We start from the raw sequence: 69,623 nt of genomic DNA, 5'->3' as shown, positions 1-69,623 counted from the left end.
CATAATTAATGTTTCTGTCAGTGTCTGTGCATGTGCAGTGTTAGGAAACCTTTTCAGATCCTCTCCTTATGTAAATAGAGCAATGTAACAAGCTAAAAATAACCAACTACAAGTAAATTCTGTTTTTAAAATCTGACAAAGATGTTTTCACTATTTGCAGACAGATAGTGAGGCCTGAGCTGAGAAACAGCAAGCAAACAGCCATTTGATTCCAACAGCGTGACGGCGTAAGGACCTTAAGCATAGCTGCTAATCACCGGCTCTGACATTTTGGGAATGTTTCTAAAGCTTGGAAAATTAACTGCATCTAAATTGAAATAGTAACATGCAATATTTGATTTAGATCAGAACTAACCGGGAAGTATTACAGGGGATCAGACGATATCATGCTTTTCAAAGACTTCTTTTTGTGTGTTTATCTTCTACACGTATTTACTTGCCCAGATTATAACTCAAGCACTTGCTGTAAAAACAGGGCACCTGTCCAAATCATATCCACCTAAAATTAGCCTCCCTTATTTTTCCCACTGTTTTTTTGGAAGCCAGAAAGAATTTTATGGCTCTATTCTTTCGAGGGGAGAGAGTGTGGGTTGGGGGGGGGCGGTTTGGGAAATAACAACTGTACAAAGTAAAACCTCGAGAGCAAACAATGGTCCTATATCCCACTGGTGAGTTTACTTTGATCCAGCTGATGCAAATATGAAGACAACTCACGCTGCCTTGCAATCAGTATCATAAATATGACAACAATTCATCCTCAGCGCCATGTGTTGAGCCACGACACAAACTCGGAACTCTGTGCACCCGGTAGAAAAGTTCAGCAGTGGTCAATGATAAAACCCGCTCGGGCAGAAGCAAAGTTCACTTGAGTCTGCTTGTGTTCAGCAGGGACAGCACACAGGGATGTGCGTTTATCCGTGCACTTCTGTGGTTGAGTAAGCCTTTCCAAACTATGGCCGCGTGAGAAGGACAGAGAAAAACAAAAACGCCACTTCTCAGTAGCTATTTATTGGCCTCTATACCTTGTTTATGTGATTGTTTCTGACAAGCACGCTATGTTGCTAGCAGCCTGTTATTCAGGCTCTTGAAGGTTGATAAGATATGAAAAAGCCAGTTTAGGACAGCTAAGAAAAGCTGGAGAAGATATTATCGAGGGCATGTGCAGAATCTGATCCAAGAAACCCAACAATAAAGTTACTTCCTTTGCAGGAAATAGTAGGAAGTTGCCTTCCTGCTGTTGCCAGCACTGTTTTCCAGGCTTCATATGCTACTGCATAAATGGTAAAGGAAATCCAGAAAAGGAATTAAGGCAGTTTCAATCAACCTGCTGGACAAATATATTTCATGTCATTATTTTTGTTTTTTGATTATTTTTTTTTGCCTGTAAATAAACAAATCCAATCTGTTTTCATATGAGGTGTTAAATTAAGAGAGCTGAGGTAGCTTGACATTTATCTCTGTTCAGTCACATCTGATTTACTTTTAGAATAAAAAGCCTATCGATCAATGAAGTATTCAATTCAGTACATATTTTTTTGCTTTTTCGTCAGTCAGAATCCCCCAGTGACTAATATTAAAGAGAAAAGCAGTGATGTTTTTTTCATTTAGAAATTATGAAATTAAAATGTATGCTAAAGATGCATCCTGGCTGTCATTTTAGTTCTGAAAAAAAATTTCTTTGCAAAAGTCTGCTGCAGCTCAGCCCTGTTAGATTGTTTTAAAAAGTTCAACAAGGCCACTTGGAACTGGCCACATTGGATTTATGATGCTTTGCCGTTTATTGCACCTGATTTGAATTGGAGCCTTAACACCCTAACAGATATTTATGTAAGAAGTTTGACTCAATATTTGCTTTTATTAGCTGTTGCTTTTATTCACTAAAAAGCTGTTCTGGATCCAGTTGAGAGCAGCATGATGTGATGAACCTTTTTATATGAGTTTTGGTAATCTATCCAAAAATCCAAAATGTAAACCATGAGAGTTTTATGATGGCCAAAAGCAAAACTAATGAACTTGTTTAGTTGATGGGCAACAATGAAACTGCGCTCCAGCTGCAGCACACACTCAATGTGGCAGGTAATTTAGGATAATCCTTATGCTAAGGCCACTAAACACCTGCAGCAGAAACAAACAGATAAAGTGACCCAGATTAGCTAGTGTTCCTTGCCTTGAAATGTAACACTTTTTGAAAGGTGTCCACTTTCAGAGGAACAGAAGCCGACTGAAGCCTCTGGCGTGCAACCAGAGTCCTTCTGAAAACCTGGAGGGTGTAACGTCTCGAAGGCCCAGAAAAAAAAAAAACCCAACACAGATGAATCTTGTGCTGCAGCTCCAAGGTGTTTTAGGACAAATACCTTTATGAATAACAGTGGCACCACAGTGGTGAAGAGAGCTTTCCAAACCCAAATGATGTGCTGCAATCACAGTATATCACAGGTCATAGGCACCGTATAGCCTTCAGCAATGGTTTGCGGAAGAACCTGTGACAATACACTGTGTGTGACTTCATTAGGAAGAGCCAGTTCTTCCTGTGCAGGATTACCAAGAGTTGTTTACACAGGAAATTAAACCAGTTTGCCATTTATTACACAGAGTAACAGAGCTTGTAACAAACACTTGTGAGGGAAAGTGCAAATAGTATGGCATCAAGACTGATTGCCATTTTTTTTAATCCTAAAGAAAATGGCACTGGTGGTTACTGGGTGTGTGTAAAATATGATTAACAAAAAAAAAGAAAAGAAGAAGAAACGAAAGACACATTTACTACAAAAAGTGGCAGGAAGTGAGTGTAACACCTGACTATACAGTGAATGAATGGAGCAGAGTCCATAACTATTATAACTAAGTTCACTTCAAGACTGATGGGAGAAAAAAATGAGCAGCTGAGGGAAACATTATTCTTGTCATAACAAGCTGACCACTCGCACAGTGTTTGCAGTTTGTTGTTAGTCCAAACTTAGAATGAGAACATTAAGTTGCTTTGTGGATCAATTTATCTACTCAGTGGGGGGGACAAGACCCCGCTGCCCATGGAATACTGACACGTTAGGTGTCACGTGTTGATGGAACTTTACTCGTCATATTTGCCGTAATTGTTGAAAATCATTGTAAAAGTGCAAGAATCAAAAGGCTGTTTTGCATTTGTCCCTGAGTACACCACAGACAAAGGTCCTACAATATAGAATGCTGTGGATAAAATATATTTTGCAAACACCATATAGAGATACACACAACATTGTCTTTTAACAATGGGTCAGCATCCCTATTATTTCGCAGTAGAATGCCTACATATGAAAAAATGAAACAGTCCAGAATTTTTGTCAGTGATCTCAAAATAATGTTTTCAATACCCCCAAAGTGTCCATTGTTTGAATAGTGAAGTGAACCACACTACACTGTCTTTTGGAGCAAATTTATGTCCGTGTGTATCCGCAGATGCACTCGCGGCATCCTTCTATAAATACTGACTACAACACAACACTCCACAGGGATTTAAAGCTCGCCATGTAGGTCTCTATATCACAGTGCACTGAGGCACAGTTAACGTCCAACACAAGTGTACGGCTCAGCTTCACTTCCACTGTTGACAGTGGCATCCGATCCTTCCTACATCACACTTCTGATTCTTCTTCTTTTTTTTTTTTTTTTTTTTTTTAAATTGATTTATTCACGTCTGTGAAGGATAGAACCCTCACATCGCACGTGCTTTCTTTTGTCTCGCAGGTGCACACGCGCGCGCACACACGAAGATAAGATTTCGAATTGCTGTTCAAACCGTGTAGCCCCCACCGTCCCTTGTATTCTACTCTGCACAAGAACCCCAATGCTGAGGATGAACATGGCCGAGTGGCCCTGGAACAAGTTCCGCGCTCCACCGGTGCACCGCTCTCTGTTTTAATTGGCTCCTCGCTACTATCGAGGAGCCTGGATGCGAGAGGACAGCAGCTAGACGTCCATCTCCATCATTTGTCATTGACAGCCCAGGGGGATGGGGGGGGGTTCGTCTTCACAGCCGAGCCGACAGATGTGGCAACAGGCCTCGCTGGGGCTAGTGCTTTCTCTGGGAAGGCGAAGCGCGCTTGGTGTCTCTTAACAGTAATGATGTGAATCACAATCATAAACATCAAAACAAGCACAAAGGAGGGGTCTGGCCGGTTGCACCTACCGAGCAGCAGCAGTCGATGCGTCTGTTTGTACTCCCGCTTGAGCTCCTTCAGCACCCTGTCAATGTTCTTGCTGACTTTCTTCGCCTCCTTCTCGGCCTCCTTCTCCTCCACCAGCAATTTATCCCAGTTTTTCTGCTTCTGGGTGCTCGTCTTCTGGAGCAGCTGCAGGCGCCTGCCGCGCTCCTTCCCGGTCCCCTTGCCGCCTCCTCCGCCGCCACCGCCGCCACCTCCTCCTCCGTTCTGTATCAGTACACCGTCGGTACCTGTGTCTCCGCGGCGGTGCTCTCCGGCCGACAGCCTCGCAGGGTCCCCAGGGCGCACCGGGGCCCCGCCGCCGCGTAGCGACGAGCTCTCCCCGCATCCCCCGGCGTCCTCCTGACGAGCTCCCCCGGCGCGGGCTGCGTCCGGAGGCTGGTCCGAGTCCGAGGTAGCGTTGGAGATAGAGCCGCTCAGGTCCCCGAAGAGCCGGGGACGCAAACTGTAGCACAGCCCCATGTTGTAAGCAATATCTTGTCGGTGAATGTGATTTCTCATAAATTAAAAATGTGGCAAATTAAAAATAAAAAAAACGCCGACGCGCCGCGGGGCCCTAACGAGCCATCGTGACGTCGGCGTCTCCGCAGGACGATTTAGGTCCGAATCCGAGGCGAAAACGTGAATGAATTATGCTCCGACATTGCTATATGTCATTTTGCATTTTCCCCCAGTCAGCCTTCGCTTCGTAGTTCGTGGATCACCTGATCCTTTAGTGGACACTGCGGGTCCATCTTACCGTAAGTAACCAAAAACGCGATGTTGGGAAGAAACGGCGGCTATCCGCGGCGCAGACGGCCCACAATCCCGCTGCACAGCTGTTAGGTGCAATGCGCGCTCACGTCACGCTACTACATGATGGCCATTTCGAGAATGCTGCTCATGATTTTCATTCCTCACATTTCATGCCTGCATGTCTAAAGACACCTACTGCACTGGAGATAGCAGAGCGTCCCTTTATGGTCAGACACAAGGCTCGAGGCTCCTTCTCTGGCGAGCACACTCGCTGGCATAAAAGGTCCTGTGGTCACATGATTTCTTTGACTATGTCCCTCAGTGTCCACTTACTGCGCCTCCAATCTTGAAATTAGAGAGGTTTCAAGACTGTATAGGTTGACCTAAAGACAGTGGGGGAGCCAGAAAATCTTCCTTGGTGTGGCCACGGGGTGAGATCATGACTCATATAGGGGGCGGCAATAAGTAGAAATAACTAATTACTGTTTTTATTATTCTAAATTGTCACTAGTTTTTCTCATTTATGAAATGTTTTCAGGGTGACCTCAAAACAGTGTGCCTGTCACCATTCCCATGAATTACAGAACAGCAAATCTTCACAATGTTCATATTAATAATAATAAACCTCTGTCAGCTTGCTCTTATTGTCCTACAATTAGGGTTTGTGTTAAATTAAATTTCTTCTTTGAGTGTCTTGTTTGCACAAATAACAAAATCCATACCAATCATCAAGTCATAACTACATTATACATATTACACGCATTAAAAAAGATGCTGTACATCAATCAGCAAAGATATGAGTTGAGATGCTCCTAAATTGGAGGTTTTAATTAACTGGCACAGATGTCTCATGCCCCTAAATAGTGCAAGAAGTATATGGAAGTGACCTAATGTTTGGTAGTAGCCCGGCAACCCTTAAATACAATAAGCATCAGCATAGCTCAACATTCAGTGTTTAAACACCTTTCTTTTGGACAGGTCTTACAGCTTTTATACACATTTTTGTTGAGTCTTAAACTTGGTAACTCTGTGCAACATGACCAATTTGTTGTTTCTGAGTCTTAATCTTAGTTTTAAGGTGCATTAAGCAGGATCAAGTTCCTTTGATTCTCATTGCAAATAAAAAGGAAGGTATTTCACTACAAAATGGATATTCACAGCATCAACTCTTTATTTATACTGCAAGATTAGCTGTGCATTATCTGTGGAAAAATATGCTAATTACAACCACAGCTACCAAAATTAACTTGTAGACCAGCTCTGTAAAAAGCAGATAACTTGAGTTCACAGAGTGGAACTCTGGAGCATGGATCCACCGCTTTAAAAGACCTTCAAAAACATCACAAACATTCAGGCAGGACACACTGAGATTCCACTCGCAGCAAAGACTGCAAACATCGCCCTCACTGGGAAATGTTAAATATTGCTCAATCTTGTCAATGTGTCCACAACTTTTCCTCTTTGTATTTCTTAGGTAATAACCTGAATACGTTTTTTAAATAGGCAGAGGCATGTCTTTTCAGATGTATATTTTTTATTTATATAGGTCAACGTAAACACAAGAAGTTTGGCCTGTCTAGCCTATCACACCATAACACAGAAATAGGGCTATTTAGGGATGGGTTTTTTTAACTCCTCCACATTATTCACATTCTGTTACTTTTTAAACAGTATTAGTTGAATGTTGTTTCTTACATGAAAGGAATGTTTTTAATTTTTTTTGTTTGATTGGAATGAAGGTCTGTCATATAGTCATGAAATCCGTACATACAGACAGAAAAAGTATATTTACATATTTTCACGATAGACGTGGTCTTCTTTGAATTCCATACAGCAGCCTCACCAGCATCAGTCCACTAAAAAGAAAAGCATTTACATATTATTGTCTTTGATTCTTCCAAAAAGCTAGCAAAAGTGTGCAACAAAGGGGGGACACTTCTAAAAACTTTCCATAAAACAGTATCAAAGTGTTTGTAAAATCTGCATGTTACCTTACAAGAGTCATGAGGCCAGCTGGCATGAACTTTCCTGAGTTAAGAAATCTCAGTCCCATCACTACAGTGAGAGTTCCAGACGTTCCTACATTAGAGGAGGAGCAGTTGACACCATTTAGAGTGTAAAAGTCTGTTGTTGTACCATGACACTTTAAACGGCATTGCTGTTCACCTAGAGACAGCCAGACATTCTTGGGATTTTGAGATGCCAGATAAGCGCCGACTGCAGCCAGCAGCCCAAAGAAGAGCCCAGCAGCCAGCGAGGTGACACTCCCTGTGAGGTAACATTTCATTTCAAATTTTAGTATGAACATCAGAGTGGATTTTTTTTTTTTTTTTTTTTAAAAAGAAGAATTGTGACAGATTCTCTTTAAGGTAGCTAGATAGCTGCTTTTCACACCTGATGCTAATTACTTCTACTGCTTCCAGTAAAAATGTGCCTTAAGATTAAATACACTTTAACATAACAGCAATGACTTATCACAGCTTCATGAATAAAACTGGTAAGATGTGTTTTTTTCTGTGCTGATTAAACATCAATCTGTTCTCAAATCTGCATCTTTGTAACATTGTTATGACAGGTGTAATTAATAATTATTAATAATTATTAATAATTATGTATTGGTTGCCCGCCCGGCACCCTCTTATGAGAACACACCCAGCTTCCTAGCAGCAGTTCACACACTGCAATGCTTCTTGCCTGACTATCACACGCCAACTATCTCCCCTGCTCAGCATATTTTCAAAATGACAAAACGAGACCAAATGAGCAACGACAACCGTTTTGGATGAGGCGAGAAAGAGAAAAGAGGGTTGCTCAAGCAAGGGACTGAGGAGGTGCGTTCATCTTTAAGAGGTTACCAGGCAGGTCAAGTCACATAGCGCAGTCCTCTACCAAGCCAGATGGGGGCGATGTGTCAACGGCAGGAGCGTCATTCTCTATGTTTGAAGCCAATAATAATGTTTTAAACTATTGTGTTAAAGGTGGAAAATTATATAGATGCTTAAAGGTAAACCAAATATATCAACGTTTAAAATTTAAGAGAATTAAAGTGACAGAAAACTGCGCAATTGAAGAAATCATTAAAAGTTCTCCCCAAAGCATGCACTTAACAAGATGAATTTGTTTTACTACGCTTTGGCATCGACATGTTGGTTGCATTAATGTCACTCGAAAATGTGCAAATCACCATCCACACTGAATATGAAATTTGACCATTAGTGTGACTGTGACTACACAGGTTACTTCCGGGGGCTCCAACTTCTTCAAGTTACTCTCTTTACTTTAAATCGTCTCATTAACTGCTTGCACTTTAGCTATATGACTCATATCACTACATCAATTAAATACCACACTCTGCATTTTGTGTTATCTGTTTTAATATTAATTCAAGGAAGCCATCCAAATCGTGCTAAACGTGTCGTCTCCTACCTGCTTTCGCGTAGCCCATCACTCCTCCAGCGGACACCAGCAGAGCATAGCTGAAGCCAACCCAGTCCACAGCCATGGCCACTAGCATACATACAACAAAAACTCAACTAGTCGACAGATAACACGTTGATTCAACATATTGTTCGACAATGAGTCTTTATATCCGTACCTGAGTTGAGGCGATAACTTCCGTAAATAGACCTAGACTTCCTTTCTCTAAAGTCTTTCAGAATAAAAGTATATTTGTTTTGGGGTTTGTTTATTGTTTGTTTGTTATTAACTGGAAGACGTGGTTGCGCGAAGTGTACCCCTTGTCCAATTAAGGATCCTGATCCAGTATAGCTGTCTTTTTTGGACTGTGGTCAAACTTTTTATGTGTACCCAAGGAAGAACGCTATAAGATTCCTCCATTATTCCGGACTTTCATTAATTTTGCTTTTCTATGGTGGCCGAAACATCTTTCCTTTCCAGCTTAACCCTCAAAGCAGTATGTTGAGAACAGATGCTGCTGGCCTTAGTAGAAAATGTAGCTCCTCCTTGTGGCTCAACAACGTCTCTACAGCAACATACAAATTCGTCATGAATGGAAATAAGTTTGCTTCCTGCTGCAGCTCATCTGTGAAGTGTAACTAGTCCTATTGACCTTGACTCTACTCAAGTGACACTGTCACTCTAGTCTATTTACAGAATTACACACAAACGAATAGTACACATACAATAAGTCAGGAATAACGTTTTTTTTTTTTTATTCCTGCCATTTAATTTTTCAACATTAATTTGACAGAAAACACACAAAAAACTGTATTGAGGCTCAAGGCAAATATAAATGTAAATAGTCGACATTTTTTAAAAAAGTCAGTGAGTTATAAAACATTTTTTAAGTTTATTTTCCACCATCCTTTTTTTTCTTCTTCTTAGGTTTGCTCTCATCCTCCAAAATGACTTCCTCTGCGATCCGGACCCTCTTCGTCTTTAAAAGCTCCTGACCAAGTTCTGTGGACACATGATGAGAGCACGTAGTTGTCAGAGACACAATTTTTTTTTAAAACCAATAGGACTTTGTGGGAGAAAGCGGTATCATATACTGTGCAACACTAAAGAACAACTGCTCCACAAGAGGCACGCATTACATCTTTTTAAATCAGCCTCTAAAGTCACTGAACCACACCTTTAGATGTTGTTGCCTCTGCAGATGACTCCTTGGTGAGGGCTGATGAAGGCAGTGATGTAGGTCTCCACAGTGAGAGGCAGGTCAATCTGGCAGATGTATTCACTTCTCCGAGCAAAGTGGGAGTTTCCACCTTCTGTCGTTGACAAGGAATACATTTGTTAGCATAAAAACAGTGCTGAAGATGATATCTTATAGCAACCTTGTTACCTCACCTTATTTGATTGTAATTGTATTATTCTATGAATTCTGCTTAGAAAATGTAAAAGGTTTGGAGTGAACCTGACCTTTTGTTGAGCGGTTTCAAGAAACTATTTTCTACAAAATGAAAAGCGTACCACAGCGGAAGGAAATGTGCATCTTCACATAAATGAGTAGAGCAGTTTAATGTCACTTTTGTTGTAATGCCAGCTTTCCTAGACTGCAAACCTTTCACATGTGAGTGTGAGAATGTTTCCTTCCCACTAGGGATAAGAAAAGGCAACAGATACTGAAGTCTCTACAGCCTAGATAGCAGGATTACCAGCAAATGTTAAATGTGTATGTCACACTGAAGTGCTTATAGAAGACATGCCTCCTTTAGACTAAGCTTCCACATTTTGATGAATCCGTCATTTGACGCCGTCACCAATACACAGTGATCCTCCATCAAAAAGCTGTCGACTCCTTTCACCCTGCAATCAAACAATAATGTAGTGAGTGCACCCATGTTAAAGTCACACCAGATGACATGGAAGATGTTTGAGGAAATAAGTCAATTCACCTGGTTTCATGTGCTTTGAACTCACAGAGCAATTTCCCTTCTCCCAAATCACACAACCTCACAAATTCATCATCTCCTGCAACGGCTAACATGGAATTCTGAAAATAAGCAGAAAACAAAAACATTTAAGTTTAACTTCTTTCAATGAAATGACAAAAACATTTTCAACACAAAATTTTTATACGTTTTTGTCAGAGTATCACTGAGATAAAAAGAACTCACGTTTAAAAAATTCACAGATGAGATCCTCTTGGGGTTTTTAATTGTTCTTGTTACTGTTGCCGTCTCCAGGTCATAGATGTCCACTGTGTCATTCACAACAACAACATATTTGTCTCCCTCTGGAGACCATCTCACAATGTGTGCATCTGTCAGAGGCATGGGCAAAACAAGATGAGGATTAAGGGCATTTTATTGATAATGTTAGAACATAACAATCACAATCAAAGATGAGGCATACTCTGTTTGATGTTCTTGATGAATGCCGATCTCCCATTTATCAAATTCCATGTTCTGAAAAGAGAAAGAAAATGCACTAATCGATTTTGATATCCTGCTTTGGCACTTAACTTTTCACTAAAGCTGAATTTCACCTGAGAGTCTTATCTGTCCCCACTGTGAGTGCAAGTTTCCCAGATGGGTGGACGGACAGGGACATAACAGGGCCTCTGCAGTATTAGAGAGAATTAGGCAGGCAATCTTTCAAGCAAGACAATAATCACATGAACACAACACTGCTTCTGCAACATCTCGCTTTGTGTATCTTACTTGTGGGCTGGGATGGATTTTAGACACTCCCACTTCTTTGTGCTCCACACACAGAGGAGTCCGTCATCTCCTCCACTTAGCAAATGAGATGACCCATAAAACTCCAGGCAGTTAATGGTGCCTTTTAAAAAACAGTTGCGTTTGAGTTAGTTGTGCAGACTTAACGTGATGTCTTTCACTCCTCTGTGAGGTCACAGGAAAAAATGTAAAGCTGGTTCATAACTATTTATACTGATGGTTTAAAAAGTGTAAATCACAACAACAATGAAAACACATTTCTAAAGATAGATAATTAATCTCTCTATAGTGCTCGTCTAATGTAAAATCAGGTATTTTCGGATGCCATATCACCCTGAACTACAGTATATTACACATGGAACCTGTTGAGTGTTGTAAATCAGAGGATCTGCTCAAATGTGCTAACCGTCATGATGCAGCAAAGAGCCATGTTCGATTTTCTTCTTCATGTCATACAGCTGTATGGTCTCATCTTTGCTTCCTGTGACGACAAACCTCTCACTGGCTGCCACAGTTGTTATGGAGGCTGTGTGGGCATGATGTGTGAAGTCGGCTATGGCTGTCCACTCCTGAATGATAAACAAAGATACAAGGTGGCTACACAAAAAAAGTACATGGGAGCACATGGGAGAGGACTAGTTAAACGGACCGAAAACAGAGTGAAGTTACCCCCTAACTAGGTTGAATAACTGTTGGTCACTGCAAATCCAGAAAAGATCAAACCTCCTAAATCATCTTTTTTATGTCACTGACAATCCCGGGGTCAGTGAACAAAACATATACTAGACACTTATAGAGTAAAATGACACCCCCACAATGTACCTTCTCGTCGGTTTTCACCCTGTAACCAAAGGTAACTTGTTCGTAGCTCCCAGCAACCAGCTCCAGCACAGCAGCCATGCTGCCACTTCTCGAGGAAACAGTGGTCTAAGCTAGACAGCTAGTTAGCTTCTAACTGGATATCTCTTACTTTTTTACTGTAGGGGGGGATCCTCGGTGGAAACAGGCCCTGCCTAAACAATCACCGAGTCCTGCAAAACACACGTTAATTTAAAACAGCTTGTCTGTACTTAAATTAGAAATCTCTCCAATACTCCAGATCAACTGAAACACTAACGCGTGCGGCTGTTGCGCTTGCGCACTAAACAGCTTCCGCCATGCGAGAGGATCGCTGTTTTCAAAATAAGAGACAGACCTAACTGCGCTGCACTAAGCTTACCGTGGAACAGAGGGCGTGGTGTGGCGGCTGTCCTCTCCGTTATTGTCTTACATTTAATGAATCAAATGACATGCTAATACATTTAGTATGCGATCGTATGTTAGTGGAACGCGTGTGCATTTTTTTATGTGCATGTTACAGTAGAAAAGTCTTGAATTAACTGTTTGGAGTGAACGAAATATGGCACTCCCACATTTATTGCAGGAATCCTGATTGTAAAACTTTATTGTCTGACCTCTCTTTGAAGTGGTGTGTCTTTCGTTTACAAACACTTGTTAAGGTAAAAGGTAAAAACCGACTTTACTATTAACATAACATAACATAACATAACATAACATAACATAACATAACATAGCATAACATAACATAACATAACATAACATAGCATAACATAACATAACATAACGGGAAAAGGCAGAACCCGCCCTCTCATGACAGTATGGAGGGTGCGGGTTATTTCTCAGTTTCTAATTGGTTGCTTCCAACTGTCCACAGTCTGTAGCAGTTTGTCGAGAGGATGTCAAGTCACTGAGTTTTACTCCGCCCGACCAGAGACATGTCGAGAAGGTAAGAGCTCAAAGTTTCAATTCAATTGAAATAAATGCGTATCTTTTGCTGTAGGCGCGTCTCCTTTACTTTCAGTGATTGCAGAAAGTCATTAGAAATACTGTAGTTTATTTAAGCTTCTTTGTTTTACTCTCTGTTGTTTGAAGCGTTGTTTTACTGACGTGGAAAACTCGTATGCGTCATCTTTTCCTGTCTTTTCATTTGCGAACACACACACAGTAAGCGTCTTTCCTTCGAGGAGAACCAGCTGTTTGCAGCGAAAATTGCACGTTTGCGCTGGAGATGTTTGTGAACGCAGCTGCGTATGGCAGTCATTAGTGGGCAGAATTATACAACAGAACCAACAGCACATGACTTGGCTCCAAAAAGCCTGTTGTTATTAAGCAACAGGCGTGTGCAACGTGTGATTTTTTATTTTCTTCCATGACACATTTGAGAACAGAGAAGTTCTGTATCCCAATATCTTCTTCCTGTATTTGCCTCTTACTCATCTTTATTGCCACTCAACCCACATAGCTTATAAACAGACAGGAATCTGTCCGTTTTTGTCAGAGATGTTAAATACTATACAATACAGAGAATATGAGATTGTGGATATAAAATAGAGACCTTTAAACGTCAACTAAAATCTAATGATATAGTTTTATTATTCTCATGTTATGCCTGCAAACATGTCATATTGGCCTTGGGGCACAACAACAAGCTCCTAAACAAGAGGGTTCTGGTCTCCTCTTGCAACCCTATACAGTGGAATTTCTTTTGGTTTTGTGTTTTGAAAGAGACAACCCGACTCCAAAAAAAAATGGACCCCCTTCCACTCCACAGACTTAAGCAAGAATCTATTTAAAAAAATCTACAAAGGTTCAAGATGTTTTACTATCTTTCGCATGCGTACACATGAAACTCAATATGTGTTCAGGACCATTTGTGCATAATTAAAACAATCTATAGTGGCTCATATAATGACAATTAAGAATACAAAACAATATGACTTGGTCAATGATGGTTTGAAGGTTTCCAAAATGCATTGTTTGATTGATTCATCAGTAATGACAAAATGAAACCTCTGTCTGTCTGTCTGTCTGTCTGTCTGTCTGTCTGTCTGTCTGTCTGTCGGGCAGGCAAGCAATTTCCCTGTAAATCACACCACAATTTTATTATTTCCGACTATATAATATAAAGCCGCTGTACACAGTGTTCAAATGAGAAAGATAGCTGTCAGCTCTGTTTTCTCAAAAAATAAATAAATATATAAAATAAAATAAAAAATAAAAAATGAACAGAGCACCCTCTTGTGTTTGTGTACCCTTTCAAACTTGACTCTTTTGCTTGCTGTCTGTGGCTTTTATCAGTCAGCAGGCAAGCAAGGAGCTCACCGAGGTGCTCAACCAACTCTGGAATCTGGACAGCAACCGTCTCAAGCCAGGGACTGATTACACTATCTCTCTCCAGGTTTGTGTCTCACAATGTTGTTAAGGTGTGCTACCTTATAACACCTGTATGATATAAAGCCTCATCTAAGCTCTGATATATGTCATAGCCTGTGAAATTATCCATGTTACATTTAAATGACAATAACTTCCTCTGCAGATTCAATCAATCTGTGCATAATTAATCAAGTGTTGATAAAGGGCACATATTTTTTTGTCTCTGTGTTATCTTATAATGATTCTGTTCTATTTATTGTTGTCTTCTTTGCTGTATGTTGTTAGTTTGTAATTGTGGTTGATTGTTTCATGTTTCTGCTGCATGTAAAATGATTGCCCCTTGGGGATAATAAAGACTCTTCCTTGAATCCTTGATTGAAATTAAAGGAACTCATACCAATGCCTCCAGCAATTATCAGAGCCAGCGGGGAATGTTTTTTTCCTCAATTTTAACATGTATTCAGTTTAAATGCAGAAGTGAAAAAGTTATTTTGGAGATTGTGCAAGGAATTCAAACTGCTATGAGTTAGTCATTTTTCAGTGTCAATATGCAAATGTGTGTGTGTACATTTATTTTAGGGGAAGGCAGGCTATGTGGCTCAAGGCAGTAATTACGCCAGAGACAGGGCCCGGGCTCCACTCTTCTCATATGTCAATGAAGACAAACTCAAGGGTATTGAGACATACGCACGTAAGTAGCGAAATGTGTTATTTTTATGTTATTATTCTTTTTTTTTTTTTTTTAACCAACAAAATCTTTTATTTTCAGATTTCATAAACTTGCTGGACAACTATGAATCGTCCACCGGTGTGTCTGAGACAGTGACGGCAGAAGAGCTACAAGAGAACAGACTCTTTATTGATGCCATAATGGAGACAGATTTGATGAAGGTGCATAAGCAGCATTACTAACCAACAAACCACCTTGCACAGCAGCTGTTTTCTCTCCTGGTTATCCCAGAATATGCTGAGAGAATTCAGTGAGGATTTAAAATGTGATTGTCGGAATTGACTGTAGAAAATCGGGCATCGGCCTTATGCTACAATGTTGCACTATTCTACTGAGACGTACATATAACACCTATTGCCATGTTGAAACAACCTAGAGAATTTAGGCTATTTGCATATTTGAAATTCCTCCATCCTGGCACACTAGCAAAAGCATGCTTCATGATAAGAAGGATCTAGTTCTCACCAATGTATGATATTAATCAAAGTGCAAATCACTCAAAGTATGTTAGAACTACAGCTATTACTATTAAGAATGCACCATAAGGATTTATAAGTAATTGCAATTAATTGTATTAAATAAGTAACAAGTAAAGATATTCAGATATGATGATATTGTGAGCTTAACTTTTAAAGTACACCAGAAGGGCTTTTATTGTGACAGGAGAGAGGAGACCAAATCTGTGTGTAGCTGCAGCTCAATATACAGAGCCAAACATGTCACCTTGTTTAGGCTGTTTTGTTCCTTACAGAGTGCTCACAAGTATCTGGTCAGAAAAGGACAGTCGCCTTCAGACACTGCACAGTTCAAGAGACAGCTGTATGATATCTGGTTCCGCCTCTACCACCGGGACAGGAGCGGAGGGTGAGTTTTACAATAAGAAGAGGGAGAGCTGTTGTAAATATGCACAAGAAACGGAAATGTTTGTGGAAATTTTGTGATTCAGCCACTTCTAGAACAAGGATTTGTAAAATAGATCAGTATGTTTGACCGTACATACATATGCTGGGGCATGCTAAAAAAAAAGTAATTGATGGTATATGTCGAGGATCAATCAGTCTTTTTAAAAATATATGCTTTTGTTTAATCACAGGGAGGACTCCTGTGGATTTGAACATGTCTTTGTGGGAGAAACCAAGCATGGTCAGGAGGTCATGGGTTTGCATAATTGGGTCCAGTTTTATCTGCAGGAAAAACACAACCATGTGGACTACAAGGGCTACAAAGCGAGAGACAATAAAGACAGTGTAAGGAAACAGGGTGTCGATGTAATAAATACTGAACTCTCCTGTGTAAACAGTAACTTGATGTTGAAAGAATTTGTGGTTTTATTAATTTCCAATTTTCTTTTCAAACTATAGCCAGACGAAGACGACCATGTCCTGAACCTGCAGTTCAGTTGGAAAGGCTTGGTAAAGCCAGTCGGGGGCTCCTTCATAGGTGTCAGTCCAGAGTTTGAGGTTGCCATCTTCACCATCATCTTCCTCATGTCCAATGAGAAGATGACGTCTGTGGTGGTGAAGGTGGACGAGTATGTGCTGGAGTTGGTCGTTTATCGACACGGCCGATTTATTGGCACATCCTACCCCAAACTGCTCAGCAGCAACAACAGGGATCTGTAATCATTTACCACCTTTTCCCTTGCTGAAACATTTCACATTATTTACATTTAACATTACATAAAACTTACATTTAACACAAAGCCTTTTTGTTAATATTTGGTCATTGGGTCAAACACTTGTGTATGAGTCAGTATTTCTTGCACTAAAACATCAGGCTTAAACAATTTTATGAGATTTTTGCTATAACCCACCTGATTTCGGTTTATATAATAAATGTATGTGAATGCTGTAATATTTTTTCTGTTATTCTGTCTAAAGAAATAAAGAAATGTTGGCATCGTTATATTCAACTAAATGTAAGAATGTTTTAAAACATACTTTTATACTCTGTCACTGGTAGAGATGTGGCCATATAGGACTGCCCTTTGTGTCTGATTTTGGAATGCTAGATAATTATTCTCATACGTAACTGGAAACTATCAATATATCCACAAATAGACATAGAAAGTGACTTTTTGAAGTGGGTGAAATCCTATTTAAAATGTTAAAATAGACAGAGTGCCTTTGTCCATCATTACTATACATGTTGTGTTGTGATTTCTGCGAGTCTCTCAAGTCTGTACCACCACTACTTTAACGACACCGAGCGCTGACGACTCAGTGCTTGGCAAGCTAAAACACCCTAGTGATGTGATGGGACTATAACATTTTACTCTTAGTAAGACGCACTTAAAAGCCCACGAGCGCGGCCGATAACTAATTTAAAAAGAAAAGTATCTCGGCAGCGGATCCACTAGTAGGTGGGTTGACGCTACTCACAGTGCCGATATAGTCAGATACAGTTTGAGGCTGAGGGTTTTTTTTTTTTTTTTTTTTTGCCCCTCCACGTATTACGGGACCATGGTTGGCCTTAAAGAGAGAAGAAAACCTCCAAATGACTGGATTTCTGCGCACATTCTGAAACTGAAGACACCCGGAAGTAACGGTTTTGTTGACGTGGAACTGCTGGGACGAAATGGTTTCAAACGTCTACCCCTGTGTGGCAAGCAGTTGTATTGCAGATTTAATGGCATCCCAATGTCACGCCGGTCTCTATCACATCTCTGCTGCGAAGGTGTTATTTTGCACACTGTATTTTCCACTGTGAGATCAATAAGTGTTGGTAAAAACAAAGCTTTCTGAAGGCTAGAACTTGACTCGAAGACGGTTCCATTGCTCCAATCCTTTCAACACAATGTTCTTTAGTGGCACCTGTTGGCCAAAAGTATGAATAGCAGCTTTGAGCGTACATCTCTAAATATGCCGCTTCATTATGGTTGCCCACTCGTGTTCCCCACTTTTGCTTTTTTTCATTTCTATCTGAATACATTTTTTGGATGAAAATAATGTAATATTTATTGAGTAATATGTAATTTTGATTAATAAACGCTCTCTCTTGTCCGGCACTTCAGGTCGTAGGATTTCACTTCCTGCACAAGCTACCAGATCCTTACAGGGCCACGCAAATCAGACACAAACAACCATCTGCAAATTCACATTGCAACATAACTGATATTATTAGTTGTTGCTATTCAGCATTTATTAAGTCATATGTATATAGCTTAATTACACAAAATGAATAGGCAAAAATAAATCACACAATTATTACCTCTATCTGCATTCCCACTTGCCCAGTCCTGGAAGTGCCTAAACTTGCACACACTGTGATGTGACAGCAGTGGATAATTGAGGCCTATTAGAGCTTCATTAGACACAAGAGCCTGTTCCTGGACATGTCTGTGTGTAATTACTTATAAAGCTGCCATAAAGAGATGAAGGTGAGGGGGAGAAGGAAAGAGGTAATTCTCATCATTATGGCTGACAGGCAACATCCTGAATACCGACAATAAGTGAATGCTTCAATCCTTCTCTCTGCAATCTCAGATTCCCTGTGCACCATTTGCTGTGTCTGCTTTGGGAAATGGCCCCTAATAGGATTATAAATGTGTGATTTTCCTAGTTTCCATTAAAATACCATTTTCTATCCACACAAAAAAACCAACCTAAGATTAATGTGTGGTCTGACTTTTCTCTGTTACTATAAAACTGGGTAAGGTTTTTTTTTTTTTTTTGCTCTTCCACAAAACTGTGACGTTTCTCTCTTTCTCTAAAAATGGTTATGTGTGAAAAGCCAAGACCACCAATTGTAGATAAACTCGCCCGTTTGACACCGACAAACATGCCACATTGAAAGTCACTTAATGGATTTTCTTCCCCATTCTGATGCTCACTTTGAACTTCAGTAAGTCCTCTTCACCTTGTCTACGTGCCGAAATGCATTCAGTTAGATGATGTGGATGACAAGTCATTATAGGTGATGCTATGAAGATTCTGTTGTTGCAGCAATAACTGGCCGATTGGCATTTAGAAGCAGCCAGCACAAAGTTTGTCACAATAGGTAGTCGACCTTGGATCCTGCTTTTGCACCACTGAGCTCACCATGGAAACGCTGACTGCCTGGGATTTGAAAGGAATCCATGCGAGGTCATAAAAGGAAGATTGAATTGTAAGGCAAGTGCTAATGGAAGTGAATTGTCTACTATACATGGGTTGCGTTCAAAGTAGCCATACACCTTCCAGCTTTATTGTGAATTAGTTGTGCATATGAAGCGTGTTTTGACATTCCACTGCCCACAGACACAGCAAAAATACGCGACAGATACAAATATGCAATGCAGCAAAGTCTGGTATACACAGGTGGTCATCTTCTTGAATATATTGAGTCATTTGCTTTTTTAATACAATCAAGTAATACTGCAGAACATAAAATGGAATGTGTATATACATAAAACTAGAATGGCAATGACAACACCTTAATGCTACAATGACAAGCACTTAGCGCGTAGTCAAGGAAACATGACACAGTATGCTTATACATCATCACCTTCAGAAAGCAAAACAGAAAAGTTAAGGCACACAAAACAAGGCACAAAAACACATTTTCTGCTCTAAGAACCGTTTCATTATCAGATGCAGGACTATATATGACCACAGGATGATGTATCTATACTTCAAGAAAAAACAACCTTCGCAATCATTAACTGTGGTTGATCTGCTGACCCCTTGCTACAATAATGAAAGCAAGAGATGATTCAGAGACTTAAATTACTCTTTTTTTTTAAAGGGGTAACATAATTTTTCTGAGGCAAAACTCAAGTGTGCATAGCAGAAAAGACAACACAACGGGCAGATGTTTACAGCACGTGTACACAGGAGTACGCAAACCCCTAGGGATCTGCAGGTCTAGTAGAACCAGTAGGCCAATCTTGCAGACTCGGTGGCAAGTGCCTTGGAACCCTGTAGCCACTTGTCATGTTCACTCGCACTGTAGACAAGGTGAGAACGTTACAGGTCTACAAAAGTGCATTCAACATCTGGCCAATGAGGAGACATAACTGAAAATATCTAAAGGGTTGGTGCAGTACAACATGACATCTACCATTGTAAAGAATGAAATACTTCTCTTAAGCATTATTACACGTGTGTACAGAGGATGATCCCTGAGAGCTTATAGTATAATCCACATAGGTTCGCTAATAAAGTGAGACACATAAAAATATAGAACTACACCAAAGCACCAAGTTTACATTCCACATGAAAAGACAATAGGTCTAAAGCAGTGTAAAGGATGCAGCTTATACTTCAATTAATCAGGAGCAGTTAAATGTTTTCAATATGTGCACAAAACATCATTTGATTTTTAAAAGCAATATTAATCATTGTTGATACATGACCGTCAAGGGCAATTCACTGATGAACAGAATGTTGTATGGCTACATGAGAAAATCTGCTGAATTTTTCTTGGCTTAACATATTTTATTCATTTTTGTCATTGTCATCTTTGTTATTATTGTTGTTGTTGTTTTTTTTGATCATGTTGGTACCTACTTCAGCAGGACCATTAAGTACCATTGAGTGATTGAAGGTTAAGTGTGGCTGTAAGCAGTATAAATTAGTCTAGTGTCTGATGTGATTCAAAAACAAAAAAACAAAATACAAAATACAACCAAACAAAAAATGCCCTTGAATAGACTGAAAACAGTGGTGGTGTGTCAAATTGTTGTGTTCTAGGCCGTTGTCCCCAACAGCACCTTTTTGTACATAGCCTACATTAAATCGTAATGTTTTCACCATTGCTTTCACTGATTTTTTGCAAACAGAAAGTAATGACAATAGAAATACCATTTAATCATCCATTAACCAAACAGGCACCACAAAGCTAATTCCTAATTAAATTGTACCGTCAAACCTAAAAACGTTAGGTTGCCAGCTAATACAAATGCGAGCTAGCTAGCTAGCTAGCTATATATTATCCATATTATGCATTCATAACACAAGCATGCAATATGGGACATCCTTAATATCCTAGGACATCATACCCTAACATGTCATACTTTCCTGTCTCAGATGGCAGTGGTGATTTGAGTCAATCCTAAGTCATTGGAGTCCTCCCAGCCCTGGTAGGTGGTAGAGGACATGTTCATGGCTAGTCATACGGGCCTGGCCTGATTCGTGTCCCCTCGGGTTTCTGCAGGACACGTGTGGTCACGCAACGTGCTCCTCACCCGGCTGACACCCTGGCAGTCCCCGTGTCCCTGGGTTCTGGGGCAGCAGAAGTCTCTGAAGCACCTTTTAAAGTTCTCGTCCAGGAAGGCGTAGAGGATGGGGTTGAGGCTGCTGTTGGTGTAACCCAGTGCCACGCAGAAGAAGTAGGCAGCCATGACGGCAGTGGTCTCGGGCACGTTTCCTGCCAGCACTTTGACCAAGATGAAGATGTGGATGGGCGTCCAGCACACCACAAAGACGGCTACCACCACCAGCACCAGACGGGTGATCCGACGCAGGTTGCGGTCCTTCTCACGCGAGCCTGACAGCAGGCGAACGCTCTTCAGTCGCAGGACCATCAGAGTGTAGCAGACGGTGATGATGACGACTGGGGCAACAAAGGCGAAGATGAAGACACAGATCTTCATCAAAGTGTCCCAGTAGACATAGGGCTCAGGGAACTGCAGTGCACACTCTGTAGTGCCTGTTGAAAGAGGAACAGATTTTACCAGTGAAATGCAGAAATGTTGACAAAGAGCAACGGCAGAAGGAGCCTGGATAGATGGAACAGCTTTGTGAGGCTGTTATATATTCATGCTTAGCATATTCATTCAACCTTTGGGACTTCACAAACGGCGGATTTTCCACAGCTGAACCGTATGTGCTTTCGGAAAAGGCGCGTTAGCAAAAAAGAAAAAAAAAAGATGGACCTTCGTGTTTGTGGGGAGTTTTCTAAGACAGAGGTACACAAGGCACACCCAGTCCAGCGTTGTGCAGCTACTGTGGCGTGAGGTCACATATTCACAACGAGATTTAGTGTCAGCAATGTTGTTGATGCCAAATCACAGCGAGGCGTGGCCAGTAGTCACAGACCAAAGCTACTGCATTGCTAAGTCAAGGCTCATCTGCAGTGGAAGCCATCGCCGGATGCGTAAACCACAGAGAGTCACTCTGAAAACAAATGGGGAAAAGAACGCTGCAATGTGAGACCGTAGAAAGGCTTTATACACCGTTAGATTCTAAGCAATGGAACCACATTTCACCGCAGTCCATCTAATATTGATCCGCTGTTGCCTGGTCAGGTCTGAAGGTTTCACTGTTTGTGAGGCAAGGTGACAAGAAAATTTGATTCATCAGCTAAGCCCTAAAAGCTCGGGGGGTGAAATGCACTGTGCGTTAATGGAGGTTAGCACGGGCAATTGGTTGGACCGATGATGAGAGAGAGAGAAATGAACCTTTCAGCCTCTTCCCTCACAGAGGAGGAACAGTTATTTTCTCTATAGCTTGGTAAAGTAGCCGAGAAGGCTCGACTCAAGCACGCCAAGGCCCATCCCTGTGAAGAGGCGGTTGAAAACACAAACGGCTGCCACCACAACCGATCAGAAAGTCGTCCAATTAGCACAATGGGCGGAGTCGGAGCCGTGCGTAATGCCGTGAATGAGCGCGACGGTGAGGTACCGTTGTTGGTTTTGGTGCTGCCGAGTATCATGGCGGGGATCCCGGCGGCGGATGACAACAGCCAGATGATCACGTTGATCATCTTGGCCTTGACGGGCGTGCGGAAATCCAGGGCCTTGATGGGGTGACACACGGCCACGTAGCGGTCCACGCTCATCATGGTCAGCGTGAAGATGCTGGTGAACATGTTGTAGTAGTCGATGGAAATGAAGACCTTGCACGCCACCTCGCCGAATGGCCAGGAGTTGAGCAGGTAGTCGGTGCTCTGGAAGGGCATGGTGGTGGTGACCAAGGCGTCGGCCACGGCCAGGTTGAAGATGTAGATGTTGGTGGCTGTTTTCATTTTGGTGTATCTTTTCAAAGATGGAGACGGGGATGGCGGTTACTAGTTGGGATTTAAAAGCACCCCCGTTTTGTTTTGTTTTTAATAAAAGGGAGTACAAATTGGCAGACAGGCAGACAGAGAGACACATATTGGAGACATTGTGTTTATGTTGGAACTTTGCATTTAAGCAAGAAGAGGAAAAAAAGAATGGACTTTCTTCATTTCTGTGCGCAAACGCAAAACCAAAATGACAATACAAAGAAAAGCAAATAGAAATTTAAAACTTTTTTTTTTATGTAACACATCATTTCACAACAGAATCATATTCAACATTTCAATAAAATGCACCACGTATATATGTCGACGCTCCTTATGGAAAATAAACGAGGTGGATCCATGAACCAATTGTGCAACGGAACCTCAGTGCAAACAACATTTTGCCATTTATCTCCTCCCTTATCGCAGCTAATCTGCTCTCACACGCACGCCTTTCACTCCGACGATCAATACTCAGTCCGATAGATTAGCGGCATGTGGACGCGCAGACACATTTGCATCCCGTAGGTCCCACCTCAACCCCCGAGATCCCAAAACACACACAAAAAAAAGCAACAACAGTGATGGCTCACCTGATGATGACATACATGACCAGACAGTTGCCCGCCAAGCCCACCACGAACACCACCGAGTAGACCGCCACGATGATGGGGATGATCGGCGACATGGGCTCGTTCTCGGCGTCCCAGGTGGCGTTCGGGGTGTAGTTGAAGAGTTCGGACGTCGCGGGCTGCCAGGTGAAGTTCGGGATGCACTCCTCCGCCGGCTGCCCCGAGGGACACCTGTCCTCCTTGTGGATGTGGACCACGCCGCTGTCCATGGCGCCGAGGCGAGCGAGCGCGCAACTCCTGCCGGTGATCGATGAGGACGGCTGCACGTCTGCTGGTGACAATAACATTATCATCATCAGTTATTTTATCCCCCCCCCCCTCCCCACACACACACACGACAGAGGTATTTTACTGTTATCGCCGCTGCAGCGCAAACAAGGGCGCGCAACAGTCAAACAACCTTACCTGCGTTTTTCGCTTTTCTTCTCTCCCTCCTGCTGCTTAAAAGTTTGGTTCCGATCAAGCAACCCGGGATAAGAATTCTCTAACACGGCGCCAAGATAAAATCTCCCCCCTAATAAAAACAAAACAAAAAACAAACCCCGACCCAGGCAAAGGTTCCTGTTTGTACAGCAAGGAGAGAAAATTCACTGTCGGTGTCACCGCTGCGTCCCTGAAGGTGCGCACTGGAAACCCGCACTGCTCATTCAGTGACATCAGAGGCTGAGCCAACACGTTGGCTGTATCCAGCCGGGCAGCGCAGGGCTTCTAAACATGTCAACACACACATGTGTGATACATTAAGCCACATCCCCCCCCCCCCCAAAAAAAAAAAAACAAAAAACAAAAAACAAAAAAACAAAAAAACAATACAAAAAACAGTTCCTCTCCTGATGACTTCAAAAATGACGCACCGGCTTGGCATTTAGTTCAGTGTGCAGGTGGCTGTCAAATTGTTCTGACTCCCATCTGAGTGGCTCCCGTGAGAGGTGCTAAGCTGCAGAGGGCTCTTATCAGATGCCGAAGAGGTATGAAGTATAGGCAGCACGCTCAACCATCAAATGAATGTATGTGCTCCAGCCAGCAGTGGCAGATTGTGGGTGAAGTGAAGCAGAGCGGTGGTATTCCCGAAATGTTCCAGCTCAGGGTTGTATTTAAATCAGAATTTTATCGCTTCCGTTCAGGCTTTAGTCGACTCCTCTGACAGTTCAACTGTAACATCATGAAAGCCAAAAAAGGAAAACAAACTCAAGTAAAAAACACAGTCTGTCAATTGATTTAAATTTGATTAGTAAAGCCCCGGATGGCAACATATATATATATATATATATATATATATATATATATATATATACATATATATATATATATATATATATGTACAGCTTTGCCAGATGCAACTTGGTTCTCTTAGACCCTCCAACTGAGTGTGGAAGAACGTTAAAATCAAAACAAACAAACCAAAAAAAAAAACAACCTTCCTTTGCAGGGAAAAGAAGAAACCAGAGAGCTGCGGAGGAGGTCCAGCTGGACGTGCACTGGGTGTCACAAGTGAGGCAGAGATAGGTAGTACCTACAATGAATAATATTACAGCTGGAGGGGTTCTCTCTTCCTTGCCTGCCTCTCTGCCTTTTTTCTTTCTTTCTCCATTTTCCAACCAGCGGGCAATTAACTGGCCGTGTATCCTCCTCATCCTTTCACGCACCAACCCACCGGTGCTTAGAGACCCATGGTGGCCACATGTCACATGAGCCACAAAGCCTCTTGTAGGAGGGACGCTTTTGTTAAAGTGATGCAGAGGTCTGATTTTTTTTCTTCTTGCTTTTGTTTTATTTGCACACGACCGTGTGTACACAACGTTACAGTGGTCAAAACCGCAATGCTTTCCAGGTTTGGATGGGTTGCAGTGAAGACATGAAGCAGATTTCTCCCCAAGCGGTGGGAGCTATAGTGGAGGGGAAATGAAAAAGGGGCAGCAAGAGTGTTTATCCTCAAATAATACAGCGCCAAAGGTATGTTTGCGCACAGGTGCAGTCTGTTGCTCTTCCTGTGCCACTTGAAACCCGGCCGTTTTATTTGAGTTCCAGCAGGACGAGAGGAAATGTTGGTTATGCAACCACCGCCGGCAGGTTAACGGTCAAAAACAAAAGACCTTTTTTATATTCTCGCTGCCTCTTTCTGGTCAATATGAGCTGCTACACTCAAGGAGCTTTAATCAGCGCCCAAAAGATGAGTCGCATTATTTTCTTGCAAAGACAAAAATAAATTATGTCCATCCACAAGTGCCAGGGGTCATGCACATGATTGTGTTGTCAAAGTAGTTCTGGCTCCTCCCACATGGCCCATTGTCACTGATGAATAATGTGTCACCAGAGGAGAAGCAGCATTTCATCTACTGCGCACACGCTTGAAGATGTTCCGAGAGTGAGGAAAAAAGATACGACACAAAGAAGAGCTCCCCGTCGGCCGAGCGGGGCTCTTCTGATCCCATTGCTACATCACTGATTGAAATTCCAAATGTGTTTCAAGCCAAATTGGCATTAAGAGGGAGGTGATAAGATGGGGCTGGACCCAAGCCTGAACCTGATTTTAGCCATGTTGGAGGGGAAATGAAATGAAGGAAAAAGAAGTGAACTCATTTGTGAGGTGGACACTGGAGTCAAGTATATTTTCAGTGGCAAAGAGCAGAGCAAATAGAGAGAGGAAATACCCTGATATTCAGATTGAGGATTGACAGAATCAAGATACTGTAAGTCAAAGAGCTGCAGGTTAGAATTCACTCCTGGTCAATCCACATCAAACATACTCATTTCATCAATTTTCATGGACAGAATAGACACTGAGAGTATCTTTCTGCCATTATAAGTAACTGAAGTACTTAACATCTGCGACCGAATTAAAGAAACAATAACAGTTTGCATTAAATGCAGTTTAATGTCCATTATGTGAACTCTTGCTGTAAATTTCAATCAGACATCGTTTATCATTTTTAAAGGGTACTCGTTCAAACACTTAAAAAAAAGTCTTGTTGGTAGATATAATATGATGTATAAACAGTCATCAACAGTCGTCAATCATCTAAGCTTGGAACAATTAAACGAAACATCTTAAAAATGGACGTCAGAATCAATGATTAGAATAAGTGGTAAGAAAATTAATTGAGGAGCGTGTGTGCAGTGAAAAAACAACTCCAGCGGGTCGCTGAAGTGACGCCAGCCGTTTCAGCAAAAAAACAACAGTTGCTGTATTTATTGTCAAAACAAACCTGGAGTAGTTACTGCAGATGTGGAGTTACTGCTTCTGTGGTTCCTCACAAAGCTAAAGGGTGAACCTATACATCAAGTGCAGTTAGTATTCACATGCCAAATACCTCATACTTTTATATACACACATATGAGCCATACTGTGAACTATGTTTACAATATCACAGTTATTTTTACTTCTTACTAATGAATAATCATGACTCCTAATTCAGTAGATGATCTAAGTTATGAAGGGGCTCTGCTGCAGAGGTTTACGACCTGAAAAATGGCTGCTTCACCTTATATTCAAGTCCCATTTTTCTTACTATTCTAACATATGACACACACACACGTGGCGGATTGTGCTCATCTGCTCATGTTGAGATCTGACAAAGTTCCTTGAGTTCAGATACAATGAGATAATTGCAGGACTCATAATACGCTCCCATCGCTGGAAAAAATGGTACCAATCACACTTCATTGTCTCTTGAGGGTGCAATAAAAACCAAAGTAACAGTTGCATGACCTTCATTTACGTGACTCACAACCAAAGACGGCCACTTTGCATTGCTGATCTGGTAATTACTGGTTTTAAACTGACCTCTAGCTAGAGGTCTAATCTTCGCAGCCCTCCTGCAGTGCGTTTCCTTTTCTCCACACCAGACAACACCTGTTCTCCATCGAGCACTTCAAACAGTGAGTGCTTCATTTGCTTGCTGGCAGATTGTCCTGTCTGCCATTAGAACAGATTGTTTGATGCACCCAGAACCCTCCGCTGCTCCATGTTAAAAGCTCTAATGATGGATTTAGTGCATTATTTCAAGTGGTGGAATTTCAGACACACATGGCACATGTGAACCTTGTGCCATGTTTCCCAATTCCTTCCAATAAATTTTATGCGTCCACCTGGAAAAGAGCCCACAGAAAATGAAAAAAAAAAGAAGACGCCAAATACTTGGCAGGTGATTGGACAAGGCATCGATTGCATTCAAATCAGACCAATCCAATTCATTCACATTCATTCCCATTCTCCTCAAATTGATGAGACAGCAGGCAACAGCTTGAGGCTTCCGATTTGGGAAAATAGCGACACTCGGTGCATGTTGCCTTCTTGCAAAGAGACATGATGAGATATGAGAGACGGTGCCGCAGGATTAAAGCAAAAACATGCTTTCCATCATGTAAAGCCTTGAGTCCTTGTCTTTGACAAAGAAAAAATAGGATCCTATTAAACAAAAACAGACACAATTGCAGCATCCAAGCCAGTCTCCTCAGCAGTAGCAGGGCTACTTTTCCACCCCCTCTCTTGTGGTGACTTGGAGGAAGTTTGCTGTGGCCACTCTTCCCAACTTCCCCTCAACTACAAGGACACACATTTGTTATGGAATGCTGTTTTCAGGCGTACTTGGGTATTTTAAGAACCCCATCCTCTGCATCCTCCTCTCTCACACCAACTCCATGTCGTCTTTCACTACCTCCATAAACCTCCTTGTCCTCGGTCTTCTTCTATGCCAGTTCCAACTCTAGCATTGGTCGATCCATTCATATAGTCTCTGTCCCTCTGCTATCCAAACCATCTCAGTCTGGCTTTATTGTCAGAACATCTACACATACACAACAGGCACTCGGTAATTTAATATAATTAAGTGCACCTGCAGGCGGTCAGGCGTTGTCAAGCACACAGCGAATCACAGTGCTTTTTTTTCTTCCAATTTTCCCCTGAGCATGAGGCCATGTGATGTTCAGAACTGACTGCAGAATATCAGAATATAAAGATTAAAATCAAGAAAAGTAGTAAAAAAGTAAAAATGGAGAAAATGCCATTCGACAACTCGTCCTTCAGTGGAGGGGGAGAACACGTGGATTCATCCAGTCACGTGTGAAATGTACTTCTGCAGAGGTTAAACCTGGCACTATTTTTTGTTATTCTTATAGTGTATGCTGTTGTATTTACAGAGGCAAGGGCAGAGAAATCGGTTTCCTGCATGCAGCACTTCGCACGCATCTGCAGTAAAGGGTGTTTGAAAGTGTTGCACGAGCAACACTTTCAAAAAACACGGCAGGCGCGATGTGAACAAGGACCAATTGAAAATGCTCTCCACTCAGAACCTTTCAAGGCGGACGTGAGATTTTAGAAGTGGAATCTCGGAGGTGCAGCTGCTTTCTGCTTTTTCTCGGGCTGGCATCCAAGCAGATCACTACGGCGGGTAAACGTGCCTCACGGGACATTCCCGCAGTGTCTGGTTTTTGCAGCGACCATTTTGTGTTGCAATAATTGAATTAGTGCAGGTATTTCCAGCGATCAAGTCACACCGCTGCTCTTGCCCCCGAGTTCACTCTAATGACTCCATCACCTGAAACAGAGGCGCAGCCAGATTAAGGCACTCAATACTTCTTCTGTCTACAATCACTTTATGCTGTCAGCAGAACTTCTTTTTCATTCTACCGACACTTCGGTGAAGTCAAACACAAGTCCAATTAATTAACTGACGCTCCGTTTCTGTATGTGCAGCGACGCTCCACCGGTGAGCCGTGCACGAGAGCAGCAGCCTGATTATGCTGCAGCCGAACAGAACAGAAGCTTAATTAATTTCAAGAAGACCGTCAATCACGGACCCGGCCGCCTCGTGCCGAAGGGCCTCAGAGGAAAGTGTGTGCAGGGGCTAGAATTTCTAAAAAATCTACCAGAGGGCGTAAGTGTCACATGTAATCCTTTCAAAAAGATTAAGACAATCTCACGGGCGAGCTCTCTCCCTGATCCACAGTTGATGTCTGTATTCCGTGTGGACAAGCAGCTTTGTATGCAGCCGCTGTCCTGCTGCACAAAAATCACCACCGTCTTTACTGGGCTGTTGTGACAGCTCCCGTTTGGGGAAAAACACAAAAAACAAAACCAACATACAAAAAAAAGGAATTGCCACGCAACACATTGTATCACATGGAGGCATAGCAACAACTGGAGGAGGGGGTGGGAGCGTTTCAAGAACAGATGATCAGCAGCAGCAATGACCTGGCAACCACACATGCTCACATCTGGCTCGTTTGCACAGAGGACGTTCTTGATTGTTGACAGTATTATCGGGTACTGCATAAAACGCATGTCGATGCCTCCGGAAGTACCAGTAGTTAGTGTCGTTGTCAAGACCACACCAACTGAGACCAAGACATTATGGAGACTTGAAAGTATCGAGATTGAGACCAGGGTAAGACATTGGGGGTTTAAGACCAAGACAAGACCAAGAAAAATACCAACAATACAGAACAAATGACCAGTATCTTTTTATTTATTTATTTATTTATTTTTCAATTCAATTTTGCTTCTACATAAATGGAAAAGCAACATTTCTTTTCAGCAAGGTATATTCTAATAATTTCCTTGCCAACTATTTCGAACCATTTTCAAAAAACGACTTTGCTTCATAAAATTAAAAAAGGAAGGAATAAAGGGGCATGTCACAGAGGGAATCAAGGCAGCAACCAAATTATTTTCTGTTATTATCTGTGATTGCAGTTTGACTGAGTCTCAATTGGTCTTGATCAAAAATCCCCTGGCCGACCAAGAGAGATAGATAGATAGATAGATAGACAGATAGATAGATGGATAGATAGATAGATAGAAAAGTAATTATGATAAAATAGAACAAAAGAACACAAGCAAGATGTGTAGAGGGCAGTCAGTTGTGCAGATGCAAAGATATGTAATGTTAAAAACCAATAGTGTGTTACAATATTTGCAATTAAGTCCTCAAAAAAAGTCCAGAATATGATCTGTCATGAAGCGGGGAAGAGTTATCGAGTGTAGATATAGTAGTTGTAGTTGTAGTAGTAGTGGTAGTAGAAGGATATTAAGTCTTTACTTAATCTTTGATACCACAACAGAACAGAACACTCACTCAATTCTTTTTATTTCCAGTGTGAATGAGATTTGAAATCAAAATCAAATCGAACTTTATTTTACTGCAGTTGAGCACACAAAACGAGACAGCATTTCTCTCTTGGGATCCTACACAAACTAATGAAACTAACAAAATACAAGATACTCACACCCACGCACACCCACACACACCCGTACACCCACACACATCCCTAGGCAGTGGTTGTATAATGAATAAGTGTAATAAATAAACAGCATGATGAAATATGGGAGACACTAATATAGAATAAAATGGTCAGCAGCTTGTGGAAGGAAGCTGTTAGAAGGCAGGAGTTCAAGGTGCTTGTGCAGTGCTTGTGCAGTGCTTGTGCAGTGGGTGCGAGGGGCTTCAGCAACTGTATGTCCAGAGCTCTGCTTCTGCAGCGGCTGTCCAGGACGTCTTGTCCAGAGGCGAGGCAGACTCCCCTTAACAATCCTCTGCAGGGCTGTTTCATCCAGCACACTGCAGCTGGAGTACCATGTGGATGTGCAGTATGTCAGAGGGCTCCCGACCACAACCCTTGAAAGTCCCACACCATACTCCTGTTGACATCTTCTTTTTCAAACAGTGGAAGAGTCCTCAGCGTGACTGAGGTTGTTTCCGATGGGTGCGTTTAGTTGTTGTTGAAATTGTTTTGGGGTGAGAGTGTGGCAGAGAAGGGAGGAAGAGGAAAATGTATTTTTCATAATGTTTCACAGATTTTTTATTCTCAGACAAGAGACAAACAGTGTACAAAGTACAGTAGTGCTGTTTAACAATACTGCATTGCAACATTATTTGTACAGCGCCATGTCTGAAGGTTCTTAGTCATCCTGGTCAGGACTTGTTCCAGAACAAGAGAGCAAGTTCAGTTTCCCTAACTAAACTCTTCTAGCTGTACAGCACTATTTATGCATTATTGATAATCACCTTTAACAAATGCACTATTAGCAATAACTTTCCAAATACATGTCATTTTATAGCCTTCTAATCTTGCCAAGATAAAAATCCAGCTTCAATCTCAGTGTTTGGACCGAGATCTCCAGCTGACGAGAAGACACATGATTTCTTCCATCACAGCTTCTCCTTAAACGCAGCAATCTTTGGTTTACGATGAGTTGTATGCGTCACAACAGCAATGAAAGCTGTAGCTGTTTAACCGTGAGCAGTAAGAACCCGGAACCCAGCGCGACCGTGCACGCGGCCGCTGGCAGGGGGAAGGGATCTCCGTGCACGTGCAGTCGGTCCTGAGTGATACCAGGTCCGCGCTTCCCAGAAAACCTGGGAAGCTGCTTAATCCCGCCGTCCGTATGGCCCGGCTGATTTCACAGTGGCAGATAACGTGTATCCACAGTGTCACCGACGTGTTTGTCAACCTCCTCCAAAGCCGCTTTCGGAATTGAGCGTCGCGCAGCGTGGATGAGTTCTGCTTTAATTGTCACTTTGGGGACGGACTGTCTCCGACCCATGGCTACGGAAGCATGAGAGAAATGATTGGTGGAGTGCGGTGAGCTGATTGGAGTCGTGAGGGCCCAGATGAGGATGCAGAACACACACACACACACACACACAAAGACACACACAGACACACACAGACATACAGACACACAGACACACACACACACACACACACACACTAAATAAAAAAATAAATGAATAAATGAATAGAGGGTAGGAGCTCTTTAGCGTTAGTCTTGGCACATTTAATTACCTGATGAGCTGCGACAAGCTGTGTCGTTTAACAAGTGTGGAGGCCAGCTGGACAGATGAGACGAGAGGCAATAGGGCGTCTCTGCCTCGCAGGGGCTGGAAGGGTTCATCATTAGATCCACGGCCGGCGACTGGCCGTGCATACAAACAGCCACTTCCACCCTCACGCCTTGACCCTGGCAAGAAAACTGTGAGCGGCATAATAATAAAAAAACAGAGGGTTGGCAGAGGCCAAAAAGGACCATCTGTCTCAGGGTCCAGAGTTCAAGCCGCCACTGCAGGAGAGCGTACAGTGGGACGGCAGAGGGCAGGACACCATAAACAGCAGGTGCACAGGTGGATGCACTGCGAGCCCCTGCATAAATATTGACTCTTTGTGCATCCCAGCTCTCTACACCTTCAGAGGCATCAGTGCAAAAAGGCGTGAGTGCACCAGAGGTTGCTTTTTTTGTGTGTGAAAACTCAAAGTGGATGTTAAGGGCTTGCTGAAAGAGCTGCAGGGTCTTCTTTGTGGAAGAAACAATAATTTATCATATCAAGGTCAAGGGCTGACGGAAGGACAGCGATGCTTGTTTATTCTCCTCGCTCGGAGCAGGAACGAGTCGGACAGCGTTATTTTTCGCGGAGCATCCAGAGCTGTGGAAGGTGTTGATTCTCCTCCTGGAGTTCCTTTGGAGGCACCTGGAAGAGGACAGCCTTGGGCGTTCGCCTGCGCCTGGGGGCTCAGCTGCCGCTGCAGGAGGCGGTTACCGAGGTACAAACTCACACAGGGCTCCCATCAAATCTCCATCCCGAGCAAGTGAGGAACTGATCACGGCAGATTGCCATAAAGGATGGGGTGCTTGCGCAGTTTGTCTGCAGAAATCAATGTATGCACTGTCAACAGCAGCACTAAGACAAACAGTGGAAATGGATTTCAAGTGATTTTTTTCTTTGTCTCAAATGAAAAACGAAGCAGACTTGGAAGCTCCTAAATCCTGAACAGCCTTTGACTGGGATTCTGAAATCTCAGTCATCCTGCTGAGATACATGACAAAGTGTTTTCAGCTGAGCCTAGGATTTCAAATCCGCTCATGACCAAGAAAAAAAAAGCAGCAGCCAATCCCAGATATCTCAGCGTGGAGAAGTCGCCAGTTTTACACACAAAACAACTATTTGCTCTCACGCTCATGGACAAATTAGAGTTTACAATTAGTCTGACGTGCATAATTTGAACTGCGGGAGGAAGAAGGAGCTGCGAGACTAAACCCATGCAGACACTCACAACACACACAAAGGTCCAGGTCTGGACTCCAAACCTGAAGATTCTTGCTTGTTTCTTGCACTGTGTTGCCTAGATTGAATAAATATGAAATTGGAATAATAACCCCAAAAAGCAGAAATAGCATCGGTGAATTGCTAATGAAATGAACTGAAGGCCTGTAGGAACTTTTACACTGTCACTCTCTGGCTAAGCCTTTTCCCTCTACCTTTTTCTGAATGAGTCTTCTTTACAAATATGGTCTATGGGCTGTTTGCCAGATGGACGCATGAGATAAAAACAAAGAGCGTCGGTATCGTTCCATCTGTTCCGCAGACTATTATAAACTGTGGCTACACATGCAGCTGTCAACTGTGTGCTGAGAGCTCAGCATCAGAGTCCAGTCAAGGTCAGCGTAATAGAGGTCAAACACCTTTAAGTCTTAATTCAGATACAGATGGGACGTCGCCATCAACCTGGGCTACTATCTTAGTCACCAAATTGCTTTCTGCGGGAACAATTAGAGTCAGTTGTGACAGAACAAGCACAGCCTTAATTTTGGGAGAAGTTGCAGAGAGCTGAGTGGGCAGGTGACAAAATGGCTGGAAAATGTCAGCAAAATGTTCTGCAGACAGAATCAGCGGTCAGAGCTGTTCACACGGCACAGGTAAGCAAATGTTTTATAAGCGGTTGAGTTTCACAGCCTCATCTGACAACACAGAGATCTTGACTTTGTCCTCCCAGGTTTGTCAACGCACTTTAGCACATCAGTAAATTATGTTTACTTCAAAAGAAAATGGTTTGTGTAATATTTCATGTGTACTCATTTATTCTGTTCATTCAACCTTGGAAACAGTGGGTTGAAGCAAAAAACAACAAAACAATTCAACAATCAGTGTGTCCAAGGGTGTGTATTGTGTTTGTGTGCATTGCCTAAAACATCTTGTTTGCACAACTATAACTAAAAAGACACATTTTCACCCAAGTATCACTTTACACATTGTTATAAACAAAATCTACTACATGGACACTGTTATTACCAGAGGACATTTACTTTAAGTCCACTAAATATGGTGTGACCTGAGAATTTAAAGGGGACCTAAAATAACCATTTCCAGATGTAATAAATTCATTTTGGTTGTCTACTTTCAACAATACTACTACTACTACTACTACTACTAATAGACCCGAACCCTAACCATACAAAACAGGTGTTTCTCTCACTTTTGCCTCTTTTCCACTTCCCCTTTCTCTTGGTTGGCATGACACGTCAAAAAGGACCCCTTTAAACACTCAGTGTGTGACATTTAAAATGATCTTTTGGCGTGAAATTAAGTTGAAATTTCACTAATATATTGTTACTGTTCACAAAAAGGTGGAAGCCTTTCACATGACCTGCTGCTGCACAGCTGCTGTGAGATCAAGCTGGCCATCAGAAAACAGGAGTTTGAGTCCCGATTACAGATTCTCTGATGTGGAAAAAAAAAGTTTGCAAAACAATGCTTAAACCACCTGCTTACTGCAGGGTGGGTCAGTCAGGTCCAAATTTGTCATTTAAAGCAGCTCCATGTAACTTTTCGACCAGAAAATTATGATTCCAAACTCAGTAAAGCGGTAGATAAACTTTTAATAGGATCAATGGTGCCGCCTCGGCAGCGAGAGGGGGGTTGTGCTGGCTGTAACTGCACTGCGTAACTTTCAAGCGCGACCCGGCACGCCGGACGAACCACTTTACGGCAACGTCACACGTTTATTTAGAGGCAGTCTTACATACGACTATTACAAATACATAAGGTTGTAAAATGACGGAATGGAACTCAATAAGTAAACCCGATGAAAGACGAAGTAATAAAAGTGTTGAACGTTTGCTACAACGTTATTGTCGTAGCAAACCCGTAGCAAGCTCAAGTTACCTAGAGCTGCTTTAAACACAACTAATACGACAGTATGGCCATCAGCCCAAGGTTACACATTGCAAATGAGGAGAGTATGTATTAGTTTGCAATAAACCTTTTTTTTTTTTTTTTTTTTTTTACCAACAGATGCTATTCAGTCTATACACAAACTGGGCCTTTAATGGAATGAGTAGCAGCACTGGGCAGAGTGGCTGAAGGCTGGAAAAGGAACAGACACGAAGCAGGGACACCATAGATCATCATCTTTATTGTCATATACGTACAGTGTTTTACAGGTCACGACTTAAATAACTCGCAATGTAAGAAGTTACACATACACGGGCGTTTCATTTGACACCACACGTCACTGAGCGGGCACGACACAAGCACAACAAATGAAAAGACTCTGGTGCAGGTGAGGAAGTGGAACTGCACCGCGTCATCTACACAGTGGATTTTTCTTTTTTTTCACGCAACACAACCGATTGCTGAAACGACAAAAACCCTGCGTGTGTGTGTGTGTGTGTGTTTGTGTGTGTGTATAGCACACACACAAACACACACATCCACACACTGATACGCACACACGCACACAAACACACACATGCAGAGGGGGGAGCTCAGCTTCGGGCCGCCACGGCTGGAGCTTGCTGCTGGTCAGAGGACTGGAGCTGCCGTCCCAGGTACTCCCTGTGGACCAGAGGCACAGCCACATTAGACACTGCAACACAGCTGAAAACAGGCTGGATCAGAGGAGAAGGTTTACATATCGGGGGGTTGGGAGGGTGGGCGGGGGTGTCGCTGTTGAAACGAGTTCGCACAGACAGACTCTTACTCTCAGAGTAGGGATTCATTTCTCCATGTATCCTCTGCCAGATATGACGTAAGATGGAAAATGAAATGACATTTATTTTTTTGAAAGGTCACAGTTCCACTCAGGGTTTTATCCTTGGCGATAACATTTTCATGCACATCTAAAGGTAGGTGTGTGTGTGTGTGTGTGTGTGTGAGATTATATACACACACACATATATGTATATGTGTGTGTGTGTATATATGTGTAAAAATGGCAGTCACCTTTCTGCTGGAAGAAAGATCACACACCTTGAAAAGAATAAGAAAATGCAAAATGGCAGCAGAATCTGACCCAATGGTGTCAACCACACTTTACTGTAGGACAACGCCTTTGATATGACATTCAGCAGTGCAAAAAGTCATCGGAGAGTCCACGTCTTTTTTCTTTTTGTTGCTATCTCCAGGTTTACACATGACTGAGAAATAACGCTAAATAATCATACAATTGGCTATTTCAAAAGAACTCACTATCATTACTCTATGATGCTCAATATTCAACAGATGATGAACATTTCATTGGCTCCCATTCCAAGGAAATGTCTAAAGCAGCTTTCCTGCGACCACATCAAGGAACATGACTTCTTAAACCTTCTCAATTAAAACAATTAAACCTCATTTAACACAACACCAAATTTTTCTGATTGGTGCGCCCTCCACACTGCTCCGTGTGGTGTTCCGTGGTAACCTTTAGCTGGCCGGGATCGAGCTGCTGGATGCTGATTTTAAGTGCTGTGAGCGAGTTAATAAATGCAGATGACTTTAATCTGGCGGATGAGTTGCGGCCGTGGAGCTGGAGCCGTGCAGCCACAGCTGCGCTGTCTGTTGTCACCAGCAACTGCAACTGCTGTACAATTTCAATAGTGGGCACACGGAGATGAGTCACAAGGGTTTCATGAAAACCGGTTTAGCAGAATGGGAGGCTATATTAGCAAATATGTGTACTTAAAAGGTACAGTGTGTAAAGTTATGCCGCCTAGTGATCAGATTTTAGATTGCAGCGCTTATCGCTCACCCTCCCTCTCCCAAGCTTGCCAGTGAACTACGGCGGCATGCGCACAAAAACCTGGATACCTCATCTACCTTCTTCTTCATTGGTTTATGTGAGGAGGTGAGCGTTCACCCTAAATACGAAACACGATCCCAGGCAGCTGGATTGACCACACCAGGCTTCCTTAGAAATATAGTGGTGCAGGATGGCAGCTAACTGGGAGCAATGTGTGTATACAATAAATATGTTCTTATATAAAAATAAGAAGTGTTTTACGGGTAGGAAAACTGAAATACTTTTTTTTGGTACTGAATATACACTTGTATTAATATATCTACATACATAAAGTATATTAAGCTTTCAGCAATATAAAAATCATAGATCAGGCCAACAACAACACAAGCTGTCATCATACAAAGAAAGTAAGAGTTCATATGTTTACAGAAACCTAACAGGCTCTTTCATTGCTAATATGGATACAATTTGTTGAAAAATTTGAGTTCACAATATTTTTGGACAACTTTATAGCTAAAAGCAAAGTCATCTGTTTAAGGCGGCAAGTAACGAGGTTGGTTTCACTCAATTTTCTTTTTTTTAATATATTCTACAAACAAGCTGGAAGACTGAATTTCTCGGAAAGGAGAAGGTGTGAGGTGCCTTACAAAACGCACTTGATTCGTACAACCTTTTTACAACAAGCTCAGACTGACTCAACGCCTAGTGCGAAAGAATGTTACATGAACATAAAACAATTTGTCACATGACGCACGTGCCTGATGCAAGTGTTTCGTCAAAGCGAGCATGTTTCTTAGTGAGTGGATTGCCAAAGTTAGCTAGTCATCAGAGACCCAACAGATATAACCCATCTCATAAGAGTAGAGTGAGCCCTATATATTTCAAAAACATGTCATCATTATGCCCTGCTGCTCAATGCAACGTCAGCCCAGCACTAGCATTTAGCCCTCGCCTTCTGTTCTGTACATGTACAAGCTAACCGTCCCAGCAGATGAAGGCTTTTTCGGGGACAATTGCCACAAATGCTGCCAACATAAGTTCTTTTCACCCCCTTCTCTGTTGGTAAAGACTGACAGTCTGTTAAAAGGCACACCAATGATCTATGGAGCTCCTCTTTATACATACAAAGTTAGTCAGAGCATCCTGATGTCTCTGCGTCAGATTCTCTGATCTGTGCTGGCCAACTGTAATGCTGAATCCCAATGCCAGCGACTTGTTGTGGCTGCTTACATTAAAAGCCATTGGAAAACCACTAACGACCTGATGAAACAATGTCCTGAAGCAACGCCATTTGTAATCTGGGTAGCAGGCACAAGGGACATTGGGCGAAATTGAGAAAAGGGACTGGGCCACGAGTGCAAAAGCAATGGTTTATGGTCCTTGTTGGGAAATGGCATTGACCTGATTACAGTTGCATTTTTTCCCCTGAACTGATGTTTTGTTGTTGTTGTTTTAAGGAAAATGAATGACGCAAAACTATTTAACAACGTGGGAGCGCCGACTTCCTCTGGATAATGAACAACAGCCATTTGCTCGAAATGATGAAATGAGAGTTGGAAGGAGTCTCTGGTTGACGCCGTCAAATCTTTTGAGGATTTTTTTTTTCTTACAAGGGCAAAGGCTGATCTTTACGAGGCATTTGGGTACTTTGGGAGGCATAACAGCCGCTCTTTAGTATAAAACCAAATCTAATGACGCAAAAGGAGATATAAACCAATGTGGCTGCTGAAGGACAGAGCGGCTGTCAACACGAACCCGTCACAGAGGCCGAGTATTTCACCACCCATTTCCAACACTACCTTTTTCCCTCCCCCCCTCACACACCCACCCTGAATAGCAGCTAAAGGCTAGAGGGATGGAAAAGCAGAAGATTGTGTGAGTCGGCACATTCATCTGCTGTTGTCATGACAGCAAGGGGCCCCTTCAGCGAGGGCAGATGAGAAGATCTCCTTCGTGGAAACAAAAGCAAGACAACGAGCCCAAGGTGACGGAGGGGTGCGGTGTTGTGTGCACGCTGCGAGATCGACACTTGGTGGGTGAGCGTGGAAGAGGCCTTGTCAGACGTTGGGAGACGCACAATGTGCGGCGGCGGGGAAGGCAGTGGACGGGGGAGGCGTGCACACGCGGTGCGAGAGGTCTTGTGCAGAGAAAGTTGCAGAGGATGGCGAGAGGATGGGAGAGTGCAGGATGGAAAGAAAACCAGGCTGAAAGCCGATCGACTGGTTTTTCTTGTGCAAAATGATGCTGCTGTTACCCGGTTTGTAGCGAACACACAGACGAGAGCGCATCACTCCTGTTCTGAACTCCCTCCACTGGCTTTGACTTCATTTTAGGAGTGATTAGAAGCTCCATGCAGAAATTTGCCTCATCTCTGACTTGGGACTTTTTTTTTATTAATCTAAACTGAGATCATTATTATTATTGTTTTTTATTATTATTACTTAAGATGGCTTTTAATACCTAGTAGCATGACAACAATTTTATTAAATTTTATTTCAAAGATTTTATTGTTAATGACAGTGTTATTGTTTCTGCTTATTGTTTTTTTATTGCTTCCATTTAATCGTTGATTGTAAAGCACTTTGTTTCATCATTGGGTGGTTGTAAAGGGTTGTATAAATAAAGCACATTTACATTCAGACATTTTTTATTTTGGATACCTTTTTTATGGACTACTTACTGATGGATGGAAAGATGGATGCTCAATCTAATGCAGCTGCTGACTAAACTAACCTGAACTGAACTAATAACAATGAATACAGCAGCTGCCTAACTTTGCACTCGCTTGGAGCTCAGCCTTTGTTTGACAAGGGGGTGCAATTTGTGCTTTGCTCGTTTTTGAAACAAAGCTTTTCATGCTGCATTTTCACCATCTTGATTCATCATTACCTTCCCCAAACTTCACTCGCCCCCTCCTCTTGTTTGTTTTCTCTCAAGAGGGCGACAGTAGGTAACACAATCCAATACTTTTGCGCCAAGCTGTTTTTCAGCCTCTGCGATTGTTATTGCAGAGAGGGATGAGGAGAGAAAAAGGAGAAAAAGAAACTTGCCGGAAATTAAGACATTAAAGGTGACCTTAAATTATAGGTGTCATGATGTGAGCGAGTCTTTATTTTTGCCGCTGCTGTTGAAAGGTTATGACATCCTTTTGTGCAGTGGGTAATGACAAAGTTGTGCCGCCGTCACACTCTGGGGAGGAGGCAGTGTGCATGGATCATTACGGTCACTTAGACGGGGAAAACACACTGACGGTGTCTGGCAAAGTGGGCCCATCGTCTCGTACTCAGTGTGAGTTAGGGAGCGGAAGCAAAAAAAAACAAAACAAAAAAAAAAAAACGAAATAAACAACACTTTTAGTCGTTGCTTTTCACAGATCATGCGAACATACATTTATGTAACTTGTTTCTCACTGTGCACAGAAAAACATTTTGAAAGGGGAGACGCTTGTCTCGGTTGTAGACGTGGACATTTGGATGTGTTTGTTTTTGTTGTTTCTTTCATTGAGACGGGAAGCTGCAGACTGTCTGTCTCTGTGTCTGACCAGTTAGTTCAACACGTAGTGGGTGGCAGGTGTGAAGTATGCGGTCACCAGGCAGAAATGATCTAAAACAGTGGCTTAAACCTTGCCATGCCTCCTAAAAAAATTGGGTTTGATTGACTTCACACGTTATTTTATATAAACACCTAATGGAGAAAAACTGAGAGTTTGTTTTTATTTATATTAACACGTGTACATGTACTGACATGTACGTACACAATAAAAGGTTGTGGAAAAAAGAAATCAAGACGATTTCCAGATACAGTGTTTAGCCTGCTGATGTGTTTTTAGTGTCTTCATCTCAACTTATGCAGACTGTGTTGATCAGATTTCTAGATTCCTGTAAACTTGACGAGCTTGTGTCTCGAAAACCATCTTGTCAACACAAACGACCTTTGAAATCCGGTGACGTCACAACAAACAAACAAACAAACAACAAATAAGTAAATAAATAGATAAATAAATAAATAAGATCTTCATACCAGTTGTGGACCATCAGCTTCTGCACGGCCAGCAGGGCGTTGTAACGCACTAGCTGGTCCTCGTGGTGCATGTGATTCATCACCAGCTGTTTTCCGCCCAGCTGCTCAATCACACTGGAACGTAAGGGAAAAAACACAGATCATGGCAACCAGGCCTCTCTCCTCGCAAGGGAACAGGAAGCAATTTTCTCTGAGTCGCTGGCCGCAGCAGCGGAACATCGTGCTTTAAAAAAAAAAAAAGGAAATCATACCCGCGCCGGCAGTGGGAAATTATTATGACCAGGAAAAGATGATGATATGTTGGGGCTGATCTACGTGGGGTTACAATTTGAAGGTGGGAAGATGGTAAATTAAACAAGCAGGCAGGGTTTCAGGGAGCGCTCACAGCCGGGGCAGTTGTTCCATATTGTGCTGAAGCACCATTGCCGGCCTGCCCACCCACGCACCCCCTCTACTGCCCCCGCTGGTCTGCACGCTCACTACACGAACCACATGAGCTTTAGCACGGTCCCCTCCCACACTCCAAAAACATGCACGTGAGGTCAATTGAACACTCTAAATTGTCCGTAGGTGCGCATGTGAGTGTGAATGCTTGTTTGTCTCTATGTGGCCCTGCGATGAACTGGCCACTTGTCCAGGGTGTCACCCTGCCTTCACCCTATGACAGCTGGGCTAGGCTCCAGCAGACCCCCGTGACCTTGAGCTCGGGAAGAAGCGGGTATAGAAAATGAATGAATGAATGGATGAATAATAACTGCTGTTCAGCAATCAATCAAAAAAACTTTTTCTATAGAGGCCTGATTTGCATCTGCCAGCGTTTCAGAACTCTTACACAGTCAAAGGAGAAGCCAACACACTGCAGCAGCAGTGTTGATGTGGATACACGGAACACACTTTAATGACTGCAAAGTTTTTGGATTCATTTTCAGCATAGTCAGCCTTCTCGCACACACCCAAAGTCACTGAGAGATATTTATTGTGCAGCACTTTCAGATAAATGCTCCCTACTTGCTGGGGCATCTTTATTGGGTGATTGTCAGTCACTCAGAGTGGTTTTAAAAAAAAAAAAAAAAAAAAAAACTCACAAAGGAGAAATTAAAAGATGTAAAAGAAACTGAAGGAGGACCAAAGTACCTTCATTTTATGATGACATAAAATAACACACGGTGGCTTTCAGACTTGACATTTATCGCCTTGACGTTCGGCAGAAGGATGCCTTACCGCTTGCCACGTGGGTAATGTCGCACGTACTCTCCAATGTCGTGAGCCGCCACTGCGATGACCTGCGGATCATCGCACGCTTCCAACAGCCTCGTCAGGATCCTGTTGGGAACACGAGACAAAAGGTGAAGGTCGTCTGCTGAGGCACCGGGCGGATCTTTTGCCCCCGTTTGCTCCCCAAGTTATGTGTGTGAAGAAACCAGGAAAAAAGCTGAATTAAATCATTATTTTAACGTGTGAATAGCATAAGAAGGGATTAAGAGAATTCAAAATTTTAGCAAAAACATGAGGTTGTTGAGGACAAAAGTTGGTGATTTGGAGGAACATAAAGGATTGGAATTTAGGCAGAGCTGGTGACAGAGAGAGACCAGAACAGTGATGAGACGCAGCCAGACGGAGAGATGAGGGTTTTGCACTGAATGTCAGTGAGCACAATCAACAGTGTTGATGGAACGAGAGACAACGCAGACAGAAAATTGATGTTTTATCCTGCGGTGATCCCAGTCCAGAGATTGAACTCATGCACGCAGACACACACAAAAACGAAAATCAAATAAAATGAGAAGCAACTCATCATTTCGGATATCGGAGGGAAATGAAGTGTTTTGTATAGAGGACACCAGTGACATGACAAATCTGAAGTCGAGAATGAACGTATTAACCCTCACATTTTACACAGTTCTCATTTCAGTTCATTCAGATGAGAATATGACAATTAATTCAAGACCAAGTCACTGAAGGCTTCCACGGAACCCAGATTTAATAAGACATCAATAATTTACAGGCCACTTCAAAGTAATTTAACTCTATATTACTTATTCAAAATAATTAAAAAGCCATGGACATGCATTTTTTTCAGAGAGAGAGAGAGCGAGAGAGAGAGAGAGAGAGAGAGAGAGTGAGAGGGAGAGAGAGAGAGTGAGAGAGAGTGAGAGAGAGAGACAGAGAGGGACGGAGTGAGAGAGAGAGAGAGAGAGAGAGAGAGGTTTTCAGAGTCACTTTTTAGCATTTCCTAAATGCCAGGTGAGGACAGACAAGCAAAAAACGAGTGGCGGAGACAGAAAGGGGCTGGCAGCAGGAAACGCTTCGCCTTACTTGAGGAGCTCGTAATTCTTCTCGTTAAGGCGGACGGCGTTCTCGCGCCAGAACTTCTCCGACTTGTGCACGGGGCTCCACTCCAGGCGGCCGGACTTGAGCTCCGAGCTGTACTCATCGAATGAACTGTGGATGACAAACGACATCTATTGAAAGCTGCTTTCTCTTCAGCACTGCCTGGCCACAGTGGTGGGAAGGTAAGAGCTGAGGGGATAGAGCAGGACATCCAGGCAGCCATGTCCAGGCACACCAACGCAGCATATAGAAATATGAAGAGGTTGGGGTTTTTTTGCTTAAAGGGGCAATAAGTGATTTTCATCATGTTTTATAGAAGGTAATAAAAATTGTCACGCAAAGCTCTAGTGGTGTTATTATATCTTCTGGGGCAGAGTGTCACATCACATGCCGTCTCTGTCCATTGATATTTTGTAGCTTCCATCAACCTGTTTACAAAGCCGGACTGGACTCACGTGCAAGTTAGTGCACGTGAGTCTCTTCCTCTGCCTCACGCCCAGCAGCCAGAGAAGCAACTGCTTATACAGCGGGAATATGCAACAAACACGTGCAAATAGCACAAACTCACTCCAAATGGAGTGAATTAATGTTGAGTGCAACTCAAATCAGCTCAACTGGACATGCTGACCTTTGCTAAAATCACAGTGGAATTAACCCTAAATGGGAGGCAGCGCTCTGTTAACATGTCGTGTTTCCAAGAGGCCCACAAGCAGTGACGAAGGCGCATCAGACACAGAAGCTAAAAATATGCAAATGATTCTAGTTTATGTTATTTCAACTGACTTTGGATGGATACAACTTCACCAAAGTCTTGCGTGTGGTAGCAGAATTTAGTGTCTAAGGAAGGTCCGCCCCTGATGGCGGTCCCCATGGAAACGTGACATGGTAACAAGAGTTGTGGTGACTTAAGAGGACCCTCCACATTTATGTCCTTGTGCAGGATCCAAGATGAGTGGGTACCTGAGGTCCTGCACGCTCTCCCCCAGCCTCTCCAGCAGGAACTTGATGTCCTCCGTGATGTCCTCGTCGTCGTACTTCTGCTGCTCCAGGTTCTCCAGCTGCTTCAGCACCTTGCACTGGATCATGGCCAGGGCGTACTCCTGGCGAGTCTCCCTCTCCGCAGACTTCTCCAGGAGATTCTGTCGCAGGGGAAGACAGCAAGAGATGCATGAATAACTACGTAAACAGAGTGCACATGTAAGGCAACGCTTTGGAAACTTGTTGTTTTGGGATAAAATGTATCAAAGCAGCTCCAAATACTGCTTTCTTATCACAATTAATACCACCGTCATCATTACCTCAAAACGTGAGCTATGCTCAAGTAGACACAGTTTCTCAGCTGCAGTAAACCCTAACAATGGTCAAGACCATTTTACACAACAGCAAAATGAGATGATGACAGGAACCCGGTGGCTGACTGAACTGCTTCTTCATTCATCATTTATTCAACAGTATTAACAGAGGAAACTACTTGAAATAATAGGTCTATTTTTTTGGTCAAATCCTTATCTTAAATAACAAAATTCAAAACACATAAAGGCTAACAACATTTAACATCTTCTTCAGCATACACAAATTTGGAATTTTGTGCACATATTATTTATTGCTATTATTACTCCTTTTGTATCGTCGGTCAATGCAAATGATGTCAAAATGCTGCAAATCAACCAGATTAAGAAACCAAGAAATCAATTAGTCTGGCTAGATTTCAATTGGGGACGGCTTGTTTTATGTTGCATAAAAACAAAACAAAAAAAGGGACATGCAGCTTTTGGTTTTGGTGTGCAAACCAATAAAAAAAGATAATTAGAAAATTAGATGATGGAAACAAAACATTGTTTTGCCTTATAAAATGAGTAATGAATGATACTGTCAGGCAGCTGAGGGCAGCAGAAAAAGAAGAAAATGTTAGAAAATCAAATAGAAACTTTAAAAGTAAAAACAGAACATATAATGAAACCAAGAATCCTTTAATTATATATTCCAGGACCTCCAACTGGAGCACATAAATTCAGTCACATACCTCTTTCCCATCCATTCATCCATCCATCCATCCATCTACAATTGCAAGTTGGTCTGAATCTTGAATCAGTGTAGGCAGCTGTTGGGTGAGGGACTGTTTTTTCTTTTTTTTGCAGCTCTATTTATGTCAAAAACACCGAACCGTGAAGCAAGATGAAGAACCCCAGGGAAAACCCACACGGTGTCAACATGTTTCAGTGTCTCCCTTCACTGCGCACAATTGCTTTTTAATTAGCTGCGCCGCGCCACTCAAACGCAAACTTCTACAAACAATTTAAAAACAAAAGAAGGCCCTGTTCCTCGATGGCTGTGCTCACAGCCGCTTGATGTGACAGCCCCGCACGGAGGGAGTGAAACATGAGCTTTTAGGGGGAACGGGAGTAAACATTACTGAGAGTCTCAAAGTCATATTGGCAAACAAAAAAAGATGGAGGAGAAGTTATTCCTCCTGGGAAGAAGACTCCTGTTTATCGTGGTGAGGTGGAAAAGCTTCACACATAGCGACAGCTTTGTTTTAGTCATTTCAAAAGGGAAAAAAAAAACAGAAAAGAGTCAATTTTGCCTGTGATGTTATGTTGCGAAAATGGCATTAAAGCTTTTTACTGTGCAGTCACTCTAGGCAAGGTAATTGTTGGAGGGAGGGAAAAGGGAAAAAAGAGCCAGAAGACCATGAAAGCTTTTCATTAAAAATCCATATTTGCTCAAGGCCTACAGGAGAATATCCAGTTTTGTGCTAAACAAGATGTGCACTAATGGTTGCCAGGCGCTCAGGCTCTCTCTCCATTAGACAGATGCTGACATAAGGGAGGAAATGACTTCCATTTGTGTCTTTTCAGAAATAAATGTTTTTTCTCCAATCATGCTAATCTTTGTTGATGCTATGTTGGATTCACCTTCCTTCTCTCTTCATTACCAGATGATAAACGGAGTCTCCTCCTGCTTTAGTGGTGGTGGAGCATGCAACCTGACCAATGCCTTGAAAAATCCAGCTGATGTTTTGAGAGATGCAAGGCAACATTACTGTGAAATTGTGTTTATTGTATTGTTATAAATTGACTTCCTATGTTTTTGTACTCTTCAAAAACCTTAAAATCAAGGAGGTGGACTCCAGTGGCTTGTATCGGAGTCACGCACACATTGGAAAGAAATAATGAAAAAATGCTGCGCCTTCACTTCTTGACTGTATGTGTATCTTGAAAAAGCGGCACATCGAGATACATGCACAGTCCTATGAATGCGCTGCGCCTGGACATTCTCCTCATGTCTGCTACTTAACCAAAGCTCTTTATATACATTCTGAACTGTGAAGTCAATGCCCCGAAACAATTCAAAGTACCATGACTCTGAGTGAGCTGGCTAAAGGTCAAACGTGGCTGGCTGTCTGTGAATGTTTCAAAGCAGTCAACTCTCCAGCTACCAATTTAATTTCACCAACTATTGTGCAAAACATTTTTCAGAGCATTTTTAAACCAAGACATGGAAATATCTTTTTGGAGTAAATTGCAGTATCTGCCTGTATTTTGGAACAATTGTGGGGGACAGTATGGCATTTCAATCTCAATATACAAGATAACTCAGCAAATATTCAGGGTGCTTCAGAGATTCAGCCAGACATATAAAGTCACATGAACTGTGAGTCAAACTGGTGACACATTGAATAAAAAGATAACAAATTCGACGTAGCAAAGTAATGTTTTAAATTTTTCCCACGTACCCTGAAGGCAGCCAGAATGATTCGAGTGACCTTCTCCTTGACAGACTCCTGCAGGATGTCGGAGAGCGCCGGCACCACGTTGTAGCGCCTCAACTGCTCACAGAGCTGCGGACTGAAGGCCAGCAGCCACACGCAGAAGATCATCTGGTACTGCAGCTGAAAGCCACACTTGTTGCTCAGGACTGCGGTGATGCTAAGAACGACACACACACACACACACACACACACACACACACACACACACACACACACACACACACAAAACATTCAAAAAATGATGAGACAGAGCGACGCTCGTGACAATCACGACCCCCTGCTTAGTAACCAGCAGAGGCCGTGAGGCCACGTCTTCCTCTTTCATTATGCGTGGTGATGACTCTTATTGAAATGTCCAGCTAGGCTGAACAGGTGACGGAAGAGTACAAATGACTTCTGCAAGACCACCTGTGATTGAAATTGCAGAAATAAGCTGCTGCGCGCCCAGATGTGGAGTACGTAGAGAATTACTGTCTCTTCAAACACGAACCGTGAGGCCGGTTTTCAACTGATGTGCTTACATTATAAGAGCAAAGCTGAAAAATACAGGGGATTTTGCAGACAAGAAAAAAAAAGATCTAAATTTCACTAATTTATGGTACCATTGTACTGTATCTAATTACACATATTTCTTTCTGTAATGCTTCTTAAAAAATACAAATGAACAATCTTTAAACAGTAATGAAAATATCATAATAATCACTTGCTTTTTTTTTTTTTTTTTTTTAAGAAATTATTATCTTATCTTGAACTACAATTTCATTTCCTAGAGCATTTTTGCAACACACAAAAGGTCAATACTTAAAGAGCTTTGAGCCAGTACCGATGGACTGAATGGACTCCCAGCTGCCTTTTACAAAGTGAAGCTAATTTGCCTCATTTAGGACAGAGATGAGGTCTCTCTGGAGATGACACTTACATGTAGAGTACATGCTCTGTTCCATCGGTAATTGGCTTGTTAGGGGCGAGAAGCTGGGTACCTTTACCTGCAGTCAGTCTGACAGGAGGCTGCCTGGGTTCTTACTCAGCCTTCTCCTCAGGGTTTTTGGATAATGATGGCCTGTCTCTATTTTTTATTACTGTTTTTAGTTTAATTTCACACACGAGTGCCAGATTTCATAATCTTATCAGTGGGAAACGAAAAACCTTAAAAATATAAATATCTCTCAGTCAAACTCAAATTCAAGAAAACAACATTGTATCTGTGCAATAGCATTAAAAAACAACATGCAGAATTTAAAAACTCACTTGTGTCAGTGAGTTTGATAAGTTTTAACTTTTGAAATTGAATTTGCAAGATTAGACAAATTCCATGGAACTGAATAACTATGGAAGATAAATAGAATGCAAATAATGTCCATGCTCTGTTTTTCTGATTTTAACAGAAGAAGCTGTACAAATTGAATTTGCAATTTAAAAAACAGACCCTGATTTTTAGCCGGTCAGAGGTAACTCACCAGTTGACTCCATCGGCCTCCACCCAGGCAAATCTGTACTCGTTGACCCTCAACATCAGCTGAAGGCAGCCGGCCACACACTGGACGTACTGAGAGCTCTGCAGAGGACAGGCGCAAACATTTACTTACTGTGGAGCGTTTAACCGTGGAGCCGGAGAACAAGGCAAACGTTACAGTGCCAGGGACAGTTAGTGCCGCTCTGAAACACGGAGCAGTCTACAAGCAGAGCGCAAACGTGGAGGAGGGCCAGTCCAGCACTTGCACTACCGTCACTGATCAAATCCGCGGCATCGCACATGCACGTCGACCGTTTGGCAACAACATGCTGGATCACACACCCAACAGTACGAGACAGAGCGGTAGCAGAGTCCCATCACACCTGAGCAGAGTCATGGAAACGTGAGATTAGAGAGTAAGGGCGGGCGGGGAGGAAGCTGAGAGGAGAAAATAGATCACATTAATCTGTTAATTAAAAAGAAGCTGAAGAAAAGCGCAGGAGTCCAGCAGAAAGACAAACAAACAGGCAGCAGAGACGACAGAAGAGAGGAGGAGTGGAGGTTACCTGGTTGAAAATGCAGAGGAAAAGGTGATGTTCAGTACTTAGATGTAAATAGAATTCAGAGCGCCCGTCTCCGCTGGGCTTGATAAAAAATATGGGTCAGACAACGGTGGGGCGCCGCCGTGCAAACGTTTGCCCAGTTTTCCTGTGTCGCCTACCAGGAAAAGCCTTGTTGGTCATGCGCTTCCAGCATTAAGGAGACGTGGCTCCCCGCATGCATCTTTCACGCGTGTCAACACAAAACGCCATGCTGTCTTCAGTAGGGAGTACACTGAAATTGCTCCGATCAAATCGCGTCCCCAATAGGCCGCAGTGGCAATTGACAAAGTAGTCGGAAATGGATGAAAGGCAAAGAGGGAGGAGAAAAAAGTGTGAAAGTTGACAAACAGCCCACAGACTCCAGCTTGCAAAGACCCTGACCACTGTTTTTGTTTGGTCTTCCTTTTGAGAAGATCCAGGGTGACTGAAGAGGAGGATCGACTGCACACATACTCACTTCACTGGGGGAAATAGTTCCTGTTCCTGAGCCTGTTTCTGTACGATGTAGGTTCTAATGGGAGATACACAATGACAACAACAACAACAGCAAAAAAAGGTGCACAGTTTATAAAGAGCTTCTTTCAGCTACAGCGGCTCAGGACTACTGCAGTAAAGCTGATCTCAAATCAGTGACAGAGGATCATCAAAGATTAAGTAGCTGTTGAGGAGGAAGAAGGCAGTGGTTATACACTGTAGACACACCTTGCAAACAAAGAGTGCAAAAACATCAGCTCATACCTTCATTTTCAGATGAGAAATGAATAAAGAAGAACGAGGCGAGCGATACAAAGGCACAACAGGAACTGGGGATCAATATTCAGCTGTTTTATCGGCCCACTCGGCGGCGCATACATGTGCCAAGACAAAGGCAGCACCTGGAGCACGGCTCAAGGCAACTCGTACCAAGGTCTCCAGCAACTCTGTTTGAAAACAGCCTGCTCATTCTCTCAAGCTCCAAGTGCACACACAAACTCACAGACTGAATTGATGAAAGGAAACTTTTGAACTTGAAATGGTCTTAATTAAAAAAAACAAAAAAAACAACTAATGGTAACATAAATACTGACATTTAAAGGTCCCATATTAGACCCATTTTCAGATTTCTGCCTTTGATCTCAGAACCAACTGGAGCCCCTCTGTTTACAGCCACCTCCAAAGAAGTGAGTGGTTTTAGCTCCAAAATACAACTGATAAGTATACTGTAAGTGCTGAAGTTTTTTTTTTTTTTTTTTTTTTTTTTTAATGAATTCAGCACAATCTAAAATTTTAGGAAGCATAAAAACAAACAAAACCTTTCCTTCTGGAGCATTTACAACTGTCTAGTGGTAACTGTCTAGTGGTAACTGTCTAGTGGTAACTGTCTTACTAGCTACGAGCTAAAAGACAGAGTAGAATATGTTGCAGCAGAGAAAAGAAAAAACAAATCCAAACCAATAAATGAGGGATGCCTTCATTACTGAATCAGGGCCTTGCTTTCAAAACTGAGAGAATGAGCATTTTGAATAATGAAAACACAACTGCAGCCCCACATAAATGAACATACCTGGGAACTGAGTTGGCTTTTGATCCAGTTGAAGTAGTAATTTAGGTCGCTTCCTTCCATCAGGTCGCGACCCCAGGCTGCCAGCTTGGCAATGATTCTTGCCGCCTGTCAAAAGGGGAAGGGAGTCTTAGATCTGAATTACATCTGAATATATTTGTTGAGCGAAAACAGCTTCTGGCAATAATGCAAGCAATCATAAAGAACAATAACTGCAATCATCAGTGGTTTCATAGTTTAACAATTACAGCCTGAGGCTCTGCCTGATACATAACTAAATAGATGTACAACCATAGAAACACGTTTTTCTAGTATTGAAAGGAAAAGAAAGAGAAGTAATTTGGTTTTAACTCAGTTCCCTCCTTGAGAAGATCTGTTTGAGTAGCTGTCAGAAGTTGTCAGTCTTTTTCTCATGACATTAATTGCCTGGATTGGGGGGAAAAGTGGGTAGGGGGTTACTCTGTGAGGAATTATTGATGTGTTGTTATGATTAGGAGCCAAATGGCATCTGTGAAAAATTCATGGCAGTAGCAAAAATGTTTTAATGAATCCTTAATCAATTAAATCAAAATGGTTATGATAAAGTAGCATAAATGTCAAAGCGGTTCAGCAGTTTTTTTGTTGTTGTTTTTTTTTCAACTGCACAGCTAGTACACCTTGTTGCTGTTTTTTTCCCCATTTTATTAGTTTAATGCAGTGCTTCTCAAACTTTCTCTGTCACGTCCCACCTAGGAGGAAGAAACATTTTCATGCCGGGATCGCGATGAACCTGCAAGTGGTCCCATGTCTCTAGGACAAAGTTGACTTTTAACCCCATAGACTTGCATGGCATTAGGGCAGTGGTTCTCAAACTTTCTCTGTCACGCCCCACCTCGGAGGAAGAAAATCTTTCATGCCCCCAAACGATCGCTGCGCGGCGCGAGCCGACCACGGAGGTGCACCCCGCTTTAAGTCTGGGGTGAACGACCACCAGAATCGTTCCGCGAGTAGCTGCGGAACGATTCTACAGCCTAAAGTGGCCAACAACAAAGAACACACTTGACCACCGCCGGACTCCTGAATTCTTCTTTTCGTCCCTGTCAAATATTTGTCCATCCTGTGTACCTGAGCAGCGTTTTTCTTAGCTACAACCTACTGAACACTTTTTGTTAATTGTTCCGCCGTGGAAACATTGGTTCCCCCGGGCGCCCCGTCTCCCTCCCAGACGTGACTCTGCGCCCCCCCCCCCACTTTGAGAAACACTGGTTTAATGTAAGTATGTCAGATAATGTGACTGTGTCTAAACCCACCATGTGGACAGTGAAAGGGTCCTGGCGGTTCAACATCGGCAGGAAGTAGGACCAGGCGGTGTTCTTTGTCTTTTTGGCGTAATCAAAGAAGATGTTGACACGCTGATGGTTCTCCTGAAACACAGGCAATTTTACATGATTGAAAAAGATACAATTCAACCAATCAAGCTTTTAAAGAAAAGCGTCTTGATTTGACAATTTGCAACTATGAATACAACAAACACACAGTCTTATTGAAACCTTTTCTGGAGAAACTGAAGTGATAAAATCTGAGTTTGGCAAACGTCTTACTGTGCTCCTACCACCTTCATAATTTGCCTGTTTACTAGTGAAAGCATGGTGTATTTGTCCACAGTGAGAATTTCTCTGTCTCTACCTGCAGAGTGTCATCGATCAGAGTCAGGATGTATTGGACCGTCTGCTCCTTGGAGATGTGAGCCATCAGGTTGAGGAAGGTCTTTGCGCACTGGGGGGAAAAAAACAAATTGAGGCAAATACAAGCTCAGACATGATACTCATAAGTCTTTAGACAACTGAAAAAACTGTCTGCTAAGAAAGGGAGAAAGTTTTTTTTTTCTCTGAAATGAAAGAAATGGCTGAACGACCCCTGGACAGTGGTGGACCAGTGTTAAAGGACATTCAGTAACCACAGCTGAACAAGCTTAACAGGATATACAACCTTTTTATTTCCCTCACAGCTATTCACTGCATATACATTTAAAGGTGCAGGAGGCTGTCTGTGTTTTGGGACTGCTGAAACAGCGTTTAGGGTTAACAACTAGAGAAAGAGAAAGAGACTGTTTACCTGATGTCCTTCTGCAGTCAGAATGGCTTGTTTCTCCTCAGAGTTGGCCACCTCAAACTTCTTGATAAATTCACAGTCCTCTGCAGAGATCATCTGACTCCTGCAGAATTTACCAGAACAATGTTAAACTGAGACAACATGAGAGTCACTTGTGTGCAGTGTCAATGTCTTGGATTTAGGACTAGGTGATAAATCGATTTTATCGATTAATTTGAGTTTTTTTTCACATTTTACATTAACGTCCTGCAGTAAAATGTGTAGCAGTACTAACTAACTTGTTGCAGCACCACAAACAGGGGCATGCTGCCGAGTGGGGAAAGTGTTGCTCCCTACGCAATGAACAAGACCGCAGCAGTCCGAGCGCCACCACTAAAAAACAAGCTACCGTCTTAGAAACATTTTAAACTGTACCCGGTAATATGCAGTCGCGATTTATATTGCAAGAGATATTGTGTTCATTAGAGTTGGCAACTGTCCCTTAAAATACAGAATTGTCCCATATTTAACAATGAAATGGTGGGTCCCGTTTTCAATCGATATGGACCATAGGTTTGTCACGTCTTTCTGAGTTCTCCTGAAAGTAACTTTATTTTCGACACAAATTCAAGCTTGTTTCCATAGAGTTCAAAACCGCAATCTACGTAGCTGCAGGCAACACCATTGCGCAACCCATTCACTGCGTTATGGCTACATAGTTTGCGTAGAGTAGGCTATGAATCAGGATCGCTTGTTCTTTTCAGCTTTTTTGATTTAATTCCTTTGTAAAAGCCATCCATCCTGCACTTTGATTGCTGTGGTAAAATATGTTCAATTAAAAGACTTGGATAAAATCTCAACATTCACCTTATTTCTAATGCCTATCGGTAACAAAGCAGTTCAAACTATGTGAAGTTATGTTTTACCACTGGCCTGTGACAGTCATGGCCCTGCGCACCGATGTTAAGTAAGGTGGAAATAAGTTGATTTTCATCGTGAATCTGATTTTTTGTGGAAAAAAAACAACAACAAAAATACAGCGATTTTTTTTTTTTTGCCATATCGCCCAGTCTTACTTGGATTAGTACTACAACATTATTCGGAAAGAAAATGCAGCAATAAAGAGGAAGTATCCCTCAAGACAATGAATAATCTTATGAGGAACTAACAGTTTTGAACAGTTTAAAAGTTAGACAGGAACCCTGAGAAGTGAAACTGACATTCAACATTAACAATGTTACAGAAAATAAAATGTTTGACGTTTTAAATATTACAAGAAAAGAAAAAAAAAAAGGTAATCCTGGAGAAGACAGTTTGGAGAGGGCACCTCTCAATAAGAAATGTGTACTTACTGCAGGTAAGACTGCCAATTCACCAGATTGGCCCGCACCTCTGCTGCCTTAGCAGCAATGATGTTGGTGGGCACTGCAGCATCTACAGCCCCGCGGATATCCATCCTGTCTGATATGAATCTGATGTGAAAACATATGTCTATTAAAACCAAACCTTAGAAGTACGAGAACACGTTCATTTATTATAGTAGAAGAATGTCAGCTGCCTCCAAACATGAAAGATGAAGAACACGTTAAAGTCAGAGCTGGATTTGATGTTATATTTTTTGTTGCTTGTTGTTGTTTTTATAAAGACGTCAGAGATAACCTGGCAATGTATGCCAGTAAACAATGGTGGCGTACATTTTGTCAAGGGGAAAACAATATATATCTCAAATTCTATTAATAGAAGGCCGAATCACTCACTTTAAGTGATCACCTGGTATTTATTTATGAAGAAATTACAAGCCTAACGAGTTGATCTGCTTCTCAAAGCTGCTAGCAGGTCATGCTAGCTGAGACCAATGTCACGACTTAATGTAAGCGTTCCATATCCACGATATTAAAAGGGAACGTAAAGGACAATCTACGCACAACCTGCCATACACCGTGAGCTGAAACGTAAATGTTAAAACGTGCATTTAGAACTCTAGCAGGATGTATGTGGGCGTTATTGCTAACGACGACAGCTGGAAGCAACGAGCTAGTAAGGATGCTAACCGAAGCCAACGCAGACTGTTATTCGTTTTGTTTTTTTTCGTCGTATGGCAGTGACAGCTGCTTACGTAGGGGATAATGTTAGAGGATAAAGATTGGATGATACCGTAAATCGTCAAAACAACTATTGCTTTTTGATGGAAAGAAAACGTTTCTCTACTCACCTAGCAGCTGACCGACTACAACACGTCCTGACGCTGTATCATGTGACAACTGGTCACATGAGCGTCAGCAGCACTACAGCAGAAGAGCAGAAGAGCAGAATAGACATACATATCGAGAGACAGAAAGATATTTCTAAGCGAGAGTTTTCTAAGCTTCACTTTTATTATTATTATTATTATTATTATTATTATTATTATTATTATTATTATTATTATTATTATTATTATTATTGTTGTTGTTGTTATTATTATTATTATTATTATTATTATTATTATTATTATTATTATTATTATTATTAGTAGTAGTAGTAGTAGTAGTAGTAGTAGTAGTAGTAGGAGTAGAAGTGTGTTGTGTAGTTTTCATCCAAACATTTTTTTTTTTACATTGATTTTAAAATGCAACAATGACAAAGTCTAACACTATTTTCATCAACTTAGTCTTAGTCTTGTCTCACAAACAAAAGTGAGTGGGAGTCATTAAATTACTTAATTTCTTTCTTTAAAAACCAAAGTCTCTCTCTCAAAGCTCTGAGAGATGTAAGGCAGGGTGCTTATTGTAAAAATCTAATAATGTGTCATTACTTGACTGTGTGGTTTTGCAAGGAGAGCAGCGAGCTGAGCTTCTCTGATTGCATCCTACAAGACCAACACTTATTCTTGCAAGGGTGTAATGAGTGCCACAACCAAGTTTGACCCATTAGAAGCTCCTCTATAAAGCAGATTTGTATTATGTAACTGTTCCGCATATGCACTGCAACCATATGTTTCCTGCCAAAGTCTTTTTAAGGCCGCATTGTAAACCTATTGTGCTACATGGCAATTCATCACAGTGCGTAGACAATCTCAAATGAACCCACGTCCTTCTCTAGCCATACTCCCTGTCCATCTCACTCAGACACTAAGACCTCTTGGCTTAATCTGGCCTAAGCTGGTGAGACGTAGTAAAGCACAAGAGGAATCAGGATTGCATCCAGTAGGAACGTCGTCCTAATCTCCCTCTGCCCTCTCCTTTTGTAAACACTCCTCGGCGTCCTGCTTTGCAATGTCGCAATGTGTCTCAGCGGAGATGTCGGAAAAGACGTGAGGGACCCGGAGTCGCGCTTTGATACCATCCCAAAGACTCTTGAGGCTCGTGTTCAGGGTGAGGCCTCATGCCTGGACCATGCTATGTACTAGAGCGGTGAGGCAGTGGAAGATCAGGCCCATGTCTGCTCTGCGGGGGATCAGACACAGCAGGGCCGTTGTGTGGCAGCGGGTACGGGGAGTGGCTCGTGCTTGCCGTAATGGTGCAGGATACCGAATAAACTACAATGACCCAATCCAAGAGGAGCAGGAGATGGTGTGCCTTGAGGTATGGATTGTTTCATTTGATTTTCCTAACCGATCATAGACACCTGAGATTAGCTAGTAATTAAGCAAAAACATCACATTTTTACAGTCACCATTCAGTGTTCCAGTGCTACCGCAAAGATCATTTCTATTTGCTTCATATGATGATTATCTGCTGTTATTGCAATGTCCTCCATATGGTTATGACCGCCATGATACAGTTTGGCCATCAGCAGCTTTTTCAAGTAACCTATTTTGGAGAGCACTTCCTGTCTCAATGAATTGTAAGAAGATTAAAAGAAGATGGTGTGTCTTGAAATAGTAATGGTAGTCAGTAGTAGGCTAAATAAAGTTGCACACTGAGTGGCCCCGGCCGGCATCTTAGGACATCTGTGAAGACTTCCTGAAACAAAATGTAATCAGCAATGAGGGAGAACAAAGTGAGATCCTTCACAGTCATTACTCAAAGGTATGGAAATGTGATTCTGCCCTGACTTTGGTGCCTGAATCATCCTGTGAAACTGGATAAATAAAGAGTTCAGGTGTGTCTCTGTGGGGAAGAGAATGGTTTTACTGTTTGCAGAGGGGGAGGGATTTCTCAGGGGCTGAAAGGTCCCTGCTCACAGGAAACAGGAGTTGGTTCAGATTCTCAACATTTATATTACACATGGATATTGGTTGTTGTGTGGACTCATACATCAATACGTGGCCTAATTTCTTTTTTTCTTTTCTTTTCTTTTTTTAAACATACATGTTAATGAAAAACAAGCAAATGTAACACAACCTAACTATATTCCAAAGATGGTTCAGCCTATTTAATTTCCTTACTATGTGAGCCAACAGTCATGACAGCAATGGTGTCTGTTAGCGCCTCACCTACTGGAACATCTTGAAATATTTAATGTCAAAATAATCAATTTCAGAGGGTCCATATCCAAATCTGCTTCTTGTGGTGGTGGTGGTGGTAGGGGGTGGAGGGGCTGCGTAGTGCAATTTGGTTAACCTGCCAGTCTCAAACCAGACAGTAGAAATAACATTTAAAAGCAGGCATTTTCAATGGGAACAAAAGGAGAATTAAGAATTTGGTTAAAATGCGTCATTAGGTGCATCTCATCCATTTCAACTGTCTTCAGGGTCCTATTATTGTGAGTGCTGCTTACTTCACACTGGCTCTATTAAACTTAACCAGGCACTTCTCATTAAACTAATCGCACCCCTGCTTGTCTTATTAAATCCTTTTCTGTGACTGTGTCTATTTAGTGGGTTTCTTAGATGACAGGGCCATGCATTTGAAGTGCACTTAGAAGAACTTCTTGAACTCCAAGTTGACGTGCCAAAAAAATCTTTCTTACGTGTCTGAGCACGATCCACTATCCACTGAGTAGGAAAATACACTTGTGTGGGAGAGAGAACAGATTTATTTCCGGTCAGATTAATTTTTTAATTCATTTGTCTCATCATTTTGCAGGCACCCACTTCACACATAAGAACAGATTGAACTGAAATATCCTCGTGATAGATAAATCACCATAAGGTTATTTCATACACAAAAGGGGGTTCAATACTTTCAGGGCTTGGCCAGTATCTAAACCCTGTGCTCTATTCAACACATTCAAAGTGTGACTGTTAAAACACAATGTAGAGATCCGGTGTGTCTCATGACAGCAACAGTCATTTAGGAGGAGGAATCCCATGTTCATGCATGCACAGTATTTGCACAAAACTGCTTTCATGTTGTGTCCTGTCATATCCTTAATTACCACCATTAAAAAAAAAATAATAATAATCAAATTTGGGTACAGACATTTTCTTTTAGCCTATCTGTCAATTTTTATATTTTAAATTAAAAAATGTATGTACCAAATGCTGCTGATTAGTATAAAACCTGTCATTAGGAATAATGTTTATGAATATTTAGAAACCCAAATAAGATGGTTGTTAATAAAGTGCTTTGTGATTTTGTTCTTCATTGAACAACTCCAACAGTTAATTTTTATCTTCAACAAATGTGATTTAGTACTAAACATCACATTTAGTCTTCATGACAGCCATCAGGCTTTAGATATTATCGTACGTTTTTTGTTGTTGTTGTTGTTGTTTTTTTTTGCAGCAAGAGACAAATTAATGTGGCTGCCAGGACTGACAGTGGCTGTGTTTAATTAAGATGGCTTTTGAAATATGAAGCACTGCTTTGCTCATTTGGGGAAACAGAAAGAAAATCATTAGAGGAACAAGAATGACGGTACATAAAAACAAAGAATAACATGTGAACCATTGTGCTAGTCTCCCTCTACAAATGTTCAGTCCATTGCCAGCTTTAAAATGCCTTTTCGGTTTCTCGCAAGCTCTGCTGTGGTGTTTGCTGGTATCTAAAACATGTCCTGTGCTGCGTGTCTTTATCTGCTTCTTGTTCTCCACTGATTAAATCAACACATAATTCAGTCTCCCTTAAAGCTTTGCGGTGCTCTGCTCTTTGCAATCCTATTCACCTCAAACTGAAAGGATTTCATTCAGTGTGTCACCTAGCTCTGGTGTCACACTACCCTGGACGACCTTCAGTGTAGGGTCCTTCACTCGCCGTTGCGCCCTCTGAGAGAAAAGAGTGCGCGGCATAAGGCGTCATTCCCTGTTCTGAGTATGTATCAATCTCACAAGGCTATTTGCGGGTCTGTGTTGCATAACATGAACACAGGGGGAAGGTGTTAAATGAAGTGTTGTGGAGGGAGGGAGTCACGTGCTTGTTATCTCTGGAGGGAAATAAAGGATGTTCGAATGCATAGGGCATGCCTCGGTTTGGCACAATCAGATTATTATAATAATATTTTTACAATATTTTATAAAATTAAAATGTTATATTATTATTCCGAACAAGGAGAACCCCCTCTTATTTTTTGCTGCTTATTTCAAAATTAGATGTCATGGTTGGGATGAATTCTTGATGCACAATTGATTCCATCAGCATTTTTTCACAGGAGAGTTCACATTTTGCAAAACATTTAATTGGAATTCTTTCTCATTTGCATCAAAGAGTATGGTGCCCACAGTAGTAGAGGGGCATAAATGAGTTAGTGTAAAAAAAAAAATTACATATATGTATTAAACGTAGATATCGCCAAGGGATCAGAAAAAAAAAAGGCAGAGTGCCATCTGGTGTTTGTACAATGCTAAGACACGGTGACGCGCGATTTCAAGAGAATCTTCACACACACACAGCAGGCTCAACAAGTGCACGTAGCTCAGTCCTGTGTCAGTTGAGTTTTGCACCTTGGAACAATGTCAAAGATATCAGAATGTCAGATATCATTATAAGTCGTGACACCGCACATCCCTTGTGACGTGAGGCTTTCACTGTATGTCAAAATTTTCCTACCATGTGGGGGAAAAACCCTACGCGACTTGTAGCAAGAGCTACCTATGGCACTGTTGTTTTCCGTATCTCGACTGGTTACAGATTGGCACTGTGTATTAAATGGGACCCCAGTCAATGCTAGTCATCTGCAGCAATCATGAAATAATATTAAGAATTACATGGAGGTTAGATTCCAGTGGAGCAGTATTAAATGATGAATTTTCCATTAATTCAATTGGTCTCCATACTGCAGCATATTTAGCCCTGTGTTTGCTACCATACTCAACAGCACTTGGTTTTAGCTTACCACTAAACCTGGGTCTTTATTGTACTACATGTGTGGAGGGGGATAACATCACTTTGCTGGAGTTGTTATAATCCCAGGGGTTGGAGCAGTGAAGTGTTGTCCATCTGTGACGTGGCCATCTGTGACGTCACAAATTGTAACACATTGTGAAACGCTGAACAAGTGAAATGCAGAAAGGTTTGGACTTTTTTCAAAGAGAATGTATTGTCAGGCAAAGTAAATTGTACATGATATGGGACCCTTGGATTATTCATTTTTATATCGTATGAAGACCAAGAATGTTTATTACCACAACGAGGGAAAGGCAGTGTCCCAGCAGCATATAAAATACACACAGACAGAATTAGAGAATGAAAAATAATATAATATAAACTATTAGAATGGAATAAGATACACACATTTACAATACTGTGCAGTGCACAAGTGACGAGTGTATGATGACTATCTCAGTAAGTGTGTGAGCCTCATACATTTGTGTGACAGACAGAAATCAGGAATCATCTGTTGCCAGACCAAAAAGAAATGATGCCAGTCATTCACAAGGTACTGAGCGTTATTAATGATGTCAAAGTCAGGTTGCCCCGCAGTGAGTGAGTAAGTGTCAAACAGCTTCAGCACCACAGACAGCTCCTATACTCTCCGCTGGGATTCGCGCAGATTTGCTCCAAACAGCTGCAGCGTTACATAAAGCGGAGGATTGCTGCTGGACTTGCTGGCCTCCTGCGTCGATCCTGTGATGCTTAAATCGCGGCGCACCTCCGCGGTCATTATTACACACACACATTCACATGATGCTCGAATTAGTTCTCTTTCTCTCTCAATTAGTTCTCTCTCTCTCTTTCTCTCTCTCTCTTGTGTGTGTGAGCGCGCGCGTGTTTGAAAGTGTGTGTGTGTGTGTGTGTGTGTGAGAGAGGGAGAGAGAGAGAGAGAGGGAGAGGGGGAGGGAGAGAGAGAGAGTGAGAGAGAGAGAGAGACAGAGAGAGAGAGAGAGAGAGAGAGAGAGAGAGAGAGAGAGAGAGAGAGAGAGAGAGAGAGACGAGCTGCTGCACTGTATACCTGTACCGTATACTGTCTCTGTGCCTGGCTACTACGAGTTGGAGAGAAGACGCATGCGTACTGACTTCGAGCAGCCGGTGGGGGGGTAAAAAAAAAAAAGGAAAAAAAAAAGAAGCCTTATGTGCCATCGGATGTAATCAAGGCAAAGAATTACCTCTTCTCGCTGTGCATACATGGTGAAATTGTAAGTACCAGTGGCGAATCGATGAGTCGTTGCGCGGATGCTTGGTGAGGTTTTTTTTGTTTGTTTGTTTGTTTTGCGTCTGAGACGTGGTTGAGGGGGGGGGGAGAAACTGTTTTATTGGAATGGCAGGTCGCTGCCTTGTCGTACAGCGGACAGATCAAGCCTCTGTCTTTGTCGGTGGTTGTCCAGGGCGATGAAGCTCCGCGGTGCTTCACCATCACGGCACTTTCCATTGATGCGATGCGCGAGTTTGCTAATGCCGCCGCGTTTCCCCCCACCGCCGCAATAAAATACGAGCCATTTCTAGAAGAAGAAGAAGAAGAAGAAGAAGACGGGGGGTGAAAAGATCCACGGTGAGAGTGACTGGCGTTTTTATTCGGTCGTTATCACGGTTGCACCCCTTTTTGAATGGGCTGAACGGACCACCCCCAACCCCATTTCATCGTCTTTTGCTGTTGAGTCAGGCCACCGCGTACAGTGCGATTGTGTCGCCTTTGAAGCACACCTACACCCCGAACGCGTAAAAAAAAAAAAAAAAAGAAAAAAAAGAAAGAAGGGATGACAGGATGTGAGAGAGGGGGAGGAAAATCTGCAGCCGGCGGCTTTTTTGGCTGATGACCGCAGATTAAACGTTTCTGTGTCTTCTCGGAGGATGTGGGAGTGGAGACGCTGCGGTTATGGATTTACAGAAGCTGCGCCTTCGCACCCGCCACCCTTCCCCATCCGATGTTCCAAATCGCCTGACATTTCCCCCCTCTCCTTTCCATTTTAAGTGTCGTTTCTCGTACCAGGTAGCGTCCGTGTGTCGGCAGCGACAGTTTCTGTTACATAAATGATGTGACAGGATTTGGCAGCGTCTCGATCGCCCAGTGATGATGACACTTTTTTTTTTTTAAAGGACGGGGGGGGGGAATCGACCAGAAGTCATTCTGGTTATCCTATGTTGCAGCCTATAGGCCTTGAAAGCCTTAATGGAGATTGCGTGTCAGAGCTGTAACGTTGTTACACCGACGGCACAGCCTGATGGTGCAGGGAGAAATTACAATCGACGCGTCTCCTGAAACATACAAATGATTCGACTTGTTTGAATTTGTATTTCACAATTCACCACAGCCATCAGGCATTGTTGCAAATACATGCGCTGTGCTCCCAAGCGCGCACACATGCAGATAAGCTCTTAAAAAAAAAGAAGAAATAAACTAAATTTCCACCAAATATGCCAAACCTGCAAGCAAAACGCGTGAACAAGATTAGAGGCCTGATATGTGCCTGGTTGCCCTGCAAGTGATGCTCACATTATGTTGCATCCAAACAAAGAAAACAGCATTCCACAGAGTTCACCTCCTGGCATGCGAACACACTGCAGCCAGAGAGGAGGACAGATCCACACAGGCGTCAGCTGGTGGATCAAAGAAACCCGACGGATGATTAGTTTGTTAGCTTGATGGGTCAAAATGAATTCAGCTCTCTGTCCATACTATAGTTTCACACCACAGTGCGCCGATCCAAAATGTGCAGCTCAAGAGATTTTTGAGCTGCACGACCAAACAATAATAATCTCCTCCTGTCTTTTTCGTGGCATCTTAAAGGCTAAACTCAATAACTCTCCTCTGTCTGCAGCCCATGGGATCAGAGCGGATGGAGATGCGAAAGAGGCAGATGTCGGTGCAGCAGGAGTCAGCAGCGGGGGGAACTGCACCGGCCCAGCAGGACCAGCCAGGCCAGGTCAACCCACGGGGCTCCAATGCTTGTTGCTTCTGCTGGTGCTGCTGCTGTAGCTGTTCCTGGTAGGTCATCGCCCACCTGAGAATTCATACACTGAGGCCTGGCATGGCAGACGTTGCTGCTGCCTGAGCAGCTGTCTGTCAGCAGCAGGTTGCACCATGTCTCCCGTGTCCTTTTCCACATGTTTCCCTTTTGATGTGTGCTCCTGGAGCACCTCGATTAGAACGTTGGACATGTAGGAAGCTGCCAGATGTCTGTGGATGAAAAAGTGTAAAAAACAAAAAATCATTATGAGGTTTGTTTTTGTCATATGTGTGGCAGCAAACTTGAGAATTGCGGCTCATGTCACAGCTCTTGACAATGTGCATCAATATACTACAAATACTGAGACAGATTACGTGTGGTTCATATTTCATCAAGACCTACATTTTAAAAGGCCCCTTATTATCTTTTTTTTTGGTGCAAAACCAGCTTTACCAATGTTTTCTAACAATAAAATAAAATAAAACAATCAAAACATGAGTCCATTTCCTATTTTGTTTGCTGCACTTTTCAGCAACTGTGTACTAAAACACAAAGTTCTGGAAATCAGCCAGCTATACTATACTTACTATACTTATACTTCACAGATATTTTACACTGCCAAGTGACAGCAGCCCCAGCCAGGTGTTCATTCTGCACTCTGAGACCTTGATTTTGCTCCTTTCCAGATGGGAAGGTGGACGGTACAAGACATCAATGTTAGCAAGAAGCTAAAACTGGACTTTTTGGCAGAAGGTGTTACACAAAGGGCTAAATATGCAGTTTTTTGTAGATCTGAGCGGTTTTTGGAGGAACATTAATGCAAGGATCCTTAAACTGGGTCTGGGATGAAACATAGAATCCATAGAATATACTCATAAAAGAACCAATTTCTGCACAAATATCCTTTATGTATCTAAGAAGAATATGTACATGGTTAAGACGACGTACACATTCTATTGAAGTTTCTTGGGTGGAGCCCAGGACATCATGACTAACCTTCCGTGCCTAGGAGGATGAGTTTAAGCTTTGTTGATCCAAAATGAAAAAAATCATCTTGTTCCTGCTCAGACGTGTCATGTGGATTAGAGACAAATACCCTTCTGGTTACATCACATATATTTTTGGAGACTTTTCTATGTTTCGCTTCCTGCTCTTTGCAACATTTTTTTTAACGTTGAAATTATTTACCTTTTACAACCAGTTGTCCCTGATGCATGGTGACGTCCCAAAAGTGTTTTTTCCCCTAAGTTCTTTTTAGTTTCAACAGTTCTGTATTTTTTTTTTCTGAATTTCAAAATATGCTTACATTTTTAAAGGTTATTGTTAAATATTTGATCAATGACAAATTGAAAATCTAACTAATAAAATTCATGGATGTACATATGTGTAATTTGACATTTTAATCAAGAAAGTTTTTAGTTTTTTTGTGAAAAATTCATACAAAAATGAATTTGCTAATTAGCACAGCTGTTCATTTTGGGTGGCTCTGGTATAAACCATTCACTACACAGTGCAAAATTGAATAAGCAATGTGTTTGTGACCGCGATTGCAGCAAAATTAAATATAAATCACTTGCGTGAATAGTCAAATGTTTCGGGTTCCCTCATTCACCTGGATTGCCTGCTTTCATGTAACCTTCAGGAATGAGGACCGGGATGAGAGGAGCCGAAAAGCCTCTTATGATGTTAAGGATGGGACCGCAGACTGTGAAGACTGGTACGTTGGTTTCACTGCAGGAGAAAGCCAAATGCCGTACGACCGGACGCACCAATAAATTCGCTCATTGTTGCGATGGCTGCGTTTCTCTTGCAGCCCCAAGCCCACGCTGGATGAGGTGCGCTCCTGGGGACAGTCCTTCGACAAGCTGATGTGCTGTCCGGCCGGGAGGAACTCTTTCCGACAGTTTCTCCGCACCGAGTTCAGCGAGGAGAACATGCTCTTCTGGCTAGCGTGTGACGAGTTCACGAAAGATACAAACAAGAGTGTGGTGGAGGAGAAGGCCCGGGTCATCTACGAGGACTACATCTCCATCCTCTCACCTAAAGAGGTCTGACAGCTGCCAGAACTTCTGCTGTTTGTTTTAATGGTTAAACTGCTTCACATATGACTATTACTGATTTTAAAGGTCCTTCCTGAGGGTTATAATCATATACACTTGTCATATATTGAATATATGTATGTGCATAACCACCTTTACATAATACATTTAACATATCACTCAAATTTAAAATACTTGTGTCTATAAGGTCTCTGCCTACTTCAAAGTGTGCACTTTTGAACAGTCCACATTTTTTTTGAAGGACAGAAGTTTGCAGTCTCATTAGCATCTACTGCTAAATCTTACACACCTGAGCATCAAATTAATTGTTTTTGACTTTGTAAAACTGGCATGCTGCAAACCCTACAAGCAGTAACCTGACAAGATGTAAAAAAAAAATAGGGAGACTCCATATTAGGTTAGCCTAGGTTAAGGCCGGAAATGGTGGTAGTGGCCCTCCGATGTGAAACATCTAATCTGTCCAGTTGAATTGTAATAAATGTTGATGGGAGCAATTATGTGGCTCTGCAAGTCAGACAACAAGCCTAAATGTTCTCAAATGAGATGGAGCTTATTTAGTAGCTCTGCTGTCTTTACAGTCTCTCTCTAGCTGTGCCAAAGCCAACCTCCCCTTGGGGTCGCTTTACATTTGACATTGGTAGCAGCTTGGATGAGTTTCAGATTTATCTTGTATTATTGTACTGAGATCTTTTCACCAGGTATACAGATCTGCAAGCGATGACCAGTGTGAGATTGTTGTATTTAGTAGATGTTCTCACTTGTTTTTTTTTTGTTTTTGTTTTTTCTTCTGCGTTGCTGTTTCCAAGGTGAGCCTTGACTCCAGGGTGCGCGAGGCGATCAACAGGAACATGCAGGAACCCACCTTGCACACGTTCGACGACGCCCAGCTGCAGATCTACACACTAATGCAAAGAGACTCGTATCCTCGCTACATGAACTCCCCGGCCTACAAAAATCTGCTCAACACACTGTCAGAGCAGTCCCCTGAGTCTTAGAAACGGTTGTGACCTGTGATCTTTCAACTGTCTTTACCTTCATCCTTTCCAACTTAAAAAGTATTTTTTTGTCCTGTAAGTTCAGCGTAGGATTACATAAAGCGGGCCTCGGGTCTGGCCCTTCCCAGGGATCTCAGCGCTATTGTGATCTGCACCTGACCGAAGACACTCAGGTCTCAAAATCTCCCGAGGGCTCCACATCATAAGTACTGCTACAGATCAACATAGCAAAACACTCCAAAGGAACATGAATTTATTTCTGTTTTTCTGTTTGCATTTCTTTTGATAGAACTAATCTATTTTATTTGTGTTCAGAGTTTTTTATGGTCTGTTGTTTTTTTGTATGATCGTCGGGAATGATTCCTACTAGACTATATATTTATGAGTTTGTAAATAGTACAAAATATTGAATTGTGGATATTTTATGTGAAATGCCTGGTTCTATTAACTGCGTATAAAAATCAAAGCTCGATTCAAAGGCTACACGTTAGCTCTACTTGCAGGCAGCTTTGTGGGGTACTGTATGATTTTTACCTTGGTTTTCACCTTGTTGTGTTATGCGACCTCACACTTTGGTACTCCTGACAGCGACTTGGCAACTCCAGTTCAGAAACTGTGGACAAATGAAGCTACTGGTAAATGTGGTTGTCAGTAAAGCAACAGAGCAACAGTTGCTCCGTACATGGGGTGCAATTTGTGTCCTTCAGAAACTCAAATCAATGACAACAGAGTATTTGAACTCTCTTGACTCAGTTTTAACCACAAATCATTGCCTATTTATATTTATAAGTGTTACAGAGTGCACACCTCATACATTTAAAAGCCTATAGTATTATTAATACAATCTAAGTAATTATATCCACCATATAGATTATTTTTTATTGCTTGATTTGTAATGTCCATAAAGAGCAGAGTCCAAATTATCTTTATGCCCAATGATAACCTACAATGTTAGGCATTTGTGGAAAATTTTAAAGATCCGTACATTTTGGAATCTTCATGTATAGAAGGAATTGGGAAATACGTTGTTGTTTTGTGTGTTATTGTGAAGTAAGACTGGAAGATTATCTTTTGTAAGTGATAAATATAAAGCTATGCCACAGTCCAGTTAGCCAGATTTAACACAAAGACTGAAAACTGGGAGCGTTCAGTTACATGCTTAGTGAGCGTTAGGTGGCCACAGATTCTTGAATCTAAAGTCATATACTGTGTGAATAAACTGGATGGAATTTTAGGAGAACCAATTTGGTCCAAATTTTGAACAGACGCATTAGCTGGGCTCCTGTATCCGAAGACTTTATGCTTGGATATGCTAACTGGCTGCTGTCACCAGCTTTAAATTAATCACACCTAAACCTGAACGATATAACATATTCTTGGTGGAATGATCACAGTGAGTATATGCCAATTTTGTGGAATGACGTGGATAGACACAGATTCACAACCAATGTTTTCTGGTAACATTTAAGAACAGCAGGAAATACAGGCTTTGTTAAAAATGTTGGTAAAATCAGCATGAAATTTTGGGTAGAAGTAACTTTTAATAAGTATTAGAAAAAAAGCAAGATATTGACATGATATGTTTCAGTGGCCCACCAGCAATATAATTGACTTGTGATGTAAAAATGGCATGGGGCTGGGGGAGGGGGAGGGGTTTCAGACCAGGTTAGCAGCAACACCAAAGCTACCAAGTAAACTGTGTTCAAATGCTTGTTCAGGGCGTTTATGTTGACAATTGGAGTTGCCAAGTGTTTAATATATACTTTTATTTATTCTAATAGTTTTATTTAAATTGTTCTGTTGCCTCACAGATGTGTCACTCAAAGACAAGATCCTCACGAGGGGAAGTGCCTTGACATTCAATTTTATGACAACTTTCTCATTGGCAACAGTTGTGTACAGACTCTTGCCATAACAGTGATTGCCGGCGCACAAGACCAGTTCACTGGAATTTGTCCCTACTTTTGGCCAAATTGCGGCATGTGTTTTGTCCCAACACCGCTCTACTTTTTGGTAGCACTACCAAACATGGCTGTGGGAGATGATGACACACACCTCTGTTTTTGCTAAGGGACAAAGCAAGATCACCAGACAGAGCTGGTTGATCGGAATTCTCTGCCATCCCGTGTGCTTCACGGTGGCACTTCTACTTGTCTTAGAGTTAACTTAAGTTACTATGTGCAATTTGAGCTGATGGGTACCCTGCGTAGATCAACCTCAAAAACACAATCCAAGCCAATGGCTTGGAGCGATGCCTATAAATGTTTGTTTCTTCTTCTGTTTACTAAATGAAATGTGTTATTTTGCGCTGAGTTTACTGACGCATACATTTTTAAAACAACAAATAATGTGAATGTTTACAGTGTATGGGTTAGGTTTTTTTTTCTGCTACACTCCAAGAAAATAAAACGACTTGTGGGCATTTTAATTGGTATAAAATAAAGCACAATAATTTTACTGACTCTGCAATGATTTGACCCTGTCAAAAACACGAGAGACTGCCAACAAGAACTGAAACTGGGCTGAGGGAGGAGGGGTTTGGGGGAGAAAGTATAATGGAGTGCACTGACCTATACACATACATACATACCTGTGACAATAAAAAATATTCCAACGACATGCTAAGGCCCTTATAATTTCATTTTTTATTTATTTTTTTGTTATTCTAACCATATTTCCCCCTCATCCTGTCCAAATGGCATCTCACAATCTTATCTAGGCATGCATGCCAGACGTGATAAATGAAAGGCAGAAACCGTGCAGGTCATTTTGTGCATATATTGGTTGTTTAGTTTCTTTCTACGATATAACAATTCTTTGAAAATAAAGATGAGAAAATAAGCCATGGCAAGGCAGAAACAAAAAGATCCTGCTGCGTGGAGATGACAACGTTCAACGTTGGTTCTGGGACATCATGCTTTTCCTCAGTCCTGTGCCAACAACCCCAATCCTGAATGGCTTGATAACAAGCTGGTGTTAAATCAATGCATACTCAAAAGTCTTTCTTAATCTTGTGATTGCCTGGCTGAGCCTTTCAGTGTCATAGAAAAATCCCTGCTTCTTTGTAAGATTTTTAAAGGCTGTCATTTCTAGTGACTACTGTTCATTATGTTTCAAGGAATATCTTTATTCATTTTTCCTTGTTTAATTTACCATGACAGCATGGTTTTCAAATTATCTGAAAACTGTATAGGTGCT

General features: G+C 42.0%; 7 protein-coding genes across 12 annotated transcripts in view; 2 read left to right on the top strand and 5 right to left on the bottom strand.

Moving 5' to 3' along the window:
* LOC142885354 (guanine nucleotide-binding protein G(olf) subunit alpha) overlaps positions 1-4,880 on the bottom strand; it is a 47,359-nt gene extending 42,479 nt beyond the window's left edge. For both annotated transcript variants that reach the window (XR_012926280.1, XM_076021736.1), the window contains exon 1: positions 4,166-4,880. Coding sequence is in view for 1 of the 2 variants with exons in the window: in XM_076021736.1 (XP_075877851.1) it covers positions 4,166-4,700 (535 nt within the window). In the remaining variant the exon portion in view is untranslated. The remainder of the gene's footprint in view (positions 1-4,165) is intronic.
* Positions 4,881-6,450: 1,570 nt separating this feature from the next.
* LOC142885353 (transmembrane protein 14C-like) lies at positions 6,451-8,523 on the bottom strand. Its single transcript, XM_076021735.1, has 4 exons — positions 8,361-8,523; positions 7,101-7,202; positions 6,926-7,013; positions 6,451-6,790 (listed from the first exon to the last, which is right to left on the bottom strand). Exons 1-4 carry the CDS (start codon positions 8,446-8,448, stop codon positions 6,733-6,735), a joined length of 336 nt encoding a protein of 111 aa, XP_075877850.1. The 5' UTR covers positions 8,449-8,523; the 3' UTR covers positions 6,451-6,732.
* Positions 8,524-9,067: 544 nt separating this feature from the next.
* Positions 9,068-12,235, bottom strand: pak1ip1 (PAK1 interacting protein 1). The gene is made up of 10 exons (XM_076021732.1): positions 11,900-12,235; positions 11,484-11,646; positions 11,060-11,180; positions 10,885-10,959; positions 10,752-10,804; positions 10,514-10,659; positions 10,292-10,389; positions 10,103-10,202; positions 9,529-9,664; positions 9,068-9,353 (listed from the first exon to the last, which is right to left on the bottom strand). Exons 1-10 carry the CDS (start codon positions 11,975-11,977, stop codon positions 9,244-9,246), a joined length of 1,080 nt encoding a protein of 359 aa, XP_075877847.1. The 5' UTR covers positions 11,978-12,235; the 3' UTR covers positions 9,068-9,243.
* A 544-nt stretch (positions 12,236-12,779) lies between these two features.
* LOC142885352 (uridylate-specific endoribonuclease C) lies at positions 12,780-16,924 on the top strand. Its single transcript, XM_076021733.1, has 7 exons — positions 12,780-12,863; positions 14,216-14,315; positions 14,870-14,981; positions 15,060-15,181; positions 15,772-15,884; positions 16,114-16,267; positions 16,382-16,924. Exons 1-7 carry the CDS (start codon positions 12,853-12,855, stop codon positions 16,640-16,642), a joined length of 873 nt encoding a protein of 290 aa, XP_075877848.1. The 5' UTR covers positions 12,780-12,852; the 3' UTR covers positions 16,643-16,924.
* Positions 16,925-20,061: 3,137 nt separating this feature from the next.
* oprk1 (opioid receptor, kappa 1) lies at positions 20,062-23,853 on the bottom strand. The gene is made up of 3 exons (XM_076019745.1): positions 23,579-23,853; positions 22,625-22,977; positions 20,062-21,650 (listed from the first exon to the last, which is right to left on the bottom strand). The coding sequence occupies exons 1-3, from the start codon at positions 23,824-23,826 to the stop codon at positions 21,112-21,114; spliced, it is 1,140 nt and encodes a 379-aa protein (XP_075875860.1). The 5' UTR covers positions 23,827-23,853; the 3' UTR covers positions 20,062-21,111.
* An 11,933-nt stretch (positions 23,854-35,786) lies between these two features.
* Positions 35,787-54,656, bottom strand: atp6v1h (ATPase H+ transporting V1 subunit H). 3 transcript variants are annotated; one of them, XM_076021729.1, is made up of 13 exons: positions 54,537-54,656; positions 53,209-53,308; positions 52,780-52,869; positions 52,404-52,517; positions 51,118-51,222; positions 50,032-50,085; positions 48,977-49,074; positions 47,484-47,676; positions 44,708-44,886; positions 43,733-43,858; positions 42,638-42,739; positions 41,417-41,530; positions 35,787-36,228 (listed from the first exon to the last, which is right to left on the bottom strand). In XM_076021729.1, the coding sequence occupies exons 1-13, from the start codon at positions 54,638-54,640 to the stop codon at positions 36,159-36,161; spliced, it is 1,449 nt and encodes a 482-aa protein (XP_075877844.1). In that variant the 5' UTR covers positions 54,641-54,656; the 3' UTR covers positions 35,787-36,158. The 3 variants fall into 3 exon arrangements, with proteins under 3 accessions (XP_075877844.1, XP_075877846.1, XP_075877845.1); XM_076021731.1 differs by lacking the exon at positions 41,417-41,530; XM_076021730.1 differs by lacking the exon at positions 50,032-50,085.
* Positions 54,657-56,448: 1,792 nt separating this feature from the next.
* rgs20 (regulator of G protein signaling 20) lies at positions 56,449-68,154 on the top strand. Of its 3 annotated transcripts, none has more exons than XM_076021726.1 (5): positions 56,449-56,747; positions 63,242-63,408; positions 65,013-65,087; positions 65,184-65,418; positions 66,237-68,154. In XM_076021726.1, exons 1-5 carry the CDS (start codon positions 56,559-56,561, stop codon positions 66,423-66,425), a joined length of 855 nt encoding a protein of 284 aa, XP_075877841.1. In that variant the 5' UTR covers positions 56,449-56,558; the 3' UTR covers positions 66,426-68,154. The 3 variants fall into 3 exon arrangements, with proteins under 3 accessions (XP_075877841.1, XP_075877842.1, XP_075877843.1); XM_076021727.1 differs by lacking the exon at positions 56,449-56,747 and adding an exon at positions 61,276-61,621 and having other exon boundaries at positions 66,237-68,153; XM_076021728.1 differs by lacking the exon at positions 56,449-56,747 and adding an exon at positions 61,711-61,974 and having other exon boundaries at positions 66,237-68,153.
* Positions 68,155-69,623: the final 1,469 nt, after the last annotated feature.

This window comes from Nelusetta ayraudi, unplaced genomic scaffold (assembly GCF_046127955.1).
Source record: "Nelusetta ayraudi isolate G7.1 ecotype Tasmania unplaced genomic scaffold, CSIRO-AGI_Nayr_v1 ptg000011l, whole genome shotgun sequence".
NCBI lineage: Eukaryota > Metazoa > Chordata > Actinopteri > Tetraodontiformes > Monacanthidae > Nelusetta > Nelusetta ayraudi.
The sequence above is the reverse complement of the archived record's forward strand: the minus strand, read 5'-3'. Positions and strand labels throughout refer to the sequence as shown.

Coding starts and splice junctions, on each gene's coding strand:
- LOC142885353 (XM_076021735.1), bottom strand. CDS start 8,448: ATGCTAGTGGCCATGGCTGTGGACTGGGTTGGCTTCAGCTATGCTCTG. Junction 7,203..8,360: donor GATGGGCTACGCGAAAGCAG/GTAGGAGACGAC, acceptor GTTACCTCACAG/GGAGTGTCACCTCGCTGGCT. Junction 6,791..6,925: donor GGCCTCATGACTCTTGTAAG/GTAACATGCAGA, acceptor TTTTCTTTTTAG/TGGACTGATGCTGGTGAGGC.
- pak1ip1 (XM_076021732.1), bottom strand. CDS start 11,977: ATGGCTGCTGTGCTGGAGCTGGTTGCTGGGAGCTACGAACAAGTTACC. Junction 11,181..11,483: donor CTCTTTGCTGCATCATGACG/GTTAGCACATTT, acceptor GTTTTTTAAAAG/GCACCATTAACTGCCTGGAG. Junction 10,660..10,751: donor CATCAAGAACATCAAACAGA/GTATGCCTCATC, acceptor TGCCTCTGACAG/ATGCACACATTGTGAGATGG.
- LOC142885352 (XM_076021733.1), top strand. Junction 14,982..15,059: donor GGGTATTGAGACATACGCAC/GTAAGTAGCGAA, acceptor TTTTATTTTCAG/ATTTCATAAACTTGCTGGAC. Junction 16,268..16,381: donor CGAGAGACAATAAAGACAGT/GTAAGGAAACAG, acceptor TTCAAACTATAG/CCAGACGAAGACGACCATGT.
- oprk1 (XM_076019745.1), bottom strand. CDS start 23,826: ATGGACAGCGGCGTGGTCCACATCCACAAGGAGGACAGGTGTCCCTCG. Junction 22,978..23,578: donor GTCATGTATGTCATCATCAG/GTGAGCCATCAC, acceptor ATCTTTGAAAAG/ATACACCAAAATGAAAACAG. Junction 21,651..22,624: donor CAGCACCAAAACCAACAACG/GTACCTCACCGT, acceptor CTCTTTCAACAG/GCACTACAGAGTGTGCACTG.
- atp6v1h (XM_076021729.1), bottom strand. CDS start 54,640: ATGGATATCCGCGGGGCTGTAGATGCTGCAGTGCCCACCAACATCATT. Junction 50,086..51,117: donor AAAGCCAACTCAGTTCCCAG/GTATGTTCATTT, acceptor ATCTCCCATTAG/AACCTACATCGTACAGAAAC. Junction 49,075..50,031: donor GAACTATTTCCCCCAGTGAA/GTGAGTATGTGT, acceptor TGTCCTCTGCAG/AGCTCTCAGTACGTCCAGTG.
- rgs20 (XM_076021726.1), top strand. CDS start 56,559: ATGCTATGTACTAGAGCGGTGAGGCAGTGGAAGATCAGGCCCATGTCT. Junction 56,748..63,241: donor AGGAGATGGTGTGCCTTGAG/GTATGGATTGTT, acceptor CTCTGTCTGCAG/CCCATGGGATCAGAGCGGAT. Junction 63,409..65,012: donor TGCTGCTGTAGCTGTTCCTG/GTAGGTCATCGC, acceptor TGTAACCTTCAG/GAATGAGGACCGGGATGAGA.